The following is a 72,089-nucleotide window of genomic DNA, read 5'->3' on the forward strand; positions in this document are numbered from 1 at the left end:
GCAGTATCCAGGTATACTGCACTGTGTAAGAAAAGTAATCTACTTGACATTCTACTAGAAAAGCCAATACAAAGTATAAGTACAGTATATCAAAAGCATTGCATTACTAGTAGCTCTACTGTAATCAAACCAAAGTGCATATACAATTACAATTCAAACTGTTTACAAACGGCATTACTACAGTAACGTATTTATTGCTTACCTGTGCCAGGCTTGCTTGGTTCTATAAAATAAAATAACTATAAGAATATTTTTATACAAAACCAATTGATTTGAAGTTCAGTCTTTGAGTGTGTGATATCATTTGCTGATTGAGTGTGTACAACAAAGGCTTAACACTACCCTCTGATTCAGCCTTACTGTTCAACCCCACTACCACAAATAAAGAGTAAGGTGCTAACTACTTTTACCACTGCCTTCCTTCGGGGTTCCACTGGACTCAGTGCACACTATACCTCACTTTGGTATAGTATAATACAGAGCCAGCTTCCTACACACACCAAATGTGAGTTTAAAAAACCCTTGTATTCATTCATTACTAAAACAAATTTGAGGTCATGATTATTGAGTAAAATGTACCTCATGCATCAGTAAAGATGTGTTTGAATGTCACAACCACCCGATTTTGTTTTGTGTATAAAATAATCTGGCATTTCCTGACCTGTGACTTAAATCTGACTTCCCATTAAATAGGGTTTAAAATTACAATTCATTTGAGTGTAAACTCCATATCAGTTTCTGGTCCCAGTCCAAAGTTAGGACTTTTTATTAAATGTGAAAAGGTAACCCTGTGTTAGTTAAAGGGAGAGACAGGCCTCACAACAGTGAAAAACAACTTTAGGACATTATCACCTCCAGGACATGTAAAACGTAAACACACGCCCTACTTTTTAATACAATGCTTGTTGCAGGGAAAAAGGTTGTGGAAAAATATATTTTCAGTGGGGGGGATGCATTTCCATGGGGTATCCTATTTCCCCTGTGTGGAGTTTACCAAAATGGAGAAATCCGTCCAGCAGGAATGGGATTCCACTTGGAATACCACATGAACGCCCCAGAAATATGAATGAAAACCTATTCCTAGTGCACGTTTCCAAGTATACTCCTGTTAATGTTTGTGAAGTTGAGAACTTTTTAAATCTGCCCTCCTACCAGGTGTAAATGTGCAAGTGAAGATATATGACTTTATTTGTAAATCAGGCTCATAATTTTCACTAATTGCTGTCAACTCAGTCTTAAATATACTGTTAGACCTGGCATCCTTGGCATGGGTTTCCCCTGTATTCTTTGCCTCCTATGTTTTTACTGTGTGTTTGGACTTCAAGTTTGCTGGTCTAGATGCTTGGGCACTCTGCCACTTCTGTTCAGTACTAAAGTGTAAGTGCTCCCTCTGTAAATTGTTGTCATAGATTGTTTTTTCCATAATTGGCTTATTTGGTTTACTGTTAAGTCCCTAGTTCAGAGCACTGTGTGTTCCCAGGGCCTGTAAATCAAATGCTGCTAGTGGGCCTGCAGCAATGATTGTGCCAACAACATGAGGAGCCTGTAAATGTAACCCAGACCTGCCACTGCAGTGTCTGTGTGCAGCTTGGTACTGTCATGTCGACCTGGAAAGTGCACCCACTTGCTAGGCCTTAACCATCTCTTTTCTGACATGTGAGTCACCCCTAAGGTAGGCGCAGGGTACCCCTGTGGGCAGGGTGCTGTGTCTCTGAAAGGTAGGAAGTGTGTAACATGTCCTGATAGTGAACTACAGGGAATTTTGCTTTTCACTATTGAAAGGCTATCTGTCCCATTGGATAGAATGGGAGTTTGGTTATAACATCTTATAAATATAACTTTCCATTGGGACAAGATAGGATGGTAAAGTTTAGTATTTCTGAACTCAGAATATAAAAATGCATCTTTCAGTAAATGTAAATGTATGTGTCTTGTAAAGCGCACTGCTGCCCTGAGGCGTCGTGGCGCTGTAGACCGCTGGGGAACCCGTCCTGGCTATCCCTGTGAGATGGTCCCTACTGGGTATCTCCAAGGTGAAACCAGGCATCCCCGGCGAATGTGGGGGCCGTTGTAGAGATGAGGCAAGCTAATGCCCAGAGTTGCCGAGTGTGATCCCTGGTTAGAGTAGGCACCGAGGCGAGAATTATCGAGTCCGCTGACCCTGGTCCACGACCCTGCCGCGTCGGGAATTGAACCCTGGTCCCGGGCCCTTCTCTGCTTCTGGGTCTGCCGCCTCTAACCAGTGAGCCACACCACTCCACAAGGATGATTTTTACATTCTGTGTTTGAAAATACCACTTTTAGAAAGTAGGTATTTTCTTGCTTAGCCTTCCTGTGTGCCTCTGCTAGGTTTGTGTATTGACTGTCTGGCTTTGGAGTGGCAGGGACTGGGGATGTGCATTCTGTTCAGACAGCCACTTGGGGGGTAAGGTGTGTCCTGCCTTTCCCGGGTGAGTCAGGGCTGGACTGAGTAGACCTGGCTTGCATTCAGATTAGAGGGAGGAGATTTCTTTCACATCTGAATGGGCCTGTTCTGCCTTGAACAATGATGTCTCCACCTCCTTCCAGGAAGCCGCACCAAGGTGGACAGAACTGGTTTTGGCTGGGCAAAGAGTTTCTCTGCCACCAGAGAACAAAGAATATTGTGCTATAAAAAGTGGGGCCCGGACCCCAGACTTTTAGATTACTTCCAGGATTCAAGAGGAACCTTTGCCATGGAGAAGAGCTGGAGAAACTGAGGAGAAGAACTGCCCCTTTCCTGTTGCTCTGCAGTGGCTGTTTCTGCCAAGGAAAGGACAAGGACTTTGCTGTGTGTTGTGTCTCCTGCTTGGGGAAGATCTCCAAGGGCTTGAAGTAGAACTTGCTTCCTGTTTCTACACCAGCACTAAGAGACACTGTAGGACGAGTGTGATTCATTTAAAACGGAAAATGAAAACGAAACAGAGAGAATGAAATAGTGGAAAAGTGAAGAAGACAACAAGGTATGGTATCGTGAGAGAAAAAGGAGGAAGAGTGGGTGAGAGAGAAAGAGTGGGTGGGAGAAAAAAGCATGAGAGAGTATGAGTAAAGGAACACATGTGACGGAGTGAGAGAGAGGGAGAGAACAGGTGGAAGAATGAAAGAATATAGAGAAGGAAACAGTGAGCAAGAAAATGCCAAAGCAAAAGAAATTGTAAAAAGGAGAGGGAGGTGGTGAATGGGTGTAAGAGTGAAAGAGGAATTGAGTTAAAAAGAGGAAACGGAAGAGTGTGGAAAATGCCAAAGAGTTGGAACTAAAGAAAGGGCGAGTGAAAGAGAGAGGGGGCGACAGGGGAAGAGAAAGAGGGAGAGAGTGGTGAAAGGGGGGTAAGAGGGGTCTGGAGAGATGGAAAAAACTGTGAGAGTGGAAACGAGACAGAAAGGAGGGAGAGCGATGAAGAGGAGTTTGATAGTAAGTGGAGGAAGTCGAATAAAAGATGGGGTTAAGGGAAGAGAGAAAGAGGGAGGGGCCTGGAAAGAGACAGCCACAAGATGGGGGCGGGGAGAAGCAAACTTGAGCTGAGCTGGCCCTCCGGCACCCCGAGCTGAGCCTTCATTACAAGATTCGTGATTGCCTGCTCTATTCTTCCCCCGGTTTTCCATCCATTTGCGCTTGACTCGCTCATACATATGGAAGGCATGACTGCCGCTCGCCGGAGGACTGTACTTTTAAGACTAATTGATTGCGGTAATTAATTTGTTCTACCTGCTGCATGGGCTGGAAATCCTGCCAGCGCGCCCAAGGACTGCCACTTGCCTCCCTAATATCCGCGCTAATTATCTAATAGGATGGGTTGCGAGAAATCTGCCTCTATTAAAACACTTTTACTATTAACAGCAGTGATTGGAATTGTGAGGAGAACTCGATTTCAACAAATTAGAGCTTAAAAATCCGGAGATGGAAGAGAAGTACCTTTTTTCAATTTCCATGAATTTAACTTCAATAATTAGAGCAATTTTGTGAGATGTGAGCTGAAATTATCTCAGCTATGAAGTCGTCTATCACCCTAATTTCCGCAAATTGGCACTAGGGAAATAAATGCTAGAGATTAAAAAAAGACAAACATGAAAGGCAGAAAGCTGATAACAAGGGTTAGACCCGGAATTAAATGGCGATGGATTGAGCAAACCGCAAGAGGATAATAGCCAGGCAATGAAGGGGGCGCGCCTGGCGCTCAGCGGGCGCGCGCCTCGTGGCAGAATAAGCACAGTCCCAGCGGCGTAGCAAGTGCGCCTGGAATACACTAGGTTAGTTTTCTACTCGGAAATATGGGTATTCCTCAGTAAATTTATTATTGTAACCGTAAGAATCTGACCAGGTGTGGATACAAAGCTCCACAATGGAGTGTACACTCTACTTACATTGGGTTTGTATAGCGCTCATCATTAAAGCAACCCTGGTCTCTAGGTGCTGGACAGTCTAGTCGGCCGGTCAACGAAAGTTAAACTATAAAGTTCCTAAGGAATTTTAAAATATTATTATTATTTGGGGGGGGTAGGGGGGAGTTCGAGCGAAGACAAGATCGTTGCAAAGACCATAAAGAACTAAGAGCAGCGCATGAAGCTGGAGGGGGTGGAGGGGGAAGAGACTACATGAACGGAAATGAATGAGTGAGGGCTGGGCACTGAGAAGGAAAACGAGAAGGGAGGGGGGTGGAGATAGAAGGAGCATGGAAGTTGTAGGGAAGAAGGAGAAAAGGTGAGTTATCCGGTAATGGAAAAAGAATGAATAAACACAAGGAGAATGGGCAGGAGATAGAGGAGCAGAGGACACGGCGGTAACCCCAAAAACACAGAAAAACAAAGAGGGCGAGAAGACGGGCGAGAAAAGCCAAGGTAAAAGTAGAAGAGGGAGAGAATGAAGTAGGAGCTGTGAGTAGACAGGAGCAGGCGGGAAAGGGTGAAGAGGAAGAGGAAGAGAGGACAGTGACGGGGGAGAAGAAGGGGGAAGGAAAAGGGCAAGGAGTGAGTAAAGAGAAAGGAGGAGGCGGGAAGGGGACAGGTAAAGAGACGGTAAAGTGGAAGGGGAAATGTGAAAGGGAGGGGGGAAGGTGAAAGAGAGAGGGGGAGGGGAGGGGCGAAGCCTGGAAAAAGGAGAAGCCGATGTGAAGGCGAAGGTGGAAGAGGATAAGACATCAACGGGAAGGGAAGGGGCACAAGAATACGAAGCAAAAGGATAGGGGGTGTAGACGGAAAAGGAGGAGAAGGAAATTGTAGTAGGGGGGAGGGGAAAACTGGAAGGTGAGAAGGGCGAGCAGGGGGTAAGAGAGAAAAAAGCGGGGGAAAAGAATAAAAAGTAGATATTGGAGGAGGTAGAAAGACAAGGAAATAAAGAATAAGGACAGAAGTAGAAAGGAGAGGTGTGCAGAGATGAAAGGAAAAAGAGAAGAAACATGATAAATAAATGGAAAATCAGCGGGAGGTTGGAAGTGGGAGGGATGACAAGGAATGGTAGCAAGTTTGGTAAACAAAGGGGCGGTAGAAGGATACCACATGACAGGGGAGTAACTGAAACCCTGAAGCCCCTGCGGTGCGCGTGGGATGGGGGTTAACCGTTCCGATGCCCCAAAACCCTACAGAACCCCCATCACCCCCCCCCCTATCAGCAGATGGGCAAATAATATCTGTGAGAAATGGGAGGGTCATAGGGGCCCTCTTCACATGCTGCAGGGGCACCCCTTTAATGTTACACCACTATGACGAGTATGGCATCGCATTGGCATGTATATAGCGCCTACTACCCCTGTCGATGGGTTGCAGTGCTTTTGGTATAGGTGGCACTGGGCAGTCACAGCACTAGAGACGTTGGCAGTCATAAGAAATGACAATGCTGTCATGCTACCTTTCAAACGTCTGTCATGTGGTTTGTAATCAATCGTATAATTTGCTGTGCAATTTTTATGTCTATGTTACAAGATGCCATGTACTTAGTGTATGCGCTTGTTGCATGCTTCCATGCAAGCTTCATGCACATTTTCATGGTGCGTTCTGAAAGGGGGAGTATTTTAGACATCCAATGGCGATATTCAGGTGACAGCTCTTGCTTTGATTAGTATAAGGTGCTGATTTACGAAGATTTTACACCGTTTTTGCAATACAAAAGTGAAGCAAATCGGCGCAAAATATTTTCGCCCGATTTTCTTTCCAGCGCTAAAGGTGCTTAGTGCTGGAAATAACATTAAAGTAACGGGAATCAGTTAGTGCCAAGGGGGCATACTATGGGTGGCGCATGGGCGTCCCAAGCCACTACCCAAGGTTTCGGACACAAAACCCAATCTTCTAAACAAAGAACAAAGTAGACAGGGTTTTAGTGTCAGAAATAGCTCACCCTCCAACCAGGCGCTATGAAGGAGAAATGCTTTTTTTCTTCTTTATTTTCCAACTTTGCATGTGTGCTACACTGTACAGCACACATACACAATGGGAAAATGTTTAAAATGTTTAAAATGAGTATAAGCATAGTATTTTGTACTGGAAGGGTATCCTTCCAGTACAAAACATACACTTGACTCATGCACTATGGCGCAAAGGTGACTCTGTTGCTCACATTAGCTAATTTTAGCCTGGACGCTAGGGAGAGGGGAGGAGAGTGCATATTTCAATACATTTGGCTCCTGCTCTCCCCTCACACAGCACAATGCAGCATTTGATGCTGCTGCACTGGGCTGAGAGAGAAATGAGTAAATATGGCCCTAAGAATCTTGGAAGCCACCACGCGCACCCGCCCAGGCCAGTAAATGCATGAGGCAGAGCTTGAGGAATTGCGCACTACTCAACGTAAAGTGCTCAATGCTTTTCGGGGTAGTAAGCCTATGTAAATGCAATTACAATACGATCAGAATAGTAAAGTTACCTGGATTGCTACTGAGACGTTATGTTGAAATTCTGCAGCATTAAATCTGACTTTTGTAAATAAGATGGGAAAATAGAAGAGGGTGTGAGGGAGAAGAAAAAGACGGGAAAGCGGACGGACAGAAAGAGAAGGTAGGAGGAGAATGGAGGTGGGCTAAAAAACGCACAGAGGATAAGACTACAAGAAGTGGCAGAGGAGGGAGGGACTGAGTATAAGCAGAACGGTGAAGAAAAAGTGGGAAGCAGCAGATAGACAAACACAAAGGGAAAGAAAAATGCAGAGGGCGCAGGTGTGCTATGTTTAGAAGCTTCAAACGAATGAGCGTAAGCCGGAAGGCAGAACACCTTCCGCCTGCATCCTCCTCAAAATACCATAAAGTGCGTTCAGTTGTTACAGTTCTGTAATTCAGGACATGAACCCTTCTGTGGGCTTCGAAGCAGAGACTTCGGTGGCATGGCTCTGCCACAGTTTAATGTGCGCGTAAAACAGCGCCCAAGAAGCACCCCTAATTAATGCTCAGTCTAAGCACTGGGGGAGAGGGAGCTGCTGACAGAACACTCACCCCGTGCACCGCCCCGCCCGAGCAGAGCGCCGCTAATGCCCGCTAATAGGAGCTGTTACAGGTGTCTTTAACGGCGGCGCCATTTCAGCACCTTGGACAGCGCGCGGCAGGCTCCTCTCAGTCCACCGCTTGGGGAGGGGCGGCGTCTCACCCCAGCCTCAGCTTTCATTGGCTCCCCAAAGGCGCCCTCAGCAGCGCCCAGCCAGAACAAACATGCCCCACAAAGGGCACAGTCCTTAATCTGCCACAGCTTCAGGGCTTCAGAGTGTGAGGCTGCTGAGGAGGAATGGCTCTCAACTAGCTTGAGCTTCTGAGGGAGTGAGAGAACTGGATGCAGACGCGCCTTTGCCTGTTTGCCACCTTACCTTGAACCCAGCTTAAGAGAGAGTGTAACCTATCTTACCCAAACCACCCCTACCTACCCTAACCTCCGGGAGTGAGATTCATGGCTGCAAAGAAGCACCCCTGACCAACTCCTGGCATCAGAGAGGGAGAGTCTTAGTTCCGGAGGCCAATCCTAAACTATGTCAGTCTTTAGAGAGTGATGTCTTGCAGGAAGGAGTGAGGGCTGCATTCGCTCTACTCCAGCTTCAGAGCGCGTCGATTCTGCTTGCAGGGGAGGACAGAGGAGAGGGCCCACCCCCACCTGTACCTGCAAAACCCGAGGCTCTACTCGCGGAGTAGGCGACCCTGAACCATTTGAAGCTTCGAAGAGTGGGACTACAGAGAGGGGCTCCCTCAGCTACTCGTAGGCGTAACGAGAGGACCCGTCCTACACGGGACAGCCTGTCACCTAGCTGCAGATTGTGGTCCGCACAGGCCGGACTCAGGCGTCCGAGAGGGAGGGTGCTGCCTGGGGGCAGAGCCGGGCAGGCTTTCTGGACTTTCCATGGTCAGAGAGTGGGGGTCCTGAGCGCAGGAGGACTTTAGTCTGCTGCTATTGTAAAGGCTCAGACCGCTAGGGGCGGGGTGCACGGCGCCTGCTCCCCTGATATACAGAGGTTCCTGTTCACAGGAGGCTATTTAGCAAAGCTGCTGCTACATAAAGTGAGGGGCCCTAGATCCGGGAGGGCACTAACTGTTTGATCTTCGGCCGATGTAGTGTGGCGGTGCCTGGTGCAGTGAGGGCCCTGGTTATTGGGGGGCGCCCGTTCTTTGGACAGTGACGGCCCCGCCTGGACAGTGACAGTCTGGTCTCCTGCTGCAGACAGCGAGGGGCCCGGTTCTTGGAAAGGTTGCACCTTTGTTTGATTTCCGGTATCCACGCACCGGCACTGGCAGCATGAACCTGCACTTCAGCCCCGGCCCCCTCGGCCCCCCTCAGAGACCCACCTCCTTCTTCATCGAGGACATCTTGCTGCACAAACCCAAGCCCCTGCGCGAGCCCGCGCCCTTCGGAGGGCCCTTCATGCCCCGGCTGCCGCTCCTGGACTATGGCTACCCGCTAATGCCCAGCGCCAGCCTGCTGGCACCTCACCCGCACCACCCACTGCACAAACCGGAGCACCACCACCCCTACTTACTCACCGCCTCCGGTAAGTGACCCCGGACGAGTGATAATAGTAACGTGTGTTTTTTATGTAGTGTCTTCCGCTATTTCTATCCACTGTAAACACAAAGTGTTCCTATTACACACTTTTATAACACTCTTTGTGAAGGAAGGAAGGCTGAGTTGTCCACCCTCGAACTCAAACTCGTGCGGACCAGAGCAGGAGTAAACCTACTGTGACTTATGGAATGGATGAATGGACTTCAGCAAACGGATGGAAGAAGGGACCATCCTAAGAATGATGGGTGACTGAGAGAGAGCTGGACTGCGAGGTTCAGGCACTCTGGGTATGTGAACACACGAACGAATGGCCGAGCGGACAAACAAGTAAATGCATGGTAAAGAACACCTCGGCTGTATGGATGCATGGTAGCAAGGTGAGTGAATGTGTGTATTATAGACGAATGTATGATTGATGAATAAATAGCAGAACGCACAAATGTGCCTCTAGTACTATCCATTTTTCGTACATAAGGGAAGCAATGCTAGGAAGTAGTGATCTTCCCAGGATCACACCATTTAGTCAAATGGAGAAGCTGGGATCCGAACCAGGGTCTTTTTTTCCTCAACCTACATTAGCCATTACACACGTACATTTATCAGTGTATTCGGAATACAAATGCACAGTTATTATGTGTGTGTGTGTGTTTGTTTAACATTTTAAAAACACCTTTACTGTCGTAAAAATAAATCTACAGTAGTGCTGATGAGAAAGGGAAATGCAGTACTGTCCGTTGAGTTTAATTGCTGCCTATATGGTGCTCAAGTCCACAGCCGCAGCTTCATGGCGCTTTTGGTAAATTTAAAAAGAAAAAAGTGAGCAAAAACAAATAATGACGTCAACGAAAATAATAATTACAATACGCTAACAACATAAACATAATTTGGAATTTGTGCACACATCTCCAGCATCTGTTGCATTTCCCCTCCAGAAGAGAAAACACAGGTCAAGTACAGCCCAAGACGATCTTTGCTCACTTTTAAATTCCTCTAAACACTAACTGGATGTCCTGAATTTCGCACGCCGTCGGCGCAACATGTGCGGGGAAGCCAAGTGTGGGGATTGGGGCAGAAGGATGACACCTGAGCTTGCCAATCTGATTGGTGTTAAGGGTTGAGATTTAATGTAAAACGAGTTCACGAAAACGTTGAGAACTATCAAATATGAATGAGTTTGGGGACCAACGAGTGAGTCCTCTAAATAGGGAAGATGGCATTGTGTGACCCTGCGCAAAATCGCTGTACAACCTGCTGCCTGTCGCTCGCTGGCCAATTCCACTGCGCATCATAACCGACACCCGACAGGACACATTTTACAAAAAAAGCCAGCTCTGAAGGACAACCTCCTCTCCAGTTACAACCAGAACGCCGCAATCGCATCTCCGATGAGTGCTTTCTTTCTTTTTCGGAGGAAGCCTAAACACCGCCCTGAGGAGCATGTGTGCGTTGTGTCCCCCCCCGGTGCGGAAATCTGACTGCAGAAACTGACACATAACTTGGTTCTAACTTCAGTAACAAAAGCAAAACACGGCGGTGCAGACGCGAGTGTCAACGCTTCTCAGCACGGGCTCGGTTTGCCGTGCTACCTTCCACCCGAAGGTTGACATTTACACGGTTACACCTGATAGTAAAACAATATTAGTAACACGAATCGATGCACAGCTGGACTCCCAGCATCGCCCCACACCACTTTTACAATTAGTTATGAAGGTAGTACTGAAAGGGTTGAAAGAATAGACAAGTATCCAAACTAGCAGGATTGATGGGCAGAGAAGACAGACAGTCAGTTTCGGATGACCAGTGCAGCAACACCTGGAAGGCGATAATTCGTTAATTTGCAATTCCAGTGTCTGTCAATCAATCAAGTAGTATTTGTATAGCGCTGCTCGTCCCCCGCAAGGAACAGGCGCTGGCTGCCGGCTCATCCGAAGCCCCGTCCTGAAGCCGATGAGTGAGGGTGCCGTGCAGAGGTGTCTGTGGAACTTCTAAAGCCCGCCTCGTGGGTGCCAGTGGGCGCAGCCTGGCACGGTGGCACCGGAAACAGATTCTAAGGTAATGGGAAACTATACCCTCAGCTCTGCGCCTCCTATTCTTATCATACATACTGAAGACGCTCTATCACTGAATGCAGCTAAATAGTAAAATTATAATTTTGCACTGCGCTTAGAAAACATTGTTATTCATCGATGATATCCGTAAAGGAAAAATCAAGCAAAATAACTCACGCGCACGCAGTTGTTTATTTATTTATATTGGCATTGAAATACACTATGTATTATTAAAACGGTAAATATGGGGTTCACTGATCTTTCCCTACTAAATGCAAATGTTACATCAGTTTACATGTTTTCGGGAGGTAAGTAGAACAAAAGAAAACTAAAATGAAACCGAACAAGTTACAACAGGTGGCAACATCAGTACAAATAAAAATCCCCAAATGTAGCCCGATTCCTCTGTGTCAAGTGTGGCGTCCAAATGTAAAGTTTGCAGCAGTGAATACCATTAAATGTGACTGTACACCGGTGCTTCTTGCGGCGCACACACAGCAAACGTTCGTGGTGTCGTTAGGCGCTTTAAGTGTCCCGAGCGCTAGAGCGTCCTACACATACCTCCCTGTGCCTCGGGAGGTTTCAGCGGGAAATGTGGGCAGAAATGGCCATCTTAGCTGGAATATTGTGCCAGGAGCCGTTATGACCTGACTAATAGGAAACAGGCAGGAGTGTACCGTACCTAAACTGTGACGCGAGAAATCTTGGCCTTGAAGAAAACGGTATGTTATTCAATATCTAAAGCAATATGATCAAGGAGAAATATATCCGGCAGGAAAATGTTGCTAATTTTAAACACAAAAGAGTTATTATGCCAGGAGAATTAATGTCCATAAATACCATTGCCGTATCAAAATATATCTTGTGCGGGATAATAAAATAACTATTATAATGAAGTACTACGTTATGTTAAAAAAAAAGATGAGAAAATGAAGTCAGAAACAAAAGATATATGGCGCGTTTAAAAAAAAAACGCCATTCACTATGTCAAACATTTTCACAAAGTAAACCTGTGTTTGGGGGCGGACAACGGGAATTACTGTTGAATGAGAAAAAAACAGAGTGATCAGAATTACATTGTATAATAAGTACCCACACTCTAAGATTACAAATCTGTATCTATATATATATATATATATATATATATATATATATATATATATATATATATATATATGTGTGTGTGTGTGTGTGTGTGTGTGTGTGTGTGTGTGTGTGTATATATATATATATATATATATATATATATATGTATATATATATATATGCGTTTGTGTGTGCATGTTGTAACTTTATATATATATATATATATATATATATATATATATATATATATATATATATATATATATATATATATATTATGTAAGTATTTGTAAACGTCTTTTCAACACACGCAGTTATTCCGCGTCGGCTCTGCGCACAAAACAGAACAGATGGGCGGTTTCCTGAGAGAATGCTTCCTTCTTTTTTCGAGAGGTAACAGGTGCCGTTTTTGTGCAGTGGACGTGGCCGGACGCAGGTTGCGGAAAATAAACACATCAAACGAACAGAGGCCAAGATGAAAAGGCAGAATGAATTAAAACAACGGGCTGTCTACAAGACTTTCTAGACACACTACGTTAAAAGACATACGGACTGGTAATATTGTAGCAATTAAACGTTCGGGCCAACATCTAAATTATTTCCCGGCAATAGTCGCCTTGCGACTTAAATAGGTTGGGCTAGAAAAGTGATTCTAAATATAAAAACAATAAAAAACGTCCAAGAGTGTAGCATTCGCGACATATGGTGCCCGATTACATTATTGTAATAGCAGGGATTGAGGGAAAGGTTCTGCAAATATCTGTGCGGTGCCAATTTTATAGCTAATACCTGCCCCCGTTTTGAGAACGAAGACTTGTTACAGTCATATGTGTGTATTAGTTTAATTTTTTACATCGCCTCCTCATGTGATGCCATTTTTGATGCGACTTTCAAAACACCGTTTATGTTGCTTTCCCGCATGACAATTTTAGGACACAGTTGTTTTGTTAATAAGATTTTTCGCTGTTCTGGCAGCGGAGGTCGGCGCCTACTGTTGATAAAAATGCGGCCCGTGCGCGAGTGTACTCCTGTCCTGTGCACGTGCTGCTGACAGAAGTGAATAAAGCACACCCTGCACTAAACTACTAAGCACCGGAGGTGTGGGCGCCTTGAGGGGCGCACACTCCGCACTGGCACCGGCCGCATCCGCCGTGTGAACCCCAAAAGGTAGGGAGAACACATCCCTCCAGGTCATCGCGCGCTCCTGTCCGGGACATCTCACCCACAAACCACTGTCTTCAGGAGTTTTTGAGTAATTAAGCCAATGGAAGCAAACCTAGGCCACAGTACCCAGAATGCACTACGTTATGGCTTGACCGTCCACAACAGGAAAAAGTGAATGTATCGACCAGAAAGGTTTTCATCCCACCCCAAAGGTGCTGTGAATTCACAAACCCGGGATGCGCGCGACCGGTGTCTCAATGGGACCTAGGGTTCACCCGGTTCAATCGAGGTCCAGCAGGTCCTGCCCCCCAAGAGATCCGCCTTGCCAGCGGCTGCCTGGATTGACATCTGATTGGCTCCGCTGGGCCGCTGCTCGGCGGTGCTGGCAGAGGTGCGCTTCTGTGGTTGGCCGGTCGCATTTCGGGCAAGACGCTGAAACCGCGCAGTTATGTGGTAGGCGGGGGTTGTTCTACGTACAAGGTGAAGAGTCTGAGAGTATGCTACCTGTGAGGGGCCGTGCTGCTCCGGGATCTCGCAGCACTACCTGTGATAGGCTGTGTTGCTCTGCATACCGGATCCTAACCCTAAATCAGGGCTATAACAGTATCCTTACTGTGAAGGGCTGTCAGGCAACTCCCACCTCCCCAACCCCCCCCCCTTCCACTGTTTGGATCTTTCACAGCATCTTCTGTTTGATAGGCAGTAGCGCTCTGCACACCAGACCAGGTGGTGTCCAAATGGATTTCCATGCATAGGCTCTGTTGATCCTCGTCAGATCAGCCTCTCAGAGTATCTTCCCTGGGGCAGATCTGTGCTGCTCAGCTCAGGAGATCCAGTCTCTCATTGGATCTTTCCTGTGATAGACCGTACACCGCTCGGACTTCCCACTCCCCCCCCTCTTCGGTGATAGGTGGTCCTGCTCTGGGCGCCGGACATATACTCTGGGGTTCTTTCCTCGCTGCTCTACAAACGATATACTGTGGCAGGCTGTGCTGCTCTTAACACAGGTCCAGATGTAACTCTTAACATTGCTGAGGGTTCAACTAGTCTGCACACACAATCCCAATGTAGTTCTTAACGCAGCCATGCAGCAGTAGCCTCCTCTGCACTACCCACACAACCCAGATATAATTGTTCATGCTGCAGTGGGCTCTTCTGCTTTGCACACACAATCCAGTTCCAGTGGCTGGTTAAGAGTTTGTTGGAAAATGTGCTCCGTTTGCAACAGCAACATAGGACCTGCCTTGTCAAACTGATGGTCAGCCTTGCCTGGTTTTCTGATGGTCCGCCTTGCCTGGTTTACTGATGGTCGGCCTTGCCTGGTTTACTGATGGTCGGCCTTGCCTGGTTTACTGATGGTCGGCCTTGCCTGGTTTACTGATGGTCGGCCTTGCCTGGTTTACTGATGGTCAGCCTTGCCTGGTTTTCTGATGGTCGGCCTTGCCTGGTTTACTGATGGTCGGCCTTGCCTGGTTTACTGATGCTCAGCCTTGCCTGGTTTTCTGATGGTCGGCCTTGCCTGGTTTACTGATGGTCGGCCTTGCCTGGTTTACTGATGGTCGGTCTTGCCCGGTTTACTGATGGTCCGCCTTGCCTGGTTTACTGATGGTCGCCCTTGCCTGGTTTACTGATGGTCCGCGTTGCCTGGTTTACTGATGGTCCGCCTTGCCTGGTTTACTGATGGTCGGTCTTGCCTGGTTTACTGATGGTCCGTGTTGCCTGGTTTACTGATGGTCCGCCTTGCCTGGTTTACTGATGGTCGGTCTTGCCCGGTTTACTGATGGTCGGCCTTGCCTGGTTTACTGATGGTCGGCCTTGCCTGGTTTACTAATGGTCCGCCTTGCTGGTTTACTGATGGTCGGCCTTGCCTGGTTTAGTAATGGTCAGCCTTGCTTGGTTTACTAATGGTCGGCCTTGCCTGGTTTACTGATGGTTCGCCTTGCCTGGTTTACTGATGGTCCGCCTTCCCTGGTTTATTGATGGTCGGCCTTGCCTGGTTTACTGATGGTCGGCCTTGCCTGGTTTACTGATGGTCCGCTTGCCTGGTGTTCTGATGGTCGGCCTTGCCTGGTTTACTGATGGTCGGCCTTGCCTGGTTTACTGATGGTCGGCCTTGCCTGGTTTACTGATGGTCCGCCTTGCCTGGTTTGCTGGTGGTCGGCCTTGCCTGGTTTACTGATTGTCCGCTTGCCTGGTTTACTGATGGTCCGCTTGCCTGGTTTTCTGATGGTTGGCCTTGCCTGGTTTACTGATGGTCGGCCTTGCCTGGTTTACTGATGGTCCACTTGCCTGGTTTTCTGATGGTCTGCCTTGCCTGGTTTACTGATGGTCCGCCTTGCCTGGTTTACTGATGGTCGGCCTTGCCTGGTTTACTGATGGTTGCCTGGTTTACTGATGGTCCGCTTGCCTGGTTTTCTGATGGTCGGCCTTGCCTGGTTTACTGATGGTTGACCATGCCTGGTTTACTGATGGTCGGCCTTGCCTGGTTTACTGATGGTCCGCTTGCCTGGTTTTCTGATGGTCTGCCTTGCCTGGTTTACTGATGGTCGGCCTTGCCTGGTTTACTGATGGTCGGCCTTGCCTGGTTTACTGATGGTCCGCCTTGCCTGGTTTACAGTCGGGTGCCCCTTAAGTATGTCAGCCTTGGAATCTATTCCATCCCTGTCGCTGACATACTCCTGCAACAGAGTGAGACCTGTTGGAAGTCTGGCCATTCAACCACCTGCCTGATTTATAGAGGGCGGTTGAACTGCCCGTTTTACTCTCCCTCACCACAGTGAAAATGTAATAGTATGGGACAGTAAACATTTTTAGATGCCCCCCACACCATGGAGGAGAGCTACCCTAGTGTGGGGGTCATTTGTTTTTGTTTTCTCCACAACCAAATCCCGCTTCAGGATTTTGTTTTTGAAGAAATAAAAACCTTTTAAAAGTATGACGGGCATCCGTCGTGTTGGAGCGTGCCATCTGCCAACGTTATGCATTGAACGGAAGCGCCATGAAATCAATTCCTGCTAATGACTAGAGCTGCCCACTTGGGCAGCGAGCAACTCTAGATTCGGTGGACGGACTCTCCGTCAGGGTGACGGAGTATTTTACTTCACCACCTTAACGGAGTAAAGTCCATACTCCGAAACCAAAATTAGACCCTTAATTACTAATACTTTGGTTGTCTCTGCTCCGCTGCACGCATAATCCACTTGTAATTACTAATGCTGCAGTAGAGCCTTCTGATCTGCACACACAATCCAGGTCTAGTGATCATACTGTGGTAGGCTCCCTTCTCGGCACACTCCATCCAGATAGAATTATTAATACTTCTATAGGCTCTGCTACTCTGCATACAATTCAGGTTTCATTATTTATAATATATACCACTCTGCACACCCAATCCAGATTTAATTGTTAATACTCAGGTAGGCTCTGCAAACTAGTCAAATATAATTAGGAATTCCGCAGCAGGCTCTGTTACTCTACATACACAAATCAAATGTAAATATGAATACTGCAGTAAGCTCTGCACACAAGATCCAGATTGTGCCCTTGCACCAGAATATAAACTTATGAATTAGAAGTGGAGATAAAGGAATAAAAATATGAAACAAATCAGAAGATGCTCCCAACCCAAATTACATTCTCACATTATGAGAGTTGGTGGAAGAGACCTCCGATCTGTACCTCAAACTGGGAAGTAAGTTTATTGTAAAAAATAAAAATAAAGCGAGAATCCATGTTCTGAATCCATAACATGGGGAACTCTGAGTTGGAACCATTTGAATGTACAAAGGTGGCATTAGATTGGATGTACGTTGTTACAACGCATGCTTTTAATACGCATGTCTTTACAACGCAGGTTTTTCAACGCAAGTCGTTACAAGGGGGGTGCTGGATAGTGAATAGTTTAATTTACTATTCCAACTCCAGTCCCCGTGGATAGTAGGAAAGGTGTTGGATAGTAAATTAAACTATTACCTATCCTAGAGCGCCCCCCAGCGCAATTCGTTGTAATGACTTGCGTTGAAAAACCTGCATTGTAAAGGCACTGCGTGGTAAAAGTTGCGTCATAAAGGATGTTTCCCCATTAGATTGTCTTACTTTGTGGAAAGTGCAGGCCCCCAAAGTGGGGGCCCGCAGCCGGCACTCCTGAAAGCCAGGGTTGCCCAATGCTAAGGCTCTGTATTCTTGCTTCCACCATTTGCCTCCCTTTTCCACCACCCTGTACTCCCTGTGTCTGTATCTCACTCATTCAGGTTCCTTTTCAACCCTGCTTTCTTCATGTATCACTGGTTACCCATCCTTCATCGCTTCCTTGTTTTGCCCTTTTTTGCTTTTCTCTTTAATGTTCGGAGTTAAAGTCTGATGATGAAAAAATCGTTCCTGTGCCGCAGCCATAACCACCAGTACAAATTAAGCACTGAATACAAGCGCAAAAATCCAACTGAGCTGCTGGTCCACATGGTATCCTCACTGATCTATAAATTCTACATAGACTTACGGGCACCATTATTAACTATAGTTTTTTAATGGTATTAATAGAGAAAATGATAATAACTCAATTCATAATTTTCTCAGTTTTGGCAAACAGCGCTAGAGAAAACAAAGCACAATATAGGTCTATTTCATTGCTAGACACAGCTGTCAATATTTTTTAAAACGTTTGCTGGGGGGCTTGGCATCATGGGCAGACAACAAAAATAAGCACCATGGTTTGAAAGAGACACCTAGGATTTCTCTACAGTGCCAAAAACCTGTACTTGCTTTAGGCAACGTAGGTGTGTAAAAAGGGAATACTTCTGTCTGGCCAGTCACGGGTCTCACAGCAACTTTCAAATCTTGTAACCATGTTAAATTGTGGTCCGATTGATGAAGATATGAGATTGGAAAAACAGGCCCTGGATAGCATCATAAGAGAAATATGGGCCTTTCGCAAGGGAACCTCAGCATCCTTTGCTTAAGAGTGACACAAGGATGCTTTCTGCCCCTTTTGCTCTTCAGTTAACATGCAGACTCTGTTGGTTAATTTAGAAAATTCAAAAGTTGCCCAAGAGTTGGAAGGATAACTTTGTTGGTTCCACTGAACAACCCAGATGTCATTTTAAAGTCATATTCACAACTTTTCCCACAGTGCCTGACTAATGCATATAATGAATATATGAAAGACGGGAACTTGATGACATACATATTTAAATGACAAGTCACATTTCTATGCCTGAATAGGGTGAAAGGAGTAAATTCCGTCCAATGTTATTTGGAAAAGGTAAAAACATATAAATACCTGGATGTAGTATTTAATGCTTTATTAACGGTGTATGACCATGTGGAGAAGGCAAAACTAAAGATGTTTATTAATCAGAACACTTTCTTGTTTAGGCCACTTCCACAGTATGCACAAAATCTTGCTCTAAATAAAAGACAAAAGGCAAATTCTTCAAGTACATTGTACATAAATACTTCTGTATTTCTATTTTTATAGGCTTCATCAGGACTCATATATATATATATATATATATATATATATATATATATATATATATATATATATATATATATATATATATACATACATATATATATGTATATATAAAGTTCCTTGTTTTGAATTTCAAAATATGCAAAGTATCCAGGAGCCCATCAAGAACTGTGTCTCTTTTGACCAGATGTGTGTAGGTGTGCTCGACATTGAGGGTAAATACATATGTAAGGAGCTAACATGTTTCGTGGGCACCACCCACTTCTTCAGGGTGAGGTCAAATATAGAGGTTCTCAAATTGGCGATGTATGTAATTGCAAGACCAATCCAGTAAGTATGGATTACTCCCAATGTTCCTAATTGATAAAAATGGTGTCCTGCATTAGTAAGTGAATGCTGCAGGAGGGATCAAATCCGTTCAATTCCTTCAGGGGTCAAGTCAAGTCAATTTTTATTGTTTCCAATTATTAAAAATTATTACAACATACATCAGAAGTGAACGATAAAAGTTAATAAATAATGTGCTCAATTGTTCACAAGGTAAAATCAAAAGTCCGTACAATTAATACAATATAAAAAATTTCATTTTGATTGTACATTTCTTTTTTGGCTATAGTTTTCAAGTGTGCACTTCCTATTCACTGTGGTTTCCTGGGTCCACTTGTTGTAGAAGAGATTGTACTTCCCTCATATATTTAACCCCCCTACAAGCTAACATAGGAGATGATCCATCTTGCCATCGAATTACTGCTTGCCTGCATATTCGAATATTCAGGTTATTAAAAATGTTCTTTAAAAGCCGTCTCCTTAGGTCTATAAGAGCTGGGCAAGCACATAGCAGATGAGTTAATGTTTCATTGTAGATATCCGCATAGGCGACAATAAAGGTTGGTGTAACTACCTTTCCAGGATGGTAACAAGTCCTTTGAAAACTGTAGGCCCAGTCGATGTTCTGTGTATCTTTGTTTTATTTGCATATTAAAATGACTTTCTAAATATGGCTGCGGCTTTATCCCGGAATAAGAGTTTATCACTGTCCACCCGTGTCGTCGTTTTGCGGTGCTTGACTTGTCTTCCAAATAGGATTTCCATTTGACCGCATTGTTAGTAAATTTATCGAAGTTAGTTCTATCTGGCATCAAATCCCATGTTGACTCGATTCCTATACAGGTCAAGGATTGAGACAGGAAATCTTCCCTACTGTGAGGCCCGTGCTGTTTCTGCTTGATGGCGATTTCTTTCCAACACAGGCTGTCCAGTAAGCCTTCTTCTGACATGCGTACTTTATGACAGAGTTTTACAAAAGTACCCATGCTGCGAAACTTCTGGCTCAGCAGGCCAAATTCTAAACGAACCTGTGCTGGTGATGTAGATTTTGGGAGGTTTAAAGCTGCCTTATATATCTTTGTTTGTAGGCTATTTAACAGCCCCGCCTCTTTGCCACACCAGGTCGCCAATGCTTAAGACAAGGTAGGTAAGGTTCGCGCTTTTGGGGTCTTCCAAGAGCTACCATGATTAAAAAAATACGCGTAAACGCTGCAAGGTCTGCTCACCAGGATGTTCTTTCTGCTCTCCTAAGAAGACCGAGTTGCATTAAAATGCAATTCCTTTTGCATACGTATACTTCCAGTAGAATGTATGTGGAAGTTTGTGGAGATGGACGTACATCCCAGCATGCTTTTTTGGTGATGGTCTCCGGGGTCATTGTTTGCGAAGACTCTTTAGAGTTCTGCAGGTTGAAGGCAAGTGTGATGCACAACAAGACATGGGATTTCCTTTTTTTAGAAGATTCCTTAAAAGTTGCACCCATATTCCTGTTGCAGTCAATAAAGGCTAATAGTATAACAACCCTCACATGGAGAAAAACAAAGGTTGACTACCATGAGCGAGTTACATGGCTAAGTCATCTGCCATTAAATTGAAGGAATGGGGACTGAATAAACTGTTCAGAAACCCCAACTAGCCTCCCTGGATAGATAAAGGAATGGTCAGTACCACTTCTGTCAGCAAACTAGTAGGAGAGAGCAAGAGACTGATAGAGACAGACAGAAAGAGATCCAGAGAGAGAGAATTGAGTTTGTAAAACAGGTAGCGCTTGTCTACCTAACCATGATGACATAGAAGATCCGCAAACTACTTGACACTCACTGTCAGTGTTTGTAGCAGACACATACTCACTAAATTTGACTGGCAGCCTCTGTCATGAACTAGCATTATTGGCAACGCTTTGCGTCCAGATGAACGATTTACCCATATAACGGAATCTCCCAGGAGAAACCCATGTGTTCGGATTACTTTTTACAGATTCTATAGGAACTTAGGGGCACATGCATCATTGGTTTTTGCATTCGCAAACGGTGCAAATCGCAAAAATCGGCCGTTTGCGAATGCAAAAACCATTTTAGGGATGCATCATTTTTTTTTCATTTTTCGCTATTTAGGAAATCGCAATTTTTAGCGATTTCTTAAATTGCTATAGCATTTAAGAAATCGCTAATTTTGCGATTTAAAAAAAAAAAAAAACCTTTATTGTACAGAAGGCGCGCACAGATACGGGCCTACAACCCACCGGGCCGGCCACCACAATAAAGAAACATACGAGGCAATACAGGAGAGACAACAGGATTTCTAAATAGCTCATATGAAAGGCAAAGGCAACAAGTCTTTGAGTCGCCATCACGGACAGGATAAAAGTAGGTTAATTTTATAAGAGAATAAAGGGTGTCACAGGATAATGTCAATCTGTAAAGTCCAGAGGGCCGTGGCGGGCCGTGAGCAAGCCGAAGTCTCGAATACAGGAAAAGACCAACAGAACAATACATTTTGGCAAAGTTAGAACGTGAGTCCCACATCAAGAACAATCACAATCGCTGCTCAGCACCCACCCGCCACTATCAGGGCACATAATAATAAAACAGCGAAAAATACGTTTACAAAACTAAAAGCCCTCCGTTACAACAACCCAAGGGAGGAAAAGAAAATGGGGTGGGGAAAAGGAAAAAAAAAAAAAGGGGGAGGAAGAGGACATCAAAAAAGGGGAGGGGGAAAGTGAGGGCGCAGCGTCAGTGCACGCCCCCCACGGCTAACAAAGCACCCAATACTAATTCGGCACATGGAGCTAGTGGCAACAGGAGAAACGAATGCGTAGTAAACCGTGACAGCAGACATACCAAAAGGGCCATGCCAGCACAAACACCCCGGGGGGCTACGTGCCGACACCGCGCCACGAAAGTAGGGGATACATAAGAGCCATAGAACCAAAAAGAGGAACAGGGAAAAATACAATAAACAGACCCCCCCACCACCCCGCACAGCCCACCCTGCACCCCTGCAGAAGGCTATGGCCTACCCCCCAGCAGCGTGCCTGTCGCCCTAATTAGAACCCGAAATATAGAGAAATATAAGAAAGAAAGAATCACTTAGATGAAAAAAGGGGGGGAAGGGGGAAACAGGAAAAAAACAGCGGGAGAGGAGCCACAGAATCAAAACCCCTTCAGCTCCCACCCCCCCGCCCGAAAATACTCAAAGCCCACGGGAAGATAATAAACACACGGATAAGCTCCAGGAACGTAAAGACGTATCAAACATAATCATACAATTATGAACGGATCACCCAACCATACCACAAAATAACAGTCCACAGAGGCAAGATCAGCTCAACCCTGCCCTCGTTTTTCGCAAACTGTAATCGTCCAGCGCACCAGGAACCAGATCACATAAAACAGGAGGTGAAGAACAGGGAGTCGAATCAAAAATACACTCAAGTTGTAGCGATCGTGACCCGATGATCCAGAAAGTACAGTAACCACTTCAGGCAAAGCAGTCAAAGTTCTGATGAGAATACGGAGAAAGCCGGTCCAGCGGCACCGTCACAGGATCTTCGTACGGCCATGTGAGGCAAAAGAGGAAAAGGAGACCCATCGAGGTCGGTCCCGACGGGATCCAGCCGGGGAACCTCCGGAGCAGAAGGAGGCACAGGACGAAGAAGGGCAGCGGACCCCCGCACATCCATACCATCAGCAGCCTCCAGGTCCACGACCCCAAGGAAAGTTCCAGCAGCACACAACAGAGATGAAGCCGCACAAACCGAGGGGGGTCCGGCAGGCCCAACAAAGGGACCCCCCTCCAGGATAGCGGTCGGTGCGGTCATGGGTGCCCCCCAGGAGCGCAGGGCGGCGAGGATGTCGCGGAGCATAGGCTCACCTTTACAGTATTCAGCAAACGTGCCGTGCGGCGGACTCGCATCGCCGGTCCCCGCAAGGCCGAGAATCATGGGGCCGGCCGCCATCTTATAAGCCCGGCGGGGCCGCTGCGAACACCGACCCCCGCCCGGATATCAGCGGGGCAAAACAGGATACCGGCAACCACCAGCCGAGGTGCCACCAGGGCAGGAAGGGGAGCCACCAGAAGAAGGCGATGCGCCGGCACCCCACACGCCGCCGGCACCGTTCTCCGAGTCCGGGCGGAGGAACTCAAAATGGCCGGGCCGGAGAACAAAGGGGAGACGAGCCAGATGTACGGTCAACCCCGTCCATGGAAGTCAGCTCCCCAACACCAGGCCGCAGGACCGCCGGACCAGGCTCGGGAGGCCGCAATCGGTCTATTAGCACATCGGCCCCTCCGACCGACTCCACACCACCACCAAGGGCCGGCCACCGCGCCCCGTCCAGCCCGGGCGCCGCCAAGGAATGCCAGGCCCGGCCGCTCCGGAGGCCCCGAAGCAGACAGGGGCGTAACTCAGGATCCGCGACACCCAGGAATCACCGGAGCAAACGGTAAGTGCCTGTGAGTTATCGTCGTTCCACTGCACATCGTGGAATACTTCCCGGGGCAGGATAAAGTACAGGATATTTGTTGCAGACAGGAGAGTGATCGGAGCCGAGCTAAAACGTGGCCATCTCGGACGCGAGCTTGGCTCCTCCCCCGAATTTTGCGATTTCTTAAATGCTATGCATGATTTTTTTTAAATTGCGAATTCGCAATTAGGAAGGGGAAAATTACCATGAAGTCAACCTTCATGGTAATTTGCGAAAAGTTTTAAAAATGCACAAAAGTGCATTTTTTAAACTTCTATTTTACACACACACATGCCCTTGGGACATGTGTGTGAGTAAAATGTACTTACGTGACATTTCAGGGGTGCAGGGGGGGTCCTTTGGACTCCCCCCTGCACCCTTGAAATTGCATTCTCATTTTGCGATTCCTTAATTGCGAATTCACAAAATGAGAATGCCTTTCCATTGATTCCAATGTAATGCGATTCCTTAATTGCGATTCGCAATTAAGGAATCGCAAATACAGAAAATTAAGGAATCGCTAAAACTTGTAAAATTTCTTGATGCATAGGATTTTGCAATTCCTAAATTGCGATTCCTTAATTTTCCCAATTTAGGAATCGCAAAATCCTACAATGATGCATGTGGCCCTTAGATCCAGACAGAGGAAGCTCATTTTGCTGTGTGACGAATTGCGCTGTGATACTGCCTTCTTTCACGTGTCACTGATGGTGGCTGAGATACCCATACACTAATTGCATTTTTCAGTATGTAAAATAAGACTACTCTTGTACTTAAAATGTATTCACAAGCATACGGTTAAAGACCTCTGCATCTCCTGCCTTTTCTGTGTGGAGATCCGCATCATCACGGCAGACATCTCTGCACATATAGGTTTATGTTTTAGTAGTAAATGTAAAATGTTAGTGATGGTTCGATTTTTTTAAATCGCTGTATAAAAATTATCATTTTAAATTAAAATTCATGCATTTAAATGAAGTAATTAATGTGATGTGACATTTTATTTTTCGTTTTAAGTTAAAATTAAATATTTAAAATAATTTACATTTTATCTTAAAATATGCTGAATTTTTTAAAGAAATAATGAAGTTGAATACTTCTCCTTATGGTTTACCCCAAACAGATCTCCGCCGTTGTGGTACACATCTTCTCCTACATGTGTGAAGCTATGAGTTCCACTCGTAAATCCTGTTGTAGGAAGCTCCAATCCCTCATTTGAGGGATTTGAGACATGCCATTCTACACCCACACATGCATTTACGCAGGAAATTGTGAAGACAATACCAGTGTAGAGTTACACCTAGTTGTAATAAATATATAGGAATACATATACTTACGTATAGTTAGTTACCTTTGTGAATAAGCTCATGAACCTGTCTCTGCTCTATTAGATTAAAAATAGACACCTGTTGTAAGAATACGACTAAAATAAGAGCTAATTTGACCTTAAAGGAGTTTATCAAACACATTTTAGAATGTATTCTACATAATTTACTATATGTAACATGTCCACCATAGTAGCTCACATTGTAAGGCAGCTAGGAATTACTGAGGCTTGCACGTTTATGTAGCAGGCATTTTATGTAATGCTGTATGCAGAAACACATTTTTAACATGGTTATTTTTTTCGGAAATATTTTCTAAATTGTATACATTGTGTTCTGTGCTGCTCTACACTCACCATCCAGATTTATTCCTTAGTACTGCAGTAGGCGTTGCTGCTCTACATAAAAAAGTGAGAGTTTAATCACCAGCAATGTTGTAGTCTGGTTTGCTTTACGTTCAATCTAAATGTAATTCTTATCACTATGATAGCATGTGCTGCTCTACGAACAACATCCAGATTTAATCCCTAATGCTCTAGTGGCCATGTTGCTCTAAACTCAATATTCAGAATTAATCCTTGACATTGTGGTAGGTTGTGATCATTTGCACAAATGATATACATGTTTCAATTAAAACCTCTAATACTGTTACAGTCACCACATCTCTCTGTCAAGCTCTGAGTGTCAGGACCGGTGGAATGCCCCTTCCTCCCACAAATTCTTCTGAATACATATCCAAGGTAAAAAAATGCGTGCAGAAGGAATGGGGGAAAAACAGAAACGAGCAAGAGAGAAACACTGGAATGGAATCACTCATTGATGGATTCGTCTTTGCAAGAGTAATGAACTGCAGGGACCACTGCAGCAGTTATAGAAGCACTGTCAGCAATGATTATTGTCGAGATTGCGACATTTCAGAGTGAAGGATGATAGTCTCTCCTCCAAAGGATACACTCTTACAAACTGAATGCAATGAGCGTGCAAGAGTGAGAACAGTATAATTAAAGGTCGAACCAACTTTACTCGTCTTATCAGAAGAAGTCAGTATTACCAGCATCCAACTAAACCTGGATACCAAACAGAGACCCCAGAACACCAAGATGACCAGCTGGAAATGAGCAAGGCAACCAGAAATGGAAAAAAATCAATAAGAGTGGATGAAGCAATGACTGGGAAAAGGAGTGGAGAGCCACAACAAATAATAACATAATGACAGGCATCAGCTGCATGTTACTTTTGGCATTAACCACTAGCTCAACCCACTACCATGTGGAATTGTATCTTCAACCTAGAAGTGAGTACAAATGGCTTAGAAAGTCTAACACTTGTGTGTGTGCAGACAATCTCCAAAGTCCTCTTCTCCCCAATTCGCAAGCCCTTCCAGTCTTGCACGTAATCCTGTAGACACAATATGTCTGAGTCCATCATGACACCACGATAGAGCACTTACGTCACTTTTCTTTGACAATAAACATACTAAGTAGACCACGATTCACAAAAAGGATTAAACTATCACAGCATTTAACTCCTCCAAGAGGATATGGATAACCCTAGATGATGAGGCACTCCAGCTAACGCGAAAGTGTCATCACTGAGGGGGGTGATAAAATGGCAAAAATATGTGTTTAAAACACATATTTTTGCCATTTTGTCACCCCCCTCAGTGATGACACCTGGGGCGACCCGCACCTACCGCAGCCCCCTTCCTATGCCCCTGGGATTACCTATACACCTACTGGAAAGGAAAGCAGTTCATCAGCTACCTCAATACATGTAAAATAGCACACAATACACAGTTTCCTTCTGGCAGATCTTAGGTGAGGTAGAGAGACAGGATTGTATCAGAAGGAGATGGAGAGAATGCCTTATAATAAATATTATTTGATTTAAAAAAATTATCCTCTATATCATTAGGCACCTGTGGTTGAAATACTCGGTTTGAATACACATAATAAGAAAGTTAGTTGATCTTCCTCAACAATATTCTGGCAAAAGATACATGACTACTAAAATTATTACTCAAATTGAAGACTCAAATGTTTGTCACATAACCTAGACACAGCAATATTTGCTTAATGAATATTAGAACACTTTAATGTTGAGAACTCCATTGAAGATAGTGAAGTAGCTCCAGGCTCATAATGGCTGGTATAAGACTTTTGCTCCAACATTCCAATGTCTTTCTTTATGTTTCTCCCCTTTTAATTTAGAACATTCTACCCTTACTGATTGGAATGTTCTAATAGCCTTATAGCCTGCTGCCTCCAGCTATACTGGTTGTTAACAGCCCTCTCACTTGTTATAGGCCCTCACCTGCGACTCGGGCCTGTAGCTCAGGTCCAGGGCCTTTAACCCAGGTCTATACCTAGTTCTAGATTTTTTTAAATAAACAACTTTTAGCAGAACCCTATTGTACTGAAGTGTAACCTGTTACATCTGATTATTAACAATGTTTCATACAGATTAACTAAACAGAGCCATCTTAAAAAAACTTAGAACAAGGTAGCTCTTCATCAGAGAGGAAATCAACATGAAATTCTAGCATCCTTGACATATTGCCCCACGAGCATTCCCATTTAGGTCTGACTCTCAGCTACTAAATTGTGGAGTTCCACAGGCCTCAGATCTTTTTGAATTCTTGTTAAATATTACCTTAGTTCTACTCCAAAAGATTACACCTGCCTTTAGTCTCTATTCTAACAAGTATTCGGTCTGCATGCAAATCAGACCAGGGTTAAACACAAGGTACTCACTCTCTGCTTAACTCAATATTGATCAATAGAAATTTGGTCCATATCAAGGGGTATTCTGTCAATCCCCTGCAAAAAGGGGTAAATCTTGGGCCTCCTGTTTGATGCAAAGGTATGTTTGGTATGTGTATGTCAGAATACGTTATACAGAACTATCATCAGGAATAGATATTGTGAGTCAATATTGGCTAAAAACATTTTGTCCGAGTGTGTGTATCTATTATTAACTCTATTGGTGGAACACGTAAGTAAAATAAAAATTAGGGCAAGATGTTTATGACGGACCATATTTTGACAGCAATTTTCGGGCACCACACCATGGTTGGTGCCCCCTTTCTTATCAGTAGCAATGGAAGAAGACTTCTTCATCTTAAAATGTAAACTCATTTCCCACACTTCTTTTTTGTGTACCATTCATGCTGATCATACATTCATTCTTTCATTCATAATATTTCAAACCAATTAGTCTCTAAACCTTTAACCAATACCATTAATGCTTTGATCAATCTAATATTGTCCAGATTATATTATACCTGTAATCTATATCCGGCCTCCCAGCATACTGCCTTTGCTGTTTGTAGACAGTAGTGGCCGGCACAGATAGGGGGTGGTGAGGCAGGCGGCATGGGGGGGAGGTAAGGGGATTATCAAAAAAAGAATAAAACTTACATCACGCCGCATCTCTCCGTCGTCTCTCCTCGGGAATGGTCCAGGAAGCAGGCAGTCAGGCTCCCCTGACCAATCACAATGCAGCATGCAGTGTTGTGATTGATAAACATCCAGGCTCGCCTGACCAAATGTAATGCTGCATTGCAGCATTGTGATTGGTCTGAGTGCTGTGGTTCAGGACTCAGCCAGGGACTGGGGGCCTGGGCACCAGTGGCAGCCAGTACAGGTAAGCACGGTGGGGCGGGACAGGATACGGCGGTGGCAGAGCTGACAGAAGATCGACTAGGTATTACGTATTTATTTAATTATACCTATTCCACCATCTGTCGACTTCCCCCCTCCCACCCTGTCCAAGTCCACTGTATTTATATATGCCGGTCGCCGCTGCTGCGCATTTTCTCCACGCAGGCTGTAATGCAACCTGCATGGAAAACATGCGAAGTGCGCATGACTGTTTGGCCGGTCCTAGTGGGCCGGCCAAACAGTCATTCTGCACTTAGGAGGGTGCTACTACTTCTCTAATGTCCTTCTCTGTGAGAAGAGCGCCCCGCCCATCACGCAAAGCTGCCGCAGCAGGACAAAATAATATGATAATAACGTTACGCTATTACCATTTTTTCTTTCTTTTCTTTCACTGCTTCAAAGCAGTGGGGCTACACTCCTCTGCCTTAGCAGAGGAGCGGCCACTGTGGTAGAGGTTGTAGAATGTAATTCAGTGTGTGCTTTTAAAAGGTTAGTCTGTGCAGCCATTGCACATCCATTGGCTATTTGTGAGGAGGGGTAGAGTCGATTAAAGTCACTTTGCGCTGCTCATTAAGTGCACTAAGATAAAGAGCTGGTATTTCTAGATAAGTTGCAATATTACGCCGTCCAGCAGTTCCTGTGGTCACTAGCTCCTTATGTATTCACTTTCCAGCACTCTTTGACCACCAGGAAAAAGAAAGAACATCTACGCATTACCACTGAAGTCATGGGTTGAATTGATAATAATAAGAGGGCCACAATGGCATCCTCTGGTGGATGAGGGGGCAGTTAGTCATCCATTCACGTCTTAGTATAAAACTTACTTTGGAGATTTCATGAAATATGAAACATGGGGAGTTATTGCGTACGTACTCAAATGTATTTAATGATAATTCTCTGATGTGTGTAATAATGTGTGTACATCGGTTTATTACATTAATATAAATAAATAAATAAATAAAATATATATAGCCAGTATCGCCATATACAACAGCCCACTGGGGCAGAATTGTACAAAATATTCACATTCAGTTGCTGAGCAGAAATGTTAATGAATCATGCCCACTTGGGCTGAATTGACAATATGAAGTGCAACAAAACTGGACTATCAATTGATTAATTGAAAAGAATGTAATTTTTGTTTTAACTTAATTTCAGGTGTAAACAGTATGAATTTTTACACTTGTTACATTATTTGTCTGATTTAATTTCAAATAATGAGTTGCAATAATGTAAAATTGATCATGAGAAAGGAATTAACATTGCTGTTGCATTAGTATTGAAACATTACAAAATGGCGCCCATGTTTCCTTATCTAATGATGTGGTGCTGTAGTCCTATGTTTATGTTGGTTATTTGTGATGTCCACACTTACGTTTTTTTATATATACTTTATTGAAACATGAAAATAATGACCCGTGATCAAGGATCTGGGCTCCGAAACACGTCGGGCAGGACTGCCGATTTATGACTAAATAAACCCCTTTGCACATGCAATACGGAGTTTGGGCTCGGTTCTTTCGTTCTTTGTTTGAAGAGATTCACGAAGGAGTTTTGAGCAATATATATATATATATATATATATATATATATATTACGATACTTAGCAAGCAGTTGAAGGTTTGCTCGAAATATAAGAGGCACACACGGAGTCTGATTTCAAAAGCAAAGATGCTTTATTCAGTGCTTGGGTGCCCTCTCCCCTCCATGTCGACAGACGCGTTTCGCCTTCGCGGCTTTTTCAATGTCGATTACCCCACAGTGTGTCATGGTTTATAAACCCACCCATTCATTTCATGGTCATGAAAACAAATGACGTACATATATTCTACCTACTTTGCATTCGCAAAGCGGCGGCCATGATACAGTGGGTGAAAAAATACTGTTATTCCTGTGATAAGATTACACAAATAATATAAAGTGCAAGTACGTGAATGAAAATGATATAATATCAAGTTAAAAAGGAGTCAGCATCCACTCCTACCATTAATTCATAATGTACAGGTCTGTTAGATAAACATTCTACAGTTTACGTTTTTTCACATACTAGCATGACCTGTGTGCTGTACAAAGTCTTAGTAGATGTCATGACTGTGAAAAAAAGGGGGAAAGGAAAGTTCCTGAATTCATAGGAACAAAAATAGTCCCCACATAGTCATGTGTAACTATCTACTTAGTTAACAGAATTGAGCCCTGTATGGGCATGAGGCTCCCCACAGAATACTCATAATATGTCCAATTGTTCATTTAATTATATTGGAGTGGCCCTTGTGTCCCTGATTTTATAGGGAAATTAACTTAAAGGAAAAAGACAATTGAAATGCTAAGTGTACATATCAGTTCATGCTGGACCAAATTCCTATATATTACATACTGATTAAGTAAACTAACATTTTCAAGAACCACAATTTCGTGCCAGATTGAAATACAGTCAAATCAACAGGATACATTTCACGAAAATCCGCTAGTCTAGATGTGTCCAAAGCTCTTCATCATTATTGAGTCCAGCCGGGCTCATGCTTTGGAGTTCTATTATATAGCGGGATTCTTTGGCTCTGAGTTTTTTCAATCTGTCCCCTCCTCTCTCATGTTTTTCCACCCTGTCAATGCAATAGAACTGCAATAGATCCCTATTGCTCTGATGGTATAATTCAAAGTGTCTTGCGACGGGGTAGGTGGGGTCTTTATTAGAGATAGCCCGCATGTGTTCTAATATGCGTTTCTTGGTAGGATTTTTGGTGCTACCAATGTATCTCTTTTTACAAGGACAGATGAGACAATAGACCGTATATTCGGAATTACAATTGTAAAACTGGTTGATCTTTTTCATGGGCCTATTGGTTCCTGGAGCACCTTCAAACTGAGTCACTTTCTTGCTAAATTTACAAGCCTTGCATTTCTTACAAGGAAAAAAGCCATTAATTCCCAGTTTGTTTTTGGTGGCAGAGGGTTTGGTGAAATGACTATGTATGAGATGGTCGCCAATAGATGAACATCTTTTATAGGTGATGGGTGGGCGATCTGGTATGTGCTTCTTCAAGACAGAATCAGTCTGAAGAATATGCCAGTTCTTTCTGAAGATTTGAACAATTTGCGCAGATTTCTCATTGTATGTGGTGATCATACGTACAATGTTGTCCTCCTGTTTGTTTTTATTCTTACTAGTAGAGGACAATAGAGTTCTTCTTTCAATTTGTTGTACTTTGAGTTCTGCACTTTGTAAATGTCCTCTCTTGTATCCCCTATCTTTGAAACGTTGCATAGCCTGGTTTTTTGCCGTATCATAACTTTCAAGGGTGGAGCAATTGCGGTTAAAAAAAAAAAAAAAAAAAAAAAAAAAAATATATATATATATATATATATATATATATATATATATATATATATATAGCCATGTTTTCTTTTCCTGTACTACAGCTGGGATACCCCCCAAAGTTTCCCTTTTTTCCCTTTATTTTCCATTGCTACATTGTGGTGGGACCTTAAAGGTTGATCCTTGCTTGACAAGGACGTAGTTTGCTATATTTGGGGGGATGGTGTCTGCCATTGCTTCTAGTCTCAACTAAGGCACAAGGCATCTGGTCTTTAAGCACTGTGGCCATGGGCTAGAGAGCACCCATTTACTTTTATTAAGAACATTGTAACATGATTTTAGCTATTTGAATGGTCTTCATCATAGAACTAGGGGTAAAACAGAGATCTATCGCCTAATTGCACATCTCCTTGCCTGACCTCAATTCTATTCGAAAGGACGTATCGAAGTCAACTTCATAAGTAATGGCATGTACAGTAATTAAGAACGTAAGAGTAAAAGCATTTAAGATATTGACACCAACCTCCAGAAGAGAAAAATGTGAAACTTTTTAGATCATCCAAAAAAAGTTTCCGGATGCTGTGTTTTTCTGCTAAGACATAAGGTACATGACTGAAACTAATTTGTTTTGTTTATTTCAAATCCAAACAAAAACTCATAAGATGCACATCACAAAATAACAAATTTACAAAGGTCGTACTACATAACAGTTATAAAATGTGTGCTTAAAAAATTGCTTGTTACAGTTATACAGTGCATACATATGAAATAAATGCACAAGATCATGGTGAAATAACGAACCATCAAGAGCAGAACGTTAGAATGAAACTAAAGGGTAGGACAGAGGCAATATTTGTGAATATACTCAATAAATATACAAAATCACATAACGCAGGAATAAATGACCACATGGTACAATTCATATATATACTTTGTCTAAAGGGCAATTATAAAATTATAGCATAGGATCACTGAACATAAACATCTACTTGATGGCTGCCCTCAAGAACCTTCTTTGGCCCAGTACATGTAGAACTGAATGCAAAAAGCTTCTTTTGGATTATACAAAATAGGTATAGAAACATGACTGAAAAAAACAGTGCATTCGATGCCTTATTCCAATCGTTCATATTTGAAATTAGACATTTGCCCCGATGGAGGCTATGCAAAATATTTAAGACCGAAATATATGCAACCCCCTTTTTTTCTGTTTAAGCATAGTGGAGAAACCATTCCTAGTCGAGCTATAACATCTTACACTTTGATTAGCTATTGTCACCAAAGTGCCACAGCGCCGATCTTTTTTCTGTACAACTATATCCAAGCCCACTCTTTTTATTTTAGTCTGTAACGTACGATCGACAAGTATTTTGTTGGAAATTGTAACAGATATCCGAGTTTGTTTAGCAGGTGCCGTATGGAACTAATTGGAACATGCTTTTCTTTTTGAGGAAATGTAATCATTTTTTTGTTATAGATTAGAGACATTAAAAATTTCCTCTGTGTAAAAATATTTTAAATATACCATTCATTCTGGAAAAAAAGACGGCCGTGACTCCTTCTCTGATTCAGGTTCCCTACATGGGAAGAATCACAATTTTAAAGTCGGATAATTAAGGATATCCTTTGTTCTCAAATCTTGAAACAGACCAGGGCTGGTGATGTATTCTATTGTGATGTGCGCAGTGAGCGCCAAGAGGCCGTCCGCTGGCAGACTCTAGTCTGAGCTGTATAAATGGTCATATATAACACGGACTCTGGGGTTGCTCTCAATGGTAATTTTGACTAGTTTTACTCAATATGAAGACACTGATAAAAAACAATTCCTCAGTTAGATCATACTGTTCTCACCCCAAAAATGGGCACTAATGTAGGGTGACCAGAGTGGTAAAGCCAAAAACAAGGACATTTCCCAAAAATAGAAGAAGGACTACCATTTCACTTCAACCCAGAGCACAGAATGACAGTGCTTCATAGCAGAGAATAACAGAAGAGGCACTTTGAGCATACATAAAATGCCATTTTTAAAGCCAGTCGCATGCCTGTTAATTAAATTGCTTTCTTATAACAGCTGCTAACTATTCCTGCTTTGCAAAACAAAAAAAATACCACACACCGTTTTCAGCCGACCCGCTCTAAAACCGGCATCTTAGCTTAATTTCCACCCTTCCTTGTAACAGAGTGCCACCATGTCTTCTTAAAAGGCAGTGTTCAGCTGCAATTTGCAAAGGGTTTTTTGTGTGCAATTTTATATAGCGCAAACTCGACCCGAAGGTATTGGAGCGCTTTACATGAGCACCAGTTATGTTACGCAAGGACACATTCATGTATTGGTCGGTATGGGGACATTGATTGCCCAGTTGAGTCGACGCCGAGACTCGAACCTGAGGGCATATTAGCAAGAGCCATATTGCCGCTTTAGCTGCACTTTTTTGCGATATTTTTATCGCCCTATCAGCAAGCTGTCGCTAACAGCAGTTAGCAACAGCTTTTAGGCGATATCGACCAGTTTGGGGCCCGTTTTGCATGTCAGCAATATTTATCGCTAATGATATGCAAAGTGGGCATACCCAAACTGTTCCTTAACACAGCTATTGCCTATTAGCAAGGCAGGCAAAGCGATAAAAAAATCACGCTAAGCGCGATTATCGCTATAATCTAACGCCTGCTAAAAACATGACTTACCTGTTTATCCAATGGGAGGTAGATTGTCAGGTTAAGCCCCCATTGGCGTTAATGCGTGAATATCGTTGGATTTCCAGCGATAATCACTCATTTCGGCGCTATCGCTGGATATTTTAGCACAATGGAGAAAAACGTTGCTAATAGCATGTTTTCTCCGCTAACATATCCAGCGATAGGCAGCGATAGGTCGCGCATTTTATGATAAATATCGCTATTCCTTGCTAATATGCCCCTTTGTTCCCCAAGCCCCAAAGTCGGCAGCTCTGCAACAGAGAGCAACCCTCTACCTACACGTGAAAAGCAGGGCCACTCTGCACACTTCACTGTAAAATACACTGTTCTGGTGCACACATATCCCCAAAAGCCCTCTCTGCCTCCACTCCACAGCACCATGTCCTTCATAACAATGATTTGCTACGCATTCTCTAAAACGCGAAACAGGCAAAGTCACCCTTGGAGGAATTTCACATGCAGAACAGGTTTGCTCTTTGTTTTGCGAAACTGTTTCTCTGCGCGAAAATTAGCATCATTTTGTGGTTTTACTTTTTTAAGATCGTTCATGAACGTTTTGATGTTTCGTGTTGGTTCACACCTTTTGCAAACCATCGTGAAATGACAAAACACTCACCCGCATATTGAGAGAATTTTCACAAAATATTGCGCTTCTAACCTTTTCTTTGGTTCGGTTTTCTGTTGTGGCACTGAAACCGAAGCGAAATTCTGAGAACCAGAACTGTTTCACTGCTGCATTTCATAAAGACAGCACTCTGGGATACGGGTGCAAAACTTCGAATTTTATCTGAAAGTAGAAATGCACCGTGAAGGTGCTACACACAGGGCCGGACTGGCTACAGGGCAATTGTGTGTCCTGCCGAGCAGGGGGATGATTTCGTTGATGGGGACCTGTGTGTGCAAAACGAAATTCGTTTTGCTTTTTTTATTTCAAAGCGCACGCACGTCCCCATCAACTAAATAAGCCCACACCACAGAGAAATTAGCCCCCAGCTCGGCAGCACACACAACTGCCCGGTAGCCAGTCCAGCCCTGGCTACACAAACCCAACGTGCTCAATACAAGTAGAGAGAGGAATGCTGTAGCTGCTGGGAATGAATTTGGGGACAGTTGTGGATGCTGAGTATGTGGTATCTGGTGGCAGTGATCGGTGTAGTGAGGAAAAACTCCCGGCTGATGGTTGGGATGAAAACTGAAATCACACGAGGCTTGGGGCCCAGACGGTGGGGTTCGAGGGCCAAGAGGAAGCAAATTAGTGATTGGAAGATGAGTGGGTGCCAACTAGGCTGGCAAATAAATCATTTCAGTCTTCGAGGAGTTTTGCATGAAGGGACACATTTGAAGTTGATCAGTGTACTATTCACCAGACGTGAAGGTAGCTCTCACTACACATTTGTGCCTAATGTCTACACCCTGCTAACCCTGACACCTTCATGGTGCCCAAACTCCCATGGCAAAACCCTTCTTGTGCTCACCCTTGCCCAATTCACTAGTATGTCCTTCCACCCAATGCCAGAAGTATACCACCTACAGGTCTCTCTCCAACACTCACACAGTCGCCTTCCAACTCCCTGGACTGACGTAAATTACTCATTGCTGTCCTTTCCCTGTTTGTGAGCCCCTCTCCTTTATAGGCCGCTTAAAGTGTAATATGTAATGTGTAAGTTATATTGGCGTGAGATAGCTTTTGTTGTTTCACTTAAACCTCATCTTCATTACCTTCAACTACACAGCTTTACATGCCCATCAAAAGATATTGTCCTTATTTATGTACTGACAGCATTTCCTGCATAAATGATTTGTCTTTTCAATAAATAAAAATACCCCTTGCTGTAAAGCTGGGCTTTAAATGGAAACATAGAATTGCTGGTACTCTGTCCCAGAGTACCTGCTGGTTTCTGAGAAGTGCCGGTACTCTCCAATTAAAAGTATAGCATTTCTCTTGAGAAGTGCCTGTACTTTCCCTTTCAAAATAAAAAAGTGCCGGTACTCCATACCGGACAATACCGGCCTATTTAAAGCACTGCTGTAAAGTATACTGTGCCTTTGCACAATATCCTATAAAAGGCAATTTTCTTGTGCTTTCAGTATTGTAACAGACAGTGCTCCTCCTTCACTTTCCTATACAAGATGGAGCCCCGATGCCTTCCCAGACAATATCACTCAACACACCATGTGTAATAGCCAGTGTTTCTCTTAACACCTGTCTGTGACAGCTAGAGTCTCTTCAGACCTTCCTGTAACAAATACTGTCTTTCTGTAACGACAGTGTTCTTGTGGAACACACAGCATTCCTCTCTGTAACTTATCAGTGTTCCATGGCACACAGTCCTGTAACAGATAGAGTTCCACAGCACACTCTCCCGTAACAAATATTGTTCCATTTCACACTCTCCCATAACAGATAGTGTTCCACAGTGCACCTTTCTGTAACAGATAGTGTTCCACAGCACATGCTCCCATAACAGATAGTGTTCCACAGCGCACTCTCCCGTAACAGATAGTGTTCAACGGCATACTCTCCTGTAACAGACAGTGTTCCACAGCACACTCTCCCGTAGCAGATAGTGTTCAACGGCACACTCTACTGTTACAGATAGTGTTCCACAGTGCACCTTCCAGTAACAGATAGTGTTCCACAGCACATGCTCCCATAACAGATAGTGTTCCACAGCGCACTCTCCCGTAACAGATAGTGTTCAACGGCACACTCTCCCATAACAGATAGTGTTCAATAGCACACTCTCCAATAACAGATAGTGTTCAACGGCACACTCTCCCGTAACAGATAGTGTTCCACAGCGCACCTTCCTGTAACAGATAGTGTTCCTGTAACAGATAGTGTTCCACAGCACACTTTCCTGTAACAGATAGTGTTCTACGGCGCACTCTCCCATAACGGATAGTGTTCAACGGCATACTCTCCAGTAACAGATAGTGTTCAACATCACACTCTCCCATAACAGATAGTGTTCCACAGAGCACCTTCCTGTAACAGACAGTGTTCCACAGCACACTCTCCTGTAACAGATAGTGTTCCACAGCGCACCTTCCTGTAACAGTTAGTGTTCCACAGCACACTCTCCCGTAACAGAAAGTGTCCAACGGCACACTCTCCCATAACAGATAGTGTTCAACAGCACACTCTCCAATAACAGATAGTGTTCAACGGCACACTCTCCCGTAACAGATAGTGTTCCACAGCGCACCTTCCTGTAACAGATAGTGTTCCTGTAACAGATAGTGTTCCACGGCACACTCTCCTGTAACAGATAGTGTTCAACGGCACACTCTCCCATAACAGGTAGTGTTCAATGGCATACTCTCCAGTAACAGATAGTGTTCAACATCACACTCTCCCATAACAGATAGTGTTCCACAGAGCACCTTCCTGTAACAGACAGTGTTCCACAGCACACTCTCCTGTAACTGATAGTGTTCCACAGCGCACTGTCCCACAACAGATAGTGTTCCACGGCACACTCTCCAGTGGCAGATAGTGTTCAACGGCACACTCTACTGTTACAGATAGTGTTCCACAGCACACTCTCCTGTAACAGATGGTGTTTCACGGCTCACTCTTCCGTAATAGATATTGTTCCACAGAGCACTCTCCCATAACAGATAGTGTTCCACGACACACTCTCCCATAATAGATAGTGTTCCACGGCACACTCTCCTGTAACTGATAGTGTTCCACAGCTCACTCTCCCATAACAGATAGTGTTCCACGGCACACTCTCCCGTAATAGATAGTGTTCCACTGCGCACTCTCCCGTAACAGACAGTGTTCCATGGCGCACCTTCCTGTAACAGAGAGTGTTCCCCTGCACACCAGTAACAGATAGTGTTCCACGGCACACCTTCCTGCAACAAGTAGTATTTCTCTTCACATCTTCCCATAACACAAACCTTGATAGAACATATATTGTTCCTCAGCACATCTTTGGTAATAGCATTGTGCTAGTTGCATTCCTTGTCACAATACACCATAACAGGTAAGGTTCCACTGCACACCTTCTGTTACACAAAGTTGTACACCTTCTAATATCAAATCATGTTCCTCTGGACACCTCCCTGTAACAAGTCTTCTTCCTCGCACCTTCCTGTAGTAGATAGTGTTTTTCTGCCAACCTTTCTGACTTACATGGCATTCTTCTCTGAGAGTTCCATGGCACACTCCCTTCACATCTTCCTGTGCAGATAACATAACGTGTGTGTTTGTAAAGCGCCCGTTCGCACGTAGGCATCTTGGCGCTGAATAACAGATGTTTATTGTTACCCAACTCAATGGTGCTCATTTTATCAATCTCAGATGGATGAAAGGCTGAGTGGACCCACAGGGATTTGAACCTGTGACCATGAGTTCGAACACAGGCCCCCGCAGTGGACGCATTAGTCCACTGAACCACCAGACCCGACCTTTAGTGTCACTCTTTACGTCTTCCTGTAGAAATAGTGCTTCCCTTCACATCTTCCTGTACAGCCAGTGTTCCCCTTTGTATCTGTAACAGATAGTATTGCAATCCACAGTCTGTAGCAGGCACTGTTCTTCTTTACACCTGTCTGTAGCATATAGTGCATTTCTATAATAGGCCTTAATGTAATAGTGTTTCTATGCACACCTTTGCACAACTGATGCAATTCCTCTCTTTAACTTAGTGTTCTAGGGCACACTCTCTTGTACCAGATAGCAATTCTTTTCACATCTCCCTGTAACTGGCAGTGCTGAGCAGCTTCTCTTCATAATTTCCTGTAACAGTTTGTGTTTGTCTTCACAACTTCGTGTAACAGATAGTGTTGCAAGGTACAGCTTCCGAAGCAGCAGTGTTGCTGTTTACACCTTTCTGTAACAGATATAGTATCTCTCGAGATCTTTGTATGCCAGACAGTGGACACTTTCCTGTAACAAGTACACCTGAAACCTAGGATTTCACTGCCTGGCTGAGGTCAGAGTATTAACCACAAGACTTGTCTCTCTTCCTCAGGGTTCGCGCTGCCCCCTGCTGGCCTGCCTGTGCCCGCTCTCTTCCCACATCACCCGGAGCTCCCCGGAAAGCACTGCCGCCGCCGGAAGGCGCGCACCGTCTTCTCCGACTCGCAGCTCTCTGGGCTGGAGAAGCGCTTCGAGCTGCAGCGCTATCTGTCTACACCCGAGCGGGTGGAGCTGGCCACGGCCCTCAGCCTCTCCGAGACACAGGTATGGAAGCACTCGGCCTAGAGCGGCACCCAACAGTGCTTTAAGTGCGATGGAAGGTGTGTGTGTGTGTGTGTGTGTGGGTGTGTGGGGGGGAGGGGGAGTTAAGTAGCACCGACTCCTGCGTGGCCTCTGCATCGAAGGGCGTGGCCTAATAGCGGGGACTTGAATCCTGTGCTGCACAAAAATTCATTCATTCGGAATCCTGTGCTGCACAAATTCATTAATTCAGATTCCTGTGCTGCACAAAATTAATAATTCATTCATTCAGAACCCTGTGCCGCACAAATGCATTCATTCGGAACCCTGTGCTGCACACATTCATTAATTCAGAATCGTGTGCTGCACAATATTCATAATTCATTCATTTAGAACCCTGTGCTGCACAAATTCATTCATTCGGAACCCTGTGTAGCACACATTCATTAATTCAGAATCGTGTGCTGCACAATATTCATAATTCATTCATTCAGAACCCTGTGCTGCACAAATTCATTCATTCGGAACCCTGTGCTGCACACATTCATTAATTCAGAATCGTGTGCTGCACAATATTCATAATTCATTCATTCAGAACCCTGTGCTGCACAAATTCATTCATTCGGAACCCTGTGTAGCACACATTCATTAATTCAGAATCGTGTGCTGCACAATATTCATGATTCGTTCATTCAGAACCCTGTGCAGCACACATTCATTAATTCAGAATCGTGTGCTGCACAATATTCATAATTCATTCATTCAGAACCATGTGCTGCACAAATTCATTCATTCGGAATCCTGTGCTGCACAAATTCATTAATTCAGAATCCTGTGCTGTGCAAATGCATTCATTCGCAATCCTATGCTGCACAAATTATTCATTCATTCAGAATCCTGTGCTGCACAAAATCATTTTTTCAACAAACAGTTGTTTCACAAAATCATAAGCAACAATACATTTACATTTACGCCATAGCATTTTTTTCTGTGCGTTTAGCAAAAGTAAGTCTATAAAAGATTTGTGTTTGAGAAAATATTGGTACTCATAAAGAGCTGACACAATTTTTGAGCCACAGGCTGCATGTTTTCATGCTTTGCATAAGAAAAGCAGGTTATAAAAAGACAAAGGTGCCTTCTGGATTGCGGAGTGTGAGAGGCTAGGAAGGTTTATGCATTTGTTCTAACAAAATCCAGTTGCTCTGTGCTTCTGAGAAAAAGGATATCATTAGCCTAGAGTTTATCACAGCGACAGATGCCATGAACTAGAAAAAACAAAAACACTCAAAAGAACTTTGCATCAGTTGTAGTGAAGTGCCGGTACTCTCCAATTAAAAGTATAGCATTTCTCTTGAGAAGTGCCGGTACTCTCCCTCTAAAAATAAAAAAGTGCCAGTACTCCGTACCAGACAGTACCGGCCCAGTTAAAGCACCCCTCCCCTCAGCGCCTTGAGACCCTCACGGGTGAGTTGTGTGCTCTACAAATGTTATGATTGATTGATTGATTGTTCCACATTTAGAGCCTGCACTCTGCCTACCGCCCCTGCTGCCCCTGCAGATTCCGCAGTGTGCACTTTCAGATCACTATCAGGTCAGCATATTTTTGGATTAGCTGATAATCGTGAATGCAGACATAACAAAGCAGTCTCTACAACCTTCCATCAAAAGCTCGCCAAGTTTATATACGTTTCATAATGAGGGTGAGAGCAAAAATGGAGGGCCTGATACAGACCTGTCTCAGCACCTAAGGGCATATTTACAAGTGGATTGCACCACCGAAACGTCACTTTTACCGACGTTCCGTTGGCGCAGTGATCTGTACCATATTTACAAAGTGGCGTTAAGACACTTTTTGTGGCTTAACGCCACTTTGTAAATATGGTACCTTTTCACGCCAGGATCTGCATGAAAGGGGTGTGCAATGGGAGTTGCTGTGGGTGTTCCATTACAACACACATTGCTTTTGACGCCGCCCCAGATTGACAGGGATCAGTAAATCCGAGGCAGTGCCAAAACTAACGCCATGCAATAGAAGGCGTTAGAATGCCTAAAAAGCAAAAACGATGGGAAATAAAAGTGATTCTCCTCGCTTTTGCTTTTTTAGCACACATAGAAAGAGCAAAACACCATTAATGAATGTTTATGTACAAGAAGGTGTCCATAAACAATCATTAAATAATGATCATTTGCTACTTCTATGTGTGCTGCAGAATGCTGAATGCAGCAAACATAGAAAAAACAAATCGCCATTATTGTTTATATGCTGGAAGGTTCCCTCCCTGAACAAAAACAATCATTCCCTGCAACACAGGCACCCTTGCACTATGGCGCAAGGGTGTCTGTGTTGGTGCTAGGCAGCTTTTTTTAGCACCAGCGCTAGGGAAAACACAGAGGTGCGCCATATTGTTGTAAATACAGTGCATTCTTGCGTTTTGGAAATGGCTGAACGTGGTGCTGCCAAATATGCTCCGCCGTGCTCTGCCATTTCCTTGTAAACATGCCCCCTGGTTGTGAGACCTGCTGGTGCTGAGCACTGACAGAAACTGGCCAACATAAAGCCCTGCATGTTAGGAGAAAAGATACATTCCCATAAGGCCCGCATGCCATTCTGGGAACAGAAAGGAGCCAAGGACTGGTACAGACTATTTTTGTGCTAAAATTGTCCTGGTTTGCCTGGGTCTTCCCACACCCTTACTGCTGATGCCCCATGGAAGGGTGTGGCATGCTCACATCGTCTCATGCTCTGTTTGATTGGTGTCCCATTCCAGGAACAGCATGAAGCAGGAAATATAGGCGGACAAGTAGCAGGCTGCGCCTGCTATTAGACTTATAATATACCTTCCCAGGAGTACTCATGTCAGCGGGAAAAGTCTGGGGGGGTGGAGGAGGGGCAGTCTGGATGTGGTCGATTCCACCAAAAGTACTATGTCAGGAGGACGGATGTCAAGGTGCATGCCTGTCCTGGGGGTCAGTGGTCTTTTAGAAGGCTGGTTAATTGGCTTAGGACAGACAGCCAGCGATAGAAGTGCTGTTGTGATTAGTTGAAAGACAGGAATGCAGTACACCTATGAATAGGTATGTAAGCAAAAATGCAAGGTATGGGGTGCTTAGAAGCACACAGAGACACATACCACCCCCCCAAAATGTAGGTCAGAAGCAGGGATGGTCAGAATTGTAAAACATTTTTTGCCACGTGTAACAGGCATACTTATGGGGGAACAAATTAGTTTTGTGTGTATTTTACCTAGGTGGTCATCTGCATGAACAGATGACCAACGAATTTCGTTGCATGCCCTGATCGCCAAATACGATGCAGCGCACGCAATTAAATTCATTTTGTTGATTTAAATGTCTACTTACCAGCATTCATCCGTATTCCGGTGTTTACTACCCCCCACCCTGACCCACCTCAGCCCCACGTCACGGCCTGGCAGCACGCCCTATATGGGCCGCTACTGTCTACAGGGTTTGAAATGTGATTTAGAGATCACTCTGGGATGATACATCTTGGTTGGCTGTACGTGATATATGGAAGAGCTGCTTTCGGTGTGGCGTCACTGATTCCATTAGGGTGGTGCCACAATGCATTCTGCCTATATGAAAGTTACTTTAATATTGCTTCAATAAAGAGGTATGAAAAGGGTCCAGTGCAGTGCCGCCAGTGTTTAATTTGTAGAAAAGTAAGTGCTAGTGCCCTTCGCAGGAGGCCACTGCAGCCTGCACTGCCCATTGCCCCTGCCAGCACTGCCACTAGCACCAATACAACTAGTAACAATTGCACTCTTACAAGTGTGATAATTCAGACTGTTCCAGGTCACCCAAAGCTGTAAGAAATGCATGGGTGGCAGGACTTAATAGTTTTTAATGCATGTTGAATTATTAAACACTGTTGTGTTCATCGCAAAATTAGACAGACAGAGCCACCATGTGGTGGACTGTCATTAGTGCCAGTGTTCAGAATTAAATGGCAGTGCGGAGCACCAGAAACCACTGGCTCAAAATAACCACTGAGTGCCACAGCAGTAAGGGCAGTTTCACTTTGTGATGTCAGTGCAATAATGGCAGACTCCAGTGCGATGTCACAAAGGTGTGGACAGCGTCCAGTGTGATATCACTGCTCTCAGCTAGGGAGCTGCCAGTGAGAGGCAACAGACGTAAGCTCAGCTCCAGTGTGATATAAGGGCAGCTCCAAGGTGATGCTACTCCAGTATCAACAGTGTAGGATGCAGTATCACTGCAGTAAGAGCTGATACAATTTGTGGTGTCTGTGCTGTTATGGCAGATCCTAGTGCTGTGCCACGGCAGTAAGGGAAACCTCCAGAGGGATGTCACTGCAGCAAGGGCAGATTCCAGTGCAACATCAGAGCAATAACTACTGCTCCCATTGTGATGTCACTGCAGTATGGGCAGCTCCCAAAGTGATGTTACTGCAGTATGGGCAGCTCCCAATGTGATGTCACTGCAGTATGGGGAGCTCCCAATGTGATGTCACTGCAGTTTGGGCAGCATCCAATGTGATGTCACTGCAGTATGGGCAGCTTCCAATGTGATGTCACTGCAGTATGGGCAGCTCCCAATGTGATGTCACTGCAGTATGGGCAGCTCCCAATGTGATGTCACTGCAGTATGGGCAGCATCCAATGTGATGCCACTGCAGTATGGGCAGCTTCCAATGTGATGTCACAGTAGTATGGGCAGCTTTCAATGTGATGTCACTGCAGTATGGGCAGCTTCCAATGTGATGTCACTGCAGTATGGGCAGCTTCCAATATGATGCCACTGCAGTACGGGCAGCTTTCCATGTGATGTCACTGCAGTATGGGCAGCTGTCAATGTGATGTCACTGCAGTGTGAGCAGCTTCCAATGTGATGCCACTGCAGTACGAGCAGCTAATGGGCAGCTGTCAATTTGATGTCACTGCAGTCTGGGCTGCTTCCAATGTGATGTCACTGCAGTATGGGCAGCTTTCAATGTGATGTTGCTTAATCAGAGGTAAATCCTAGGGTGATGTCAAGTCAAATGGGGCTGCTCTCACTGTGATGTTAAGGCAGGCAGAGCAGCTCCTAGTGCAATGCACTTGACGTGTGGGGACTACTGCAGTGTCACTGCACTAAAGGCAGATCTACACTGTGATGCCAGGGTAGCAATGTCACTGCAGTAACGGGAGTCACTAGAGTGATGTGTCTAAAGTAAGGAAAGTTCTCATTGTGCAATCACTGCATTAAGTGCAACCACCATTGTGATGTTACTGCAGTCAGTGTAGCCATCATTGTGATGTCACTGCAGTAAGTGGAGCCGCCAATGTGATGTCACTGCAGTAAGTGCAACCACCATTGTGATGTCACTGCAGTAAGTGTAGCCACCATTGTGATGTCACTGCAGTAAGTGGAGCCACCATTGTACTATCACTGCAGGCAGTGTAGCCACCATTGTGATGTCCCTGCAGTAAATGGAGCCACCTCTGTGATGTCACTGCAGTCAGTGTAGCCACCATTGTGATGTCCCTGCAGTAAATGGAGCCACCTCTGTGATGTCACTGCAGTCAGTGTAGCCACCATTGTGATATTACTGCAGTAAGTGAAGCCAATATTGTGATGTAACTGCAGTCAGTGGAGCCAACATTGTGATGCCACTGCAGTCAGTCTAGCTAGGAAGCTGCCAATGAGATGCAACAACAGTAAGTGCAGCTCCCATTGCATTGTCACTGTAGTTAATCGAGTTCCTAGAGTAATTAAAATGCAGTAAGTGCAACGCAGCATAGAAGTTACAAAACGCCATTCAAAGATTGTTTATTGCAGGACACCGTCCTGCACATAAACAATCTTCCCCTGCCACGTAGACACCCTTGCACTATGGTGCAAGGTGTGATGATGTCCACAGTGACCACAGTAGCAGGGCACTAGGACCAGCCTGAGGTGGGACGAGGGCGGGCAGAAAGGGAGGAGCTGGGGGGCTGGGAGCGGCAGTTAGCCGTTAGCCCACGAGGAAGAAGCATGGGAAATAAAGGAGCTGTGACCTGCAACCCGTGTCTGCGTGTATTTGTATGACGCAAGACACTACATCTGGCGACGAAGGGACCTCGAACACACACGTGTGTGAAGACGGCTAACCAGGTGCACACCCGGCGGCGATCGACTAGCCCCAGAGCTCGCCCCACGTGTAGGGGTTGGAGCATGTCACTGCGCCTGCCTACCGGGAGCCCACCCCAGCGGCGAAGAAAACCAAGCTCGCCCAGCGTGTGGAGGCTTGAGCGTTTATCTACAGTGCCCACCGAGAGCCCACCTCGGCGGCAAAAGTGCGTTTATCTACAGTGCCCACCGAGAGCCCACCTCGGTGGCAAAAGTGACCATAACACGAAGAAGAAGCGAAGAAACTCCCCTACCTGAAAGAGTGACTCCGGCGGTGAATCGCGGCTGCAACTGACAAGCGGTGAGTGGAGAGTGGAAGCACCGAGTGAATGAGTGGCTCCGGCCGAAGAAACGAGCAGAAACGACTGAAATCTCGCTGAAAACGAGATTCCCGGTGGCCATTTTGAAGTCAGGCAATATTGACCAATCCCCTGTGAGGGATCATCGGCGGCCATTTTGAAGTCAGGCAAAGAGCCTGAAACAGCAAACAAGCACTGACAAGCAACAAACAAGCATTGGCAAGTAACAAACAAGCACTGGCGAGTGCAACAAAATAACAAACAAGCACTGGCGAGTGCAATAGAAGCAATAATAAAGCACTGACAAGTGCAACAAAAGAACAAACAAGCACTGGCAAGTGTAATAAAGACAATAAACAAACACTAGCAAGTACAACGAAAACAACAAACAAACACTAGCAAATACAATACATAAATGTAGGCAACAGCAAATAACGACAAGCAAGCAATAAGGAAACACGACAAACATGAGTAAAGACAAATTCCAAAATAAACTTTCAACACTGCGTGAAGAGAAATAATTTAAAAAAAATATATATATATAAAGAAGCTGAGAAAATAAATGATCCAGAGGCAGGAGTAGACAAATATCAAGGAAGCCGTCTATCATCAACCAAGTCATTGGATAACACAGGAAGCAAAGAAAACAGTCCTGTGACTGTAGCAGATCGAAATCTTCCTCCCTCATGGCAATGGGAAAAGCAACACAGCGATCCAATCCCTACATTGAAGTGCCACCCCCAGTGACACCGAGTGACACCCAGAGCTTGGGTCCTAAATGGAACCGGTGGCTGGAATCACTGGATTATTTTCTTGACGCCACCGGTGAGCGAAGAGATGGAAAATGCCGTATACTACTCCTCCAGTTGGTGGGTCATGAGGGCCGACGTTTAATCAGAACATTTTCTGAAAAGGACACAGAGACTTATGAAAGACTCCAAGAGACGCTACGCGCCCATTTCAACGCAAAGGACGACGTGGATCATGAACGCATCGCCTTCAACACAGCACGGCAGGAACCAGGAGAATCATTGCCAAACTTCATCACCCGGCTGCAAAGTCTGGTACAATGCTGCCACTTCAACACATTTACAAATGAGGACGCAGTTCGACTCCAGGTAATCGAAGGCTGTTCAAGGTCTGAGACAAAGCACAAGATTCTTCGAGGGCATTTGTCGCTAAAGGAAATAATCAGGAAGGCCGAAATTGGAGAGCGGGTCAAAGCAAGAGAACTATCAAAAGAATTGCACCTATGTGCAAGACACCAAGACTCCAGGAAAGAGACATCTCTAAAGTCTGTGAATAAAGCCCAAGAAATAAACAAAACCAGAAACGGGGAGGGTGAAGACGGATCAGAGATAAGACAACGGGCGAGACAAAGTAACATGAAGTACTTTGAGTCAACAATACAAAAGACCGGGACGATCCAAGAGTGCGACAGCGTCACTGACATGACCACAAGGAGTTATCCAACCTCAAGGAGTCATTCAACATATGGTGCAAGCGATGATGAAACAGATGAAGTGTCAAGTGGGACAGATCGCACCAATGGACCAGGTGACAGCCTGCCCAACAAATGTGCAAGAAAGGAAAACTATAGAAGACTGGACCAGTCACGTCAACACTGGAAATCGGTACATGATCACACCCGTAACACAGATGTCAGTGCACAAAACAAGCGGGAAGAAGAAGCAAACTGGATAAGACGGACTGATCCACTCAGACACCGGGAAGAGGAAGACGAACGCATCCACGACATCCGAGACAATGAAGAAACTGAGAGGAGGCCATTATCATCACACGAGAGAGGCAGAGATACAATACCAAGTGGTCAAACACAAGAAATAAATATGTGGTTATCAAACAATCTCTCCAACAAGATGACACCGAAGTCACTTCGTTCGAGAAAGGTACCTGGAGAAACATCCCACAGAGAACTCCGACTCTAGGAGCAGCTCGTCACGGCCTACTTGTTTCAGAAATCCTCCATTCAAGACACACTCAAAGGAACGATATCAAAGGAAATCGACAAAAGACTCCTCTGATTCAGAAAGCACGTCTGTTCGATCCCTCGAGTCGACCGAGTCATGGTCCCGACGACGGCCATGGCGTCAACCACCTGAACACACCCCAGAACCAAAGGACACTATTCCCATCAAGAGTAAGGTATCTCACACCAATGTCCCTGAGTACTCAATCCCTCCACAAGACAACCAGTCATGTCAGTCGCAGGTACATCAAGATATAAACAAGATACCTTCACCCCTGATGTGGTCATCGAGGCTGACCCAAAGGGCCTACAGAAAGAAAACAGAGATAGTGGACATTACCCACCGGATGGGAAAGGACCATCCAGTAACTCTGCAAGGAAAACCAGACGTGTTAACAGAGACAGATCATCATCAGATGAGAGAGAAACATGCACATGCGCAGACAGTCAAAGGGTTCACCAGTCCCAAACGTGAGTGGGAGTGGGTGAGACAACCAGTGGCCGCGAATGAGTCCCCGAACCAAGCCAAGATGGTCTTTTCAGATAGCGCCTCACCGTCTGGTATACATGACTTTGAACAGGAGGGCAGTGCTGCCCTCGACCGGACAAGACAAAAAGAAGTAAAACCAGATGCGGGTGCTCGGAAGAAAACCCGAACAACATCCCCTCATGAAGGAGATCGAGCGTCAATTAAACAAGAGCCACAAAGGAAGGCAGACTGCCAACATCAAGCTGAGCTTTTCACAGTCACCTCAGAAACTGAAGATAAGTGGATCACCCAGAAGCTGATTGGAAACCACCACGAACCTGAGCACATGAAGACCACGTGAGACGTCTCGCAATTCCAAAGATGCACTCCTATAGTAAAAGATGTTCTCGTCAAAGCAACAGAAAGCCACACAAAGGAAATGGAGATGCATCTCCATAGCTTAAACAGGCGGCCTGCAGACCCATGTGGCTGATTGAGGAACTATCAACATGTTTTACGCTAAGTTTATTTTGTTAACAAAGGGGAGATGTAATATTGTTATACAGTCTAGCGTTTCAACAAAACGGAACTATGATCACTGCGGAGGCCGATGGAAGACGACTCACCCGCAAAGTGACGTACTTTAAGAAGTGCAGCCCCAATGTCAAGGAACTACTGACTGAACCAAGAGTAGAGAGAGGAGAAGCAGAGACACTACCAAGTCGCAGTCAGGCATTGATAGAAATCACTGACGAGCGCGAGCCTGACGGTCAGGATCTTCAGGCGTGACCCAGACGGGTCACCACAAACAACCGTCTCGCCTGAATGAAGAACTATAAACAGACAGTTGACGACTAGAAAGAAGAAGGTGCGAACAGTTTGCTGTGTTTTTGTTTGATTTGTGTGTGTTTTGTTTACAGAGGGGGGAGATGTGATGATGTCCACAGTGACCACAGTAGCAGGGCACTAGGACCAGCCCGAGGTGGGACGAGGGCGGGCAGAAAGGGAGGAGCTGGGAGGCTAGGAACGGCAGTTAGCCGTTAGCCCACGAGGAAGAAGCATGGGAAATAAAGAAGCTGTGACCTGCAACCCGTGTCTGCGTGTATTTGTATGACGCAAGACACTACATCTTACACTACACAAGGGTGCCTGCATTGGAGCGAGGCACCTAAATGTAGCCCCAGCGCAGGGGTAAACGAAGGGCTGCACCATGTTCTTGTAAATATGGTGCAGCCCTGCGTTTCTAAAGTGATGGAGCGTGATGATAGCCTTCTTGGTTTAAGGATGCTTAAATATGACCCTTTGTCTCTTCCTCTTCCAGACCTCACTTGTCTAAGAGTAGGACAGCACCAAAAATACGCAAGCGTTTTAGAAATTTCGGGTGTAGGGTATTATGAACTCGATTTTGAAGGAAATGGGTGGACGCACTGGGCAACTTTCAAACGACATGTATTCCTAGAGTTGTGTTGCTCCGGTTTATTTCAATAAAACCCTCTGAAAAACTTTGGACGCCCCCCTGCCTTTGTGCCCCATCACCTCTTCTCCCCTTCCTTCTTTCCTTCCTCTCACCCTCCTTCACACCTCCGAAGGAAACTCCCCATGTTAGGCCGGTTGCCTCTATGTTTAAAACTTGTATTATAATCGCATTCATATAACGCTCACAACCTCTAACGAGGGGTTGAAGTGCCTGAGGATTTTCACATCTCTGATTCTCTTCTTCACTTCCAGGTGAAAACGTGGTTTCAGAACAGGAGAATGAAGCACAAAAAGCAGCTGAGAAAAACCCAGGATGACCCGAAAAACCCTTCGGGCGAAGGCTGCCTGGAGCTGAGCTCAAGCGAAACCGAACTCACGGAGACAGGCTCCGCCCCCAAGAGTCGCTTCCTGGTTGAGGAGCCCGACGACGACGTGGACATCATCGAAGACGACGTGTGCTCGTCACCACGTTTATTATGAGCCTTCTAGAAACTGTACAGACCCAATCCGACCAATAGGAACTGACGGGAGTTAGACAAGCCTTGAACTAAAGTAGAGCAGCGTCTAATAACTCCCTAGAGGGACAAGTCGAGCTGAAAGGCCTGGCAGGTACCGACCAGCCAACTGTAATGTTTTGTAAAATACAGATGTTCTTCTGAATCTTAAAATCTTATACAGATGTAGCACTTCAATGGGGTGTCCTTACAACCTCATGAATTATTAACAACTACCAGAAGCGTCATATATATGTAAAATTGTGGAACAAAAAACAGAAGTCAGTGGAATTGAATGACAGTTATTTCTACCGAACAGCTGAACTTCGCCCACAGGGATATACCACTGCAAGGGGCACTCCTTAACTCACTTTAGAGAAATTTGGTTTTACTGCATGCTTCTCTACTCAAGTATTTATTAGGTTGTCTGGGCATCCAAAACACGTGTTTTTTTGTCCTGCAAGCTCTTTTTGCTTATTTTCACGAAGCACTTATTTTTAAACAATGTATAATATTTAAGTGGGCACTTAGTCACATTCTCCCACATTGTTCATGGGATTACTAAATTGGGATTAAAACGATTTTTAAAGTAAAAATTTTTGGCTCACTCAGAAACAATGAACCAGCAGAAATGTATGTGGAAGAGAGTAACCGGCGATGAATGAATCACGACACAGAACTATCAAATAGTGTTTGCCTCCAATAGCATTCATTGGTATTGCTTACGAGCACCACAACAACCAGAACAGTTACATTGGTTGGAACTTTGGAACATTTCAGCCTACAAAGTGAGTATTGCAGAATATCTTTGGCAAGGTCTTTCATGGCATATCTTCAAGCCACAGAAAATAACCAGGAGGCAAATGTCCAGGGAAGAGGGGAATTCCGTAGAGATTTATTCACCCACAAAGCGAATTTCATTATGAACACAGACACAGTTATGGTGAATGATTTACACCATAATGTCACCCCTGAGGGAGACAGATTTACCTTCTCTAGAGCAGTGGTCTTCAAACTTTTTTAGGCCAAGCCCCCCTAGCAAATTTATTTTTATGAGTCCCCATCTCCCCTTTCCCGCCACCTGAGAAACATTTCTGGAAGCTTATTCTCTGCATCATTGACAGCCATCCCCAAATGCATTTTCCAGGGCATATCTGGTTATACCTGGAGAATAATATTAAAGATAATAAGAGTGTTTAGCAAACTGAAGACCTTAATAGCATATGGTTAGAGCGTCGTGGTCTTCTCAGCTGCGTATTTATGGCTGAGGTGGGGACTCAATCAATCCATGAGCATCTGTAGTGCACAGCTCTGCCGCCTCTAAGAGTATCTGGGTGTTGGGGTGCAAGGTCTCAGTCGAAAATTCAGGCCTTGAGTTTCTTTCTGAAGTCCGCCAGGGAGGGTGTCCAGTGGGGGAGTTAGGGTCCCTGGTGGTGAAAGGGTCCCTGGTGGCGAGAGGAGAGAAACAGCAAGAATAGGTCAAGAAATTAGCAGAAAAGCAAAATGGAGGGCAAAAAATGAGCAGAAAAGGCAAAAACATGGCCAGAAATGAGCAGAAAGGCAAAAAGATGGCAAGAAACAAGCAGAGAAGGCAGAAACAGAGCGCAAAAAACTTGCAGAAAAGGCAGAAAGAGGGTAAGAACAGTGCAGAGAAGGCAGGAACAGGCGGCAAGAATGAGCAGATAAGGCAAAAAGATGCCAAGAAACAAATGAGCAGAGAAGGCATTAACAGAGGAAAGAACGAGAAGAGAAGGCCCAAACAGAGGTCAAAAAATGAGAAGTAAAAAGCAAAATAGGGCTGTAAACAAGCAGAAAAAAGCAAAACAGAGGGTAAGAAACTAGCAGAATAGGCAAAAAGTGGGCAAGAAACGAGCATAGAAGGCACAAACAGAGGACAAGAAACAAGCAGAGAAGGCACAGGGCAAGAAACATGCAGAAATGTCAAAAAGAGCGAGAAACAAGCAGAAAAGTCAAATAAGGGCAAGAAACGAGCAGAGGAGGTAGAAACTGAGCACAGGAAATGAGCATAAAAGGCAAAAAGAGGACAAGAAATGAGCATAAAATGCAAAAAGAGTGCAAGAAATGAGCAGAGAAGACACAAATAGAGGGCAAGAATTGAGCAGAGAACGCATACATAGATGGCAAGAAACAAGCAGAATAAAGCAAAAAGAGGGCAAGAAACAAGCAGAGAAGGCATAAACAGAAGACAAGAAACTAGCAGAGAAGACACAAACATAGGGCAAGAAATGTGCAGAAAAAGCAAAACAGAGTGCAAGAAACTAGCAGAAAAGCCCAGCCAATCAATCCCCTGCAGCTGACTTTAAATCCCTCTTTTCTTAACGATTGGTGTGCACATGACTTTTTCAAAAGCTGCTGAGGCTTACCTGCAATTAATTTCTATCTGCCATCCTGAGAACCAGCAAAGCTGTAAAAGACAGAAGAGACAGCATTTGGCAGGAACCAGGAGGGGAAGAGTAGCACCCACAAGGTAAAAGGCAGCAAACAGGAAACCAAAGGGCGTAAACAGGAGGTGAAAGTCAACAGTGGAGAAGTACCTTTGCCGACTGATTACATTTTCCCTCTGATTGAATGACACAAATCAAATCGATTACAGCCAAACAGCTGAAGCTTTTTATGAATCCCAATACCTCTAAATGAGTAATAACTAATTGTGCACTCCACACCCTGAGGAAGTCCAAGCCCCTTCACACTGGCCTGATAGGCCAGTGTGAAGGGGCGAAACACATTTTGACTGCAACATGAACTTGTTTTTTTGGGATTTATGAATTTTCTTTGTCCAGAAAGGCTCTGAAGTTATAAAAAAAAGTCAAGCGACACACTGAGATTACAGAAAAAAAATTGAATTATCTCCGCACAGACTACAACTTTTTCTACCTGTCCTGGCACATCTTTAAGTCTTGCAAATTAATGAGGAAGGGGTCTCCCATTGCCTAAGACAAGTAACCTACCTCATATACCCTCTATTATATGTACCTGGATCCGTTGCCCCCTCTTCTCTCTCTGAGAAGTACCACGAACAGCAAAGTAGTGGTCATTCCAGAGATTTATTAAGCTAACATTTGTGGCATTTGTGGCTCCTTCAGTGCTGCTCTCATTGTGATTGGTGCAACATCATAGCTAATGGCACAGGCAAATAACTGGCTGCTCTGTTGGTATCTTCTTATCAGAGATCTCCATTGGAGTTAAGTGAAAAACTAAAGGAAACAAATGTACTTTCGAAGTTGGAAAGTACACAATGGAAAGTGAAATTATGCCATGCCCCCTTGGGGGCGCACCCCCCATTTTGAAGACAAGTGCTCTAGTGTGACCTCTCCGCAGAGTTTGTGTTTGCAGCAGGCTGTCCATACTATCTTCTCAGTTATCTGCACTGATGAAATTTTGTATCATAAATAAACACTACATTTTATCAACCTACGTCGGAATATCATTCGATGGTTAAAGCAAGTTCTGCAGCATGTGCCTTTAAAATTTTAATTCACCCAAACGTATCTACATACATGTTAGCACTTGACAAATAGACACACATACAGGATGTCTGTGCATGGATATGAATACAGAATGTAACAAGTACAAAGACATAATCAAATATCACTCTCAATAACCTGTGTGAGCAAGGGCCCAGTTTATTTCTTCTATAGAGAGATTGCAACCTCTAATCAGTAAAACGAAACTATATATATATACATACATATATATATATACATATATATATGACAAACAAGTCCTTGGAGAGCACGAAGTAGGGCAAAACTCCACCCAGCGCTTCTCAAACAGGAACGGACCGCACAAAAGGTAAGTTCTTAAAGTGCAATTTTATTTTCCTCCAACATGACACGTTTCAACCAGGTTGCCCCGGCCTTGATCACATATATATATATATATATATATCCAAAAACTCACGCTGTCAACCTCCTTCGTAACAGCAGCCACGGACACAAACAGACTTTTCAGCAGTCAAATTTTAATATCAAAGATTTAGCATATCGGCAAACCACTCTACGCGTTTCAGTACTTGCTCCCTTGTTCATTGTTCATAAGTGCCAGAGGTTCAGTTTAACAACAAATAAATAAACATGTGACTTCAACATAATAATAAAAGGTGAAGAAAGACTACTGCTGTCATGGAGTTAACTCACTCCTATTTGCATATCAAATACCACAATTATTTCATTCCCAGACATGAAGTCTGCCACAACGCAATCAATAAAGTTTGTTGAAACTGAAAAAATGGGCATGTTAGTTACGGCCCATTTACGGCAGGGATTTAATTGAATTGTACCATTTACAATGTGTTGTGTTGCACGAGTACATTACAGAGGAGCAGGGTGCTCCGATATGCCAACCCTATGAATTCCTTTAATTTTGCAGAAACGCGATGATTTCATGTACGCCTATTAGAGGTCCGGTTATGCTACGACAATTATCTGAGTGTTCTTAATATGCTTGACATGAAATTGTGAACTGTATTTATAAACTGGGAATGTAATAATTATGGCATTAGATATGCAAATAGGTGTGAGTTAACTCCGTGACATCAGTAGTCTTTCTTCACCTTTTATTATTATGTTGAAGTCACATGTTTATTTATTTGTTGTTGAACTGAACCTCTGGCACTCATGAACAAGGGAGCAAGTCCCAAAACACGTGGCGTGGCTTGCCGATATGCTAAATCTTTGCAATTAAACTTTGACTGCTGAAAAGTCCGTTTGTGTCCGTGGCTGCTGTTACGAAGGAGGTTGACAGCGTGAGTTTTTGGATAATTAGAGGCTTGCCTGCCTCGCTGCGGACCGCTGTCGTGAGAGGCGAGGGGAAGGCGTTGCTAGTGCTGAGACACTAGCATGTGGCTTTATATATATATATATATATATATATTCACTGAAAACATCATATGTTTGACACTCGTTATAGTTAGGAATTAGCATTTACAAAACCTTTGAAATTCACTGAAAAAACCATAGGTTTCACACCAGTTATAGTTAGCTGAACATTTTACTCATACAAAACCATTGAAATTCCCACGTTATAGTTAGTTGGACTCACTATAACTTGCGCACCCGCAATCCACTGCTGATGATATCACATATTACATCATTCATGACATGGTCAGTGACATCACCGATGACATCACTGATGACATCTCAAATGACATCACTGATGACATCACTGATGACATCTCAAATGACATCACTGATGACATCACTGATGACATCATCAAGTGTCTGTGTGTTTCTGTAAAGTTTAAATATGTTTTACATATTGAAGAATGAGTGGATGTATACGTATCTGGATGAAGGATTTAGTAGGTGCGTGACTGACTGTATGAGTGAGTGATTAAATGTGTCTTACTGACTGCATGGGTTAGTGACTAAACTGTCTGAATGTGTGCATCAGTATGTCTGTTTTTGTGTAAGCTGCTGCATGTGTTGATCAATAGCTATATAAGTGGCCATATGGGTTATTGATTGGTTGCTTAAGTAATTGTATGTGAGTCTGAGTGTGTGTGTGGGTGGCTGTGAGGTGTGTGACTCTGTGCATAGATGTGTGACCAGTTGATTCACTAGGTGTATGGGTTCAAGAGTGCATGTGGAAACAGCTGTATGGGCGGTTGGCTGTGTGCATGGCTGTGTTGGTGAGTGAATGGATATCTCAGTGCTACATGTCCAAGTAAGTACATATGTAAAACACAGTGCATGTGAGAGTTGGCATATATAAATATATAAATGACACATGAGAGCCAGTGATTGTGTGAGTGGCTGTATGGATCAATGTGTACTTGTATCAGTGATTGTATAAGAGAGTAAGTATGTGTTAGTATATGTTTTTATATTTGAGGTGTTGTCTGTATAACTGTATAGATGAGGAAATGGGAGTGTGATTGCTTCTTTGCATGACTGACTAGGAGTGTGAGTAACTCCATGGATGAGTGGCAGTGTGTGAGTGTCTGTATAGGTGTATGAGTGCATATGATAGTGTTGTATTGATGAGTGACTATATGTATGAGTGATTGTATGGGTGAACGAGTGGATGTGTGTGTAGACCTAGGAATCAGTGAGTGAGTATGTAGTTACTGGTATTGGTGTGTCAATGGTTTCAGCAATGGTAGTTTGTATTTAACACTGGGTGTATCAAAGGTTAGATCAGAGTGTGAGGAGGTGCATCGTATTATCACATGGATGATGTCATTTGAGATGTCATCAGTGATGTCATTTGAGATGTCATCAGTGATGTCATCAGTGATGTCATTTGAGATGTCATCAGTGATGTCATCAGTGATGTCACTGACCATGTCATGAATGATGTAATATGTGACATCATCAGCAGTGGATTGCGGGCGCGCGAGTTATAGTGAGTCCAACTAACTATAACGTGGGAATTTCAATGGTTTTGTATGAGTAAAATGTTCAGCTAACTATAACTGGTGTGAAACCTATGGTTTTTTTCAGTGAATTTCAAAGGTTTTTTAAATGCTAATTCCTAACTATAACGAGTGTCAAACCTATGGTTTTTTCAGTGAATTTCAAAGGTTTTTTAAAAGCTAATTCCTTACTATAACGAGTTTATAACCTACGATTTTTAAAGTGAATTATTATTTTTTTAATAGCTGTTTTTTATAACTATTAATTATTATATTTTTTATAAAAAAGACATTTCTAAAATTAATTTTTCAAAGAATTTTTCCTGTGTTTTTTTTAATCCTTTTACTTTGGAGCGCTCAGGGTACGCGCACCCGTAAACGCACCCGTAAACGTAGCGAGAGCGCTATTCCCGCGTGCAAAAAAAAATATATAAGTATGTATTTAAAGTAAATAATAATGCAAGTCATTCAGTGACATACTTATAAAAGTAGTATTTTTGATTTTAAATAACCGTATTTTATCTTTAAACGCATTTACGAAAATCTAACAAAATGTCATTCAGGCGCGCCGCGTAAGCGCCCCCGGAAGCGCCTACGTACGTGCCGCGTAAGCGCCCCCGGAAGCGCTCCGGAGCGCGTAGCATAAGCGCGTCAAGTCATGTGACCTTAAAATAACACTTTTCATTGGTTGTTAACAGTTTTTTTTTTACAACTAATGAAAACCCCACCCATTTCCTTCACTACCTCTTTCACTTTGGAGAGAGCAAGACCTGTTCCCTTTTTCTCCTCATTCAATTCTTTGAAAAGAATGGCTGCAAGAGCACCAAGCAGCAGTGACTCTGATGAGTTTCTCCATGAGGACCCTCCTCAGCCAAAAATTAAGGAGCACTTCATCTGGAAGTTTTTCAGCATTCCAGAAGGTGAGAAGAAAGTAAATGCTCCAAAGGTGGAATGCAAGATATTCCACACAACTCTTTCACGTGGTGATCCCAGAAAAAAATACAGTTTTGGGAACTCCACCATGATTAGACAAGTGCAAAGAAGGCACCCCCAGAACTATGCCCGGGAGAGTGTCAGGGACCTGGCACGGAATGCACCGAGAGATGGCCCCTCGACTTCCACCGGTGGACCAACATCATCAGTGACAGGAAGATCAGTCGAGTTGATACCAAATATTCAGCCTGTTTTTTCTGACATTACAATTAGGTGTAAGCAGTGTGACGAACTGCTTTGTTATGGGGAGCAGAGTATCCTACTAATTATTCGAAAAAGGGAAGAACACCGCTGCGCCCCACAGCCCTAATTTTTCCCCTTTTTTTTGCTCCTGTTGAGCAGTTTGGCATTCCCTAGTTTTGTTTTTGTTCTGAAAAAAAATACCCAAAAAAATTAAAAACGTTTGGAAAAAGTAAAAAAAAAAAAAAAAAAAAAAAAAGAAGAAAAAAACAGTTCTTTTTAGAACTACCTCCAATTCTCCAAAACGAGCTATATTCTTTTTATATTCTGAAGGAGTGAGTGAAGTGGAGTACAGTGAGAGAGGAAAGGAAAATGAGTGAGGGAGCAAAGGAAGGGACAAGAGGGGAAGGGAAGTGAAGTAGGGGGACTGAAAGAAGGTGAGTGTGGGAGGTGAGTGAGGGGAAGGGGAGTGAACATGGGGAATGAGGATAAGTGAGGAAAGCGGAGACGGAGAACGGGGTGAGGAAGGGTAAGAGAAGAGCAGTGAGGTTGAGGAAAGAGTGGTGATAGAGGGTGGATAAAGCCAAGTGAGCGTGAGACAAGGGGAGTGAGGGAGTGAGGAGACAGAGGGAGTGAAGGAAAGAGTGAGAGAAGAGGACTGAGTAAGGGAGCATAGAAAGATAAGTGAGGGAGTGTAGGTAAGTGGGGGATGAAAGTAAAGGGAAAAAGAGCGAAAGATAGGGAATGAGGGGTAGTGAGGGAACCAGACTAAGAGAACAGGAGTGAAAGAACGGCAGAGAGCATGAGTAAAGAGGGATGAAAGAGGGTGGATAAAAGTGAGTGAGGGTAAGACAAAGTAGTGAGGTTAAGGAAAAGAGTGTTGAGAAAGTACATTTTGTATGTCAAACTTACCTTATAAGTAATGTAAACTTAATTACATATTTTTCAGTAAATTTAATATCTGTGAAAGAGAAAAAAAGTAAGTTATAATATTTATAATATATATTTCACAATACAAGAGACAAAATAGGAGATTAAAAGTCATAAAAGGGTAGTCAGAGATAAAGTAGGAGTGAAGGACTCAGAAAGGGAAACAAAGGAATGGTGAAGGTTAGAGAGAGTGAAAAAGAAATAGAGGGAGAGTAAATTACTAAGAGGATAGTCAGATGGATACATTCAGTGACAGAGAGGAAGAGAAGGAGAGAGACATGAAGTAAAGGTGAGTAAGATACTATAGGAATGTGAGTTAGGAAAACTAAAGGAAGAAAGGGGAGTAAACAAAGGGGAGTGAGTGACAGGGAAGCAGTAGTGAGTTAGGGTGAATTCATGACAATAAGGGATGGAAGGTGAGTGAGGTTGAATGTAGGGACGTAAGACAGTGAGGGGACAATGGGAGTAAGGGTAACAGAGAGGGAGTGAGGGAAGACAAGTGAAAATATGAGAGAACAGAGGGAGTGAGAGAAAGAGTGAGTAAAGGGGAGTAAGGTGAGTGAGGAAAGGGGAATGACTGAGGGAGCAAAGGAAGGAAAGAAGGGGAAGAGAAGTTAAGCAAAGGGACTGGGAAAAGGTGAGTGCGTGAGGAGAGAAAGAGGAAGGGGAGTTAAGGATGATGAATGAGGATAATGAGGGCACCGGAGTAAGGGAACAAGGGTGAGGGAGGGTGAGTGAAGGGCAGTGAGGTTGAGGAAAGGGGGAAGATAGAGGGAGGATAAAGGCAAGTGAGCATGACACAAGGGGAGTGAAGGAGTGAGGACATAGAGGTAGTGAAGAGAGAGAAGAGGACTGAGTAAGGGAGCATAGAAAGATAAGTGAGGGAGTGTAGGTAAGTGGGGGATGAAAGTAAAGGGAAAGGGAGCGAAAGATAGGGAATGAGGGGTAGTGAGGGAACCAGACTAAGAGAACGGGAGTGAAAGAACGGCAGAGAGCATGAGTAAAGAGGGATGAAAGAGGGTGGATAAAAGTGAGTGAGGGTAAGACAAAGGGAGTGAGGAAGTGAGGGGATAGAGGTAGTGAAGGAAAAAGTGACAGAAAGGGACTGAGTAAGAGAGCAAAGAAAGGTAAGTGAGGGAGTGTGGGTGAGTTATAGGGAGTGAGCGAGACAGAAGAGAAGTGAGACACTGAAGGGACGGAGAAAGTAAGGCTAAGAGAGGGACTGAGGGAAGGGGACTGAGGAAGTGAGAGGACAGAGGGAGTGACTTAAGGAGTGAGAGAATTTGAGTAAGGTGAGGAAAGAAAGAAGAATGAGTGAGGGAGCGAAGGAAAGAAAGAGAGGGGAAGGGAAGTGAAGAAGGGAGACTGAAAGAAGTTGAGTGTGGGAGGGGAGTTAGGGGAAGGGCAGTAAACATGGGGAATGAAAATAACTGAGGGAAGTGGAGTAAGGGAACAGGGGTGAAGTAGACTGAGAGAAGGGCAGTGAGGTTGAGGAAAGAGGAGTGATAGAGGGTGAATAAAGGCGAGTGATTGTAAGACAAGGGGACTGAAGAAGTGAGGACATAGAGGTAGTGAATGAAAGAGTGGGAGAAAAGGACTGAGTAAGGGAGCAAAGAAAGGTAAGTGAGGGAGTGTGGGTGAGGTATAGGGAGTGAGCATGATGGAAGAGAAGTGAGAGAGTGAGAGGACCGAGAGAGTGAGGCTAAGAGAGAGGGAGTGAGAGAAGGGGAGTGAGGATGTGAGAGGACAGACGGAGTGAGAGAAGGTGTGAGTGAAGTGGAGTAAGGTGAGTGAGAGAAGGGGAATTATTGAGGGAGCAAAGAAAGGAAAGAAGGGGAAGGGGAGTGAAGTAGAGTGACTGACAGCTGGAAAGTGGTGGATGGGAGAGAGGGAAAGGGCAGTAGAGGAATGGGGAATCAGGATAAGTGACGGAAGTGGAATAAGGAAAGGGAGGTGAGGGAGGGTGAGAGAAGGGCAGTGAGGGTGAGACAAGGGGACAATAATATATATTTAATAATACAAAATATCATTTAACTTGTACAACATGTTATATGGTTTATTTTTGCTGTTCTCAGAATATATTGAATTTCACTTAAAACAGTGACTTCAATACTACTCTTCATATGACAGCGGTCAAAAAAACCACAATCAAAATGATTGTGTTTAAAATACCCATACAATGATTCAATAAATAATGTAAAATTTAGAAAAAACATATCTTAACTCACTTTTGATCCACGTACTTTTCCACGAGGCCAAATAGTATATGGAAAGTCCTTTTCTTTGGAAATTACTCAATAGTATTCTTATTCTTCCATTTACCCGAGTTTCTGAAAGAAAAAATCTCCTACATCTTTTACATTATGAAACAATAGTTATATTTCCACCTCTGGCTTACTTATGATTAATATTTCCTATAATACTCACATCACACACTACGTGATACACTTACACTACCTCTATGACAAATACAAGTTTTTTAATATCTTAATCAATCTTACTCACAAAGTAATTTTGAACAGCAGACTAAGTTTTATTAATTGCTCCAATCTTCATAGGCCAATTACCTTTCCTAAAATTTTAGTTGTAAGAATACTAGGTAAGAATTTGGTAACTGATAAGGCAAACGTTGTGTGAAAGCCAATTGAGTATCATTACAATTAGTCCAGCCTTTTTGACATTTTAAATAAGCTGTGTAATGTCCTGATGTTGTCGAAGGACCATCATGGAAAATAATTGCTGCAGTTGCAAAGGTTCTTCCTGAAATTGATAATTGAGAAGCCACCATTTTTTTTATTAAAGTTGTCAATTTAGTTCCATCAGGTCTACATCGTTGGAACATTAAAATGACATACTGTCCATATCTTTGTATAAATAATGTTGATAGCTTTGCAGATTTACATTGAGTACAGACCATGTTTTGATTTGCTTCTCTAACTAGATTATTAAAAGACACTGAATTGCAGTCTGGTAAAGTCAAATATATAAATCTTTCAGTGTCTATTGTAGTACTACTTGAAAAGGAGCAATTGTCTCAGTCATGCTGCCATTTATAAGAAAGGCCAAAAAGATTTTCTACATCTACACCTTCATCTTGCAATACAACAAGCATATACATTAGAAATTCCTGAAAATCTTGCTGAATATTCTGTGTAAATTGATTTAGACCAGAACATATGTCTAAAACATTTCGAATTTGTGAAACAGTTTGTATTTTTGTTCTATCACTGCTACATTTATCAAACACAGAATTCAACAAAGAATAAAATCTTTGATCCCGATTTTCAGCAAACTGTTCTTGTACAGTTTGGAGTAAAAAAACAACATTAACCACTACATTAGCATAGCAGTTGACACCAGAACTGTTTTCAAACTGAAATCCAACAACATCTTTAACTGAATCCTTTTCCTTTCTGCTTACAATTACTGGTTCTTCTTTTTTTTTCTTTTTGCTACAACTTCACTACAATTTTTCTCATTTCTTCTTTTTCGGCCTACTACACACTTTTCAAATAGAGGATATTGAGGTAAATTTGCAGCATACTCTCTACTTAACCTATTATATTCTTTTACACAATTTAGATCAGCACTAATCTTTGTCTCATCAAAATCAATCAAGTACAATCCAGATAAAGTTCTGACTCGAGATAAAGCAACATATGCCATACCCTCTTTGAACACAGAACTTCCAATATTCACCAAAGCACTATCTACACTTAAACCTTGAGATTTATGAATAGTCACTGCATATGCCAAAGAAACAGGAAACTGTTTTCGGCGGGCATATAAATCTTTCACAAGCAAAAATCGAGCAGAACAACGACTGATTTGTTGTACTTCTTCAATACAATCAAATTTAATTTTTAGAAATTCAATTCCATCTCTATTTCGGTAATTCACAAAATCAACAACAAGACCCATTGCTCCATTTACTAAACCCCTTTCCACATGTAAATTCCGTCGTAAAATTATACGACAATTTAAAGATACATACAGAGTCTTTTCCAAACCAGCAGTTTTAGATATTGTCATCTCTAAAGAATCCAATTTTGATTTAAACTTTTCTGACAAAATAATAGTTGCTCCTTCATGCTCTATTTTATCAATAGCTTCCAGTTTCACAATCTGTTGATTTTCTAACTGTAACATTTTGTTGTTGAAGATTGAACATTCTTGCAGAGTTGGCATCAAACATATAACACATTTGTTTTCAGGAATTTTCTTAAAAATATTCTCTGGGAGAATATTTTCATTTGGAAACAAATTTGAAATTAATCGCCCATGTAAAGCTTCTTTGCCATGCTCAGTTAGTTTTCCAATTCTTACATCTTGTAGAATATTTTTTATAATCTTCATCCTTTGCCTGTCGCATATTTTAAAGCAGTTCTGCATATTTGAGATTTAACCATATGTTAACATTTCCAATGCTTCCTAAGCACTTCCTGGTATCTTCATGTGTAAGCATTTTAAACACTGGTTGTCCTTTCACTGGAGTTAGCTGCAGTAGATCTCCAAAAACAATGATGTGTTTGCCTCCAAATAACACATCATACTCTGTTTTAAGAATTTCTTGCATTCTTAAATGCACAAAAGCAAGCATTACATTTGATACCATGCTTACCTCATCAATGATAAGAAGTTTCATTTTCTTTAGGACTCTTGAAACTTCACAACAAGCTTCTCCAGATAGCTTGTGGTATTGTAATTTATTATCATGCTCTACTGGCAGCATCAATAAGCGATGTAAAGTAATCCCTTTAATGTTATGTGCTGCCAACCCAGTTGGAGCGGTAACAACACAAGACAGCGATGACTCCGTTCTTTTCTGCAGATACGTTGCAATTGCTTTAATCAGAAAACTTTTTCCAGTTCCTGCTTCTCCACTCACGTACAGTCGGACAGGTATAAATGATGTACATGAGCACTCTTTTTTCTCATGACATAAACCATGCTCAATCTGTTCTGTGACTTCGTCATATATTTGTCTCTGCTCAACGTTTAGTTCTTTTTCCAAATCTTCTAAGTTAACTACATCCTCCTGAGCTTGTTCCATAGCTCTTTCCACTTCATTCATGGCAGTGGCAGCTTCATTTTGTATAATTGGTCCTCCTAGTGGATCCTGACTCAATGAAGCAGAACTCTGACTGTCTTGAGAACTGTCTCTTTTAATCTCTGCTGCAATTGTAGCTTCTTGCTGTATTTCCTCGTTCAACATTTGCAGATAATTTGAAAAAACAGGACATTCTATGGTATCCTTGGTTGCATTGAACGAATCTTCATAAGTGAGAAAATCTCCAAGTAGTTCCTCTTCTGTACGCCATGGCTTAAAGAGTTGCAAAAGAGCTAAATAGTAAAATTCCCTTTTGTCTGAAGATTCACAACTCAATTTTCGATGATTAATCAAATGGCCTTTTCTTTGTTTCACCAGACAGCCTTCACATCCAATTACAGCATATACACCTTTATTGATATCTTCTGTGACGTTCCTCTTAAAAGTATAGGTTTGCAGAACTTCATAGAGACAAATGTTCTCAAGATGACTACTTCTATTTGGATAGTATGTATCCAGCATGTTTGTCTTCAAAATATCTGTACTGTTTTGTTCTTTCTTCGCCAAATACTCTATTTCTTGTACAGATTTCAAAACTCGGTTTCGTGTTGCACCAATCAGAACATTCATATGCTCCAATTTCTCGATGCGACAACATCTTCAGACTGTAACTGTATAATTTCTTGCTCAGACTCTTTTCATGTGAAATTTCCTCCCACATTTCCTTCAGTTCCGTCTTTTCTGATTTTGTGATGTAAGACGTCACATATCGAGCCACAGCAATAGAGTTGTCAGCAACATATTGAATATCCATGTTAGCATTCCACATGGACAAAATGACTGGGTTGTAGTCATTTATGTATTTGGACTCCTCATTTCTTCTGGGAAGCACCGCTTGCAGCGGATATATCGCATCGCTCTGACAGTGCATCGCTGCTGTTACATCGTGCACGACATCACATCGCATGTCATCAGGACGCATGCAAGTGCATCGCATTTGCATGTACATCGTTAACCATTACATCGGAATCCGGGCATTTGTTTATTTAACAGATATGAAAAGTACCGGCTTGTTTATTTAAGAAGAGACTTTTCCCATTACATCGGAATCCGGGGATTTGCGAGCCATTTCTTTACCGGGCATATTTGTTTATTTAAGAGACTTTTGCGAGCGCAATCGCTTTTTGTTTATTGAAACATTAACAGATATGAGCGCAATCGCTTTTTGTTTATTGAAACATTAACAGATATGCAAAATTTACATAACGAGCCATTTCTTTACCGGGCATATTTGTTTATTTAAGAGACTTTTGCGAGCGCAATCGCTTTTTGTTTATTGAAACATTAACAGATATGCAAAATTTACATTAAGTGGCTTGTTTATTTAGGACACTTTTGCGAGCACACAATTTAAAGCGCAAACAGATATGAAAATGCCGTAATTTAAAACAGTAGGAGCCACATATGATATTGCAATGTGTAACTGCAACACCATGTGGCAATTACAGTGTCAATAAATACAACAACATGTGGTCTGACGGATAGGTTGCCAGACTTTGGTGCTGTCAGACAAGATTCGAGCCTCCACTCATAGCAAAATGATATACGAGCACAATTGGGTTCAGAAAATAATATACAAGCCGATTTGTGTTCAGAAAAAGGCAATTACGTTTTTTTTAAACATTGAACATACATTGCATTATTAATGCGAGCGGAAGTGTGCGCATATGCGGAATTGTGTTCATAAAATGGAAATTGTCAATTGAAGGTCAATAACATGGCAAGCAGATATGATATATGATATATGCATCATATTTATTCATGCATCATATTTAATAATATACATAATAATAATACATGGTCCTGGTGGATTCATGGATGGGTGGGTGGGTGCTGGGGGATGGGTGGCTGGGTGGGTGGGATGGATGGGATGGATGTGGGTGGGTGGGATGGGTGGATGGGTGATGGGTGGGTGGGTGGGATGGATGGCATGGGTGGATGGATGTGGGTGGGTGGGATGGGTGGGATGGGTGGATGGGTGATGGTGGATTAATGGATGGATGGGTGGGTGGGTGGTATGGGATGGGTGGATGGATGTGGGTGGGATGGGATGGATGGGTGATGGTGGATTAATGGATGGATGGCTGGTTGGGTGGTGGCTGGGATGGATGGGATGGATGTGGGTGGGTGGGATGGGTGGATGGGTGATGGGTGGGTGGGTGTGATGGATGGCATGGGTGGATGGATGTGGGTGGGTGGGATGGGTGGATGGGTGATGGTGGATTAATGGATGGATGGATGTGGGTGGGATGGGATGGATGGATGTGGTGGGGTGGGATGGGTGGATTAATGGCTGGATGGGTGGGTGGGTGGGATGGGATGGGTTCGAGCCTCCACTCATGTGGGTGGGTGGGATGGGTGGATGGGTGATGGGTGGGTGGGTGTGATGGATGGCATGGGTGGATGGATGTGGGTGGGTGGGATGGGTGGATGGGTGATGGTGGATTAATGGATGGATGGATGTGGGTGGGATGGGATGGATGGATGTGGTGGGGTGGGATGGGTGGATTAATGGATGGATGGGTGGGTGGGTGGGATGGGATGGGTGGATGGATGTGGATAGATAGTAGCATTAAAATGTCCCCCCCATATTAAGTGTGTGGAACCCACGTCCAGTATCTTTCCCCACAATATCCGAAAGAATTCCGGGTCAGCGGAGTTCGGTCCATAGCAGGATACCAATGTTACGGATTGCGGAGAGAGCCTTCTCCACAGAATATTGTATCGGCCTTGCGTCTGCATAGGAGCTAATGGGGGTATAAGGGAGTGTGCGTTTTACCATAATTAGGGTGCCACAGGCGTGGGAAGCACCGCTTACAGCGGATATATCGCATCGCTCTGACAGTGCATCGCTGCTGTTACATCGTGCACGACATCACATCGCATGTCATCAGGACGCATGCAAGTGCATCGCATTTGCATGTACATCGTTAACCATTACATCGGAATCCGGGCATTTGTTTATTTAACAGATATGAAAAATACCGGCTTGTTTATTTAAGAAGAGACTTTTTCCATTACATCGGAATCCGGGGATTTGCGAGCCATTTCTTTACCGGGCATATTTGTTTATTTAAGAGACTTTTGCGAGCGCAATCGCTTTTTGTTTATTGAAACATTAACAGATATGCAAAATTTACATTAAGTGGCTTGTTTATTTAGGACACTTTTGCGAGCACACAATTTACAGCGCAAACAGATATGAAAATGCCGTAATTTAAAACAGTAGGAGCCACATATGATATTGCAATGTGTAACTGCAACACCATGTGGCAATTACAGCGTCAATAAATACAACAACATGTGGTCTGACGGATAGGTTGCCAGACTTTGGTGCTGTCAGACAAGGTTCGAGCCTCCACTCATAGCAAAATGATATACGAGCACAATTGGGTTCAGAAAATGATATACAAGCCGATTTGTGTTCAGAAAAAGGCAATTACGTTTTTTTTAAACATTGAACATACATTGCATTATTAATGCGAGCGGAAGTGTGCGCATATGCGGAATTGTGTTCATAAAATGGAAATTGTCAATTGAAGGTCAATAACATGGCAAGCAGATATGATATATGATATATGCACCATATTTATTCATGCATCATATTTAATAATATACATAATAATAATACATGGTCCTGGTGGATTCATGGATGGGTGGGTGGGTGCTGGGGGATGGGTGGCTGGGTGGGTGGGTGGGTGGGTGGGATGGATGGGATGGATGTGGGTGGGTGGGATGGGTGGATGGGTGATGGGTGGGTGGGTGGGATGGATGGCATGGGTGGATGGATGTGGGTGGGTGGGATGGGTGGGATGGGTGAATGGGTGATGGTGGATTATTGGATGGATGGGTGGGTGGGTGGGATGGGATGGGTGGATGTGGGTGGGATGGGATGGATGGGTGATGGTGGATTAATGGATGGATGGCTGGTTGGGTGTTGGCTGGGTGGGTGGGTGGGTGGGATGGATGGGATGGATGTGGGTGGGTGGGATGGGTGGATGGGTGATAGGTGGGTGGGTGTGATGGATGGCATGGGTGGATGGATGTGGGTGGGTGGGATGGGTGGATGGGTGATGGTGGATTAATGGATGGATGGATGTGGGTGGGATGGGATGGATGGATGTGGTGGGGTGGGATGGGTGGATTAATGGATGGATGGGTGGGTGGGTGGGATGGGATGGGTTCGAGCCTCCACTCATGTGGGTGGGTGGGATGGGTGGATGGGTGATGGGTGGGTGGGTGTGATGGATGGCATGGGTGGATGGATGTGGGTGGGTGGGATGGGTGGATGGGTGATGGTGGATTAATGGATGGATGGATGTGGGTGGGATGGGATGGATGGATGTGGTGGGGTGGGATGGGTGGATTAATGGATGGATGGGTGGGTGGGTGGGATGGGATGGGTGGATGGATGTGGGTGGGATGGGATGGATGGGTGGATGGGTGATGGTGGATTAATGGATGGATGGCCTGTTGGGTGAGTGGGATGGGATGGGTGGATGGATGGCATACTGCAAGCATACCTGCTAAATAATGACGCCAATGTGTCATGCAAGGTGATCTGTAATGTCACATACAAAAATACACAAGAATCAAGTTTGTACATTTTTATTTATCAAACACAAAAGCAACGTTTGTACATATTTAATAGTCAAACACAATAAACACGTTTGTACATTTTTATTTATTAAACACAATAAACACGTTTGTACATTTTTATTTGGTAAACACAATAAACACGTTTCTACATTTTTATTTGGTAAACACAATAAACACGTTTCTACATTTTTATTTGCTAAACACAATAAACACGTTGTACATTTTGATTTGGTAAACACAATAAATACGTTTGTACATTTTTATTTGGTTTACATTGCATCGATACAAATTACTTCCAAACTTCCTAGGTATGCAATAGCCCCAAAATGAATTAAATAATAGTACATATCCATGGGAAAATGTAAACACGATTGGGGGTAGAATTTACAGACAGGGTTATCGGGCACAACAGTAAGGATTCAGAGGATGGAATACAACACATACAAGTGCCATCTTTTTTACCCAAAGGAATTGAGTACATGTGCGATGGAAGACAGGTAGTCAGAAGGCGCAGACAAGGGGAAAAGTTTTAATACTGCCAAAAGTCGGACAGACATTTCCTTTGAACGGGGGCAAACACGTGGATGGAGATTAGCTGCTAAACACTGTGACATTCGCATTTCCTGGAAACTTTGCTCCTTTTTAAAAATTTCAAGAAAAGAGTAGAAATTAGGGTGCGGTTTCCCAATACTTTTGTTTAAAGAGTTGTGCCAACCCTCAAGGGAATTGTTTGTCTTTGCTCCTCCCTCTAAGCAGGTTGAGTAGCAGTTCCACCAGTCCACAAGAAAACGTGGTTTCCTCCGGCAACCCGACCTGCTTAGATGCCCAATCCATGTGTCTTCAAAATAATTTAATAAGGGTGCCAATTTGTCCTCGTTTACCATAAAATATTCTGACTCTGTAATCGATGTGTAGTAGTCATCTACACTATCAGGAGGAACAAAGCAAAGACCAGCTAGTTTTTTCAGCTCAAACTGCAGTTTACTATCAGACACATAATCCTCAATAAGGGATGTTTTTTTAATTTTGCGCCAAATAGCCTGAGAAAAGTGAAAATAACATCCTTGTATTTGGGTATCAATGTACACTTTCTTTACAACATTTATCATGGGTAATTCAAAGTCCATGATTACTTTTCTCGGACTTTTGTTTGGGATTTTAGATTTTACAACTGACAAAAACTCAGTATACGTTGAGGATTGTTTGTCTGGTAATAAACTGTAGACTAAAGGAACTACAATGTCGTTGATGTACCCGTGAATGGTGTAGATTTGAGTGAAAGGGGTGGGCGTGCTTTTAAAGGTCCCATCAAGCATCCACACATCACTGTTCTCCAAGCGGTTAAGATTACGGGGGGTGCTAAATATTAAAATGCTCTTATGACAATTTTCATTGTCATACAGAAGAAACTGTTCCTTTGAAACGGTGACAGAGAGTTCAGCAGGAATTTCAATATCCCCAAAAGTTTCTGGTGCCACACTTTTTGGATGATTCGCGAGTTTCTTACGTTGGATCATTCGACGTAAGCTGGGGATGGCAGGCATACTACTAGCCACATGTTCAGTAATATGTTGTGATACCTCCCTTAAAATGGCACCACAGGGTCATTGGAGTTGCCTGCAAGCATTTCCATCTCGTTTATCGATTCTCTAACTTCAATAGTAGTTGCAGAGGCAGAGTGGTTATGCTCTGTGCTTCTTAAAACAGACTCACCCAGAGTAACCGCTCGTCCTCTGCAATGCCTTGAGTAATATTGCACACACTTCCAATGACCCCGTGGCTCAGAATTTCTCTCCTTGCAATATATATAACCGCTGTGTTTGAGTAGGCGATTTCCTCTGCTTGACGTGATATATTGCGCCATCTTTGGATCAGACATTTGCTGTCAAAAAAAAATTAAAATGCTTTTTTAACAGGAAGAGAACAGAAAATGCATTTTGAAAATAGTAACAAAGACATTTGCGGTAGTAAACAAACAAAACATTCCTCTTAAAATGCATAAGAAAGACACACTTTCCCTAATGGCGGACACAAAATGCATAGAGCACTGCATACACCCCAGCACCCGCGCCAGTAAACCTCCATCCCAATCGGCCCCAGAAGGATGAAAGTCCCGCGTGAAAAAAACAAAAACATAACCTCCCCAAGATTAGTTACTAAAGTTTAAGCGATTGCCATTATAAATTACAATAACTTTTATTTTAAAAAACATTATTTTATTATAAAAAACTTGAATTTGTAACATCAATGTGTGTAAGTGACGTCAATCCCAAACATGTTGCATTTACAAGGCTATAGGTGTCACATTGCACAGAAATACAAGTATTAAGATTGTTAAGGACAAAGCTATTAATGTCACAATATAAAAAAAAACCATAAATAACAATTTTGTCATGTCCCGGTGAAATAAAGCCAACTTGCCTAATGCGGGACCTATTGCATTGCAAATGCATGTTTACCTTTTGTGCTAATCTGCTGCACTTAGCGTAGAAACCTTAAATCTTTGCTGGACTTGCACCTCCGTGACCTTTAAAAATCTGTAACAGGAAGTAAGACAGAAACGTTAGCGGTGGCATTACTACTTTGGTCTTTCAACTAGAGTATTTGCAGTTGCAAGTCTTTAAAGGTTTTCTATGTTATAAGTACTGTACTACAAAACTAGTACGAAACATAGCAATTTATTTCTGCACATGAAAAATTTTTTTTTGCGGTGCCATTATTATACGCCTAATAGACCAAACAGCAAAGACATTCAATTCCATGGTACTATGCAGCACATACCTCCCAGACACTAGTTTGTGTTGTAAGAGTAAATGGGACATTTCATTAATGTACCTGTATCGTTGTTTTACGCTTTGGATGGCCTTCTTCTCAGTGTTTGGATAACCACACAAAGCCTCACGGTGGCGACGGGCTATTTTAAGAGGCAAAATAGAGATTAGTCTAACGTTGGGTATATCAAGCCAAGCCAGCAACAATTTATGCAATCACAAAACCCATCCACCAACCCATCCATCCAACAAACCATCCAACCACCAACACATCCACCTGCCATGGTACTATGCGACACTTTGCTTCAAGTGCATATGGGACATTTGCAAGTGTATTAGATTTCTATCTTTTATGTAACGCGTGTAATCCAACGCAAAGTCCTTATGTTTTGCTGCTTGCAAACGCCCGCGAGGACGTTGCGGCCGATAAACTGCAAGTTATGAAGAGAAGATGCGCTCCGTGTCTATGATCAAAGCGGTCTACAAAAACTGCATGTATGCTGTAAGGCTAATTACCTTTGTATTCTGCTGCCTGTTGGTGTTCCAAGATATTT

The 72,089-nt window shown here is 43.6% G+C and overlaps 1 protein-coding gene and 1 long non-coding RNA gene across 2 annotated transcripts; one reads left to right on the plus strand and one right to left on the minus strand.

Moving 5' to 3' along the window:
• Positions 1-8,715: 8,715 nt before the first annotated feature.
• BSX (brain specific homeobox) lies at positions 8,716-50,562 on the plus strand. The gene is made up of 3 exons (XM_078683875.1): positions 8,716-8,968; positions 39,532-39,743; positions 50,335-50,562. The coding sequence occupies exons 1-3, from the start codon at positions 8,716-8,718 to the stop codon at positions 50,560-50,562; spliced, it is 693 nt and encodes a 230-aa protein (XP_078540001.1).
• Positions 50,563-70,526: 19,964 nt separating this feature from the next.
• Positions 70,527-71,883, minus strand: LOC144824906 (uncharacterized). The gene is made up of 3 exons (XR_013609170.1): positions 71,600-71,883; positions 71,224-71,301; positions 70,527-70,646 (listed from the first exon to the last, which is right to left on the minus strand). It is a non-coding gene; the product is annotated as an uncharacterized LOC144824906 (long non-coding RNA).
• Positions 71,884-72,089: the final 206 nt, after the last annotated feature.

Source organism: Lissotriton helveticus, chromosome 3_1, assembly GCF_964261635.1.
Source record: "Lissotriton helveticus chromosome 3_1, aLisHel1.1, whole genome shotgun sequence".
Taxonomy (NCBI): Eukaryota; Metazoa; Chordata; class Amphibia; order Caudata; family Salamandridae; genus Lissotriton; species Lissotriton helveticus.

Bases quoted from the DNA above. Each gene is read 5' to 3' on its own strand.
- BSX (XM_078683875.1), top strand. From the start codon at position 8,716: ATGAACCTGCACTTCAGCCCCGGCCCCCTCGGCCCCCCTCAGAGACCC. The intron at 8,969-39,531 runs GTAAGTGACCCC...TCTCTTCCTCAG, and splicing joins CTACTTACTCACCGCCTCCG to GGTTCGCGCTGCCCCCTGCT. The intron at 39,744-50,334 runs GTATGGAAGCAC...CTTCACTTCCAG, and splicing joins TCAGCCTCTCCGAGACACAG to GTGAAAACGTGGTTTCAGAA.